General features: G+C 36.3%; 1 protein-coding gene across 1 annotated transcript; it reads left to right on the forward strand.

Annotated features, from left to right (window-relative positions):
- The first annotated feature begins 7,898 nt into the window (after positions 1 to 7,898).
- On the forward strand, positions 7,899 to 47,780 carry kank3 (KN motif and ankyrin repeat domains 3). Its single transcript, XM_038301932.1, has 12 exons — positions 7,899 to 8,010; positions 29,325 to 29,399; positions 29,903 to 29,991; positions 31,449 to 33,227; positions 35,634 to 35,727; positions 35,886 to 36,119; positions 36,231 to 36,321; positions 37,308 to 37,527; positions 38,330 to 38,472; positions 43,482 to 43,682; positions 45,020 to 45,121; positions 47,131 to 47,780. The coding sequence occupies exons 3-12, from the start codon at positions 29,955 to 29,957 to the stop codon at positions 47,191 to 47,193; spliced, it is 2,964 nt and encodes a 987-aa protein (XP_038157860.1). The 5' UTR covers positions 7,899 to 8,010; positions 29,325 to 29,399; positions 29,903 to 29,954; the 3' UTR covers positions 47,194 to 47,780.
- The last annotated feature ends 7,912 nt before the right edge of the window (positions 47,781 to 55,692 follow it).

Raw genomic sequence — 55,692 nt, forward strand, 5'->3', positions numbered from 1 at the left:
AGACTAGACTGAAATCACAGGAAAAAGACTCCATTCTGATAGATCCATGCTTTACAAAAAGGGGAAAGTTATAAGGGACACTTCAGAGATATGATTAAACTTAATTTTCTATTTAAAGAATCTCATTTGTTTTGATAAATGATACATTTAGCAGGTTAAGTTTGTCTAACATGATGAATGAAACGGTTTTCAAGTAACAAACATAGAAATCTTGGAGGTCATTTTCATTATTTTTAGTCTTCATTTAATGGATATCTCTTTATTAAAGTAAAGGAGACTTTATTTTCAAATTGTTCAACAAAATAAACAGTCTGGGTGGTGTTCATGGTAGCAGTTGATAAGTATGAAAAAATCAGATTGATTGCTTCACCCTAACAATCTGAAACCACCAAAGCTAAATGAACACAGAGGAAAAAAAGGCTGCCAGTTCAACTCTTTCTGGTCTCAAAGAGGCCTTTGCTTGGGGAAGAGAAGAATCTCCTCTTCATCAGTGTGCTGGCTGCTGCCCTGTCAGGAGGAGGTAGTTGTGATGGAGGGTGCGTAGCTCCGTCAGTCTGCCCAGCAGGCGGCCGAAACGCTGCGGCCCTCCCCTGGCTGCTGCTCCAGCCTGGGCCCCGCAAACCCTGGAGAGCAGGTCCAGGATCAGCTCCTGCATTTTCTCCACACAGCTGACCGCCTGCAGGGATGCTCGATCTGCACAGGACCGCACAGATGATACATGTTCAAACAACTGCAGAACATACATCCCAAAAGGATTTACACCTCCTAAACTTCTTCTGTTAAAACAACAAAGTTCCACATAACTGACAGGATTTTAGACCCATGCAAAGTGGCAGATCATTTTCAAAAGGTGTGTGGTGCATTTATTACTTATCTAACCCTCATCTAAGTTCAAGTTTGTTAAAAAGCATATTAACACAAAAAAGCATTTGCAGTGTTGGTCAAAGAGTTGCTCCTAAAGTAGCAGAGTAAGGACAAGACAACTAAAATAAAATGGAACCATAGTAAAAAATGAGATCTGCCACTGTGTGGAAGAAAATGTGCATCTTCCTGAATGTGCATTTGATTCAATTCAGTTTATTTTTTTTATTTTAGCTCCAAATCACATTACATGTCATCTCAAGGCACTTTACAGTTCAACCAGATCATACAGTCAAATTGATTAAAAGTTTTCTATCAAAGGAAAACCAGCTGATTGCATCGACTCATTGACTGGAAGGCAATCCCTCACACTAAGCATGCTTGTAGCAACAGTGGAGAGGAAATTTTAATTTTAACAGGAAGAAACCTCCAGCAGAACCAGGCTCAGTGTGAGCGGCCATCTGCCGAGGCCGCCTGGGGTTCAAGGAGACAGAAGCAGAGATGCAAAAGGCAACATGCATGATGGCAGTATAATGCTATGGGAATGCTTTCCATCAGCCGGGAAGCTACAGGGGTTAAAGCAAAGATGGAGTAAACTACATACGGAGTAGTCCTAGAAGGAAATCTGTTAAAGGCCACAAAAGACTTGAGTCTGATTCAGAAGTTCCCCCTCAAACAGGATAAGCATAAAGAACGAGCTAGAGTCTATTAGAATCAAAACCTATTCATGTGTTAGAATGGCCCAGTCAAAATCCAGACCTAAAAAAGATAAGAATCTGTTAAAGAAAAAAAAAAAATCTTACTTTCACTTCTGAAGGTATTGTCCTTTCATTCTGATTGATCTGTTATGGTAATTAAAGGGCTCTAGATGAGCAAATCTGATAGAAACCTTCACTTAAAGATTTGCTTTAAGTCCTTTTAGTTTATACGGGAAACTAACTTTATTTAAAGAAAGCTATCTAAAAAAATTAGATTCTTTGTTCTATAACTTGTTAAACAGTCCCTGGTTAAAATGTTTACTAATTGGAGATACCTGACCTGAGCAGAGCAGAGCTGTGGCAGTAAGCAGGGTGTATTAAGCCTCTGTCACACGCAGCACCGCCATGCTGTGAAGGAAGTTTAGCACTGAGCCCAGGAGATCCTCACTGCTTCCTGTCCACACCAGGAAATAGATCCTTAAAGCGGGCTCTTTATGTCCATAGTTTGCAGATTAAAGGGGATGTATGAGCTCACGCTGCACGCAAGTCAGAAGGTTGTAGGGTAAAATTCGGACAACACCCTCTATGAGTTTACATACAGTTCATACAATTAATGTAAAATTTATTTATATACTATCTTAAAAAATAGCTTGATTTCAGACCCCCCCCCTGATGTTTTAAAACAATAAAGCAGTTTGTAAATGTGTAGTAGTGGTTCTAAAATGTAAAGGTGTGATTTTATTGAAAACAGGAACAGGTGTTTTTTTTTCCCTCTTCCTAAAAAGTACTCAGATTAAAAGCTTTTTTTTTTAAATCATCATTATTTTCTATATATCTTGACGCTTTTTATCTTTACCTGTGCTGTCAAGAAATGTGGATGGCTTTGTGTAACTTCCAGAATGTCTAAGAGCCTGTTTCCTACAGGGCCCTGCAAAAAATGTATACAAACCCTCAATATTTAATCACAATGAAGTAAATTTAATAATTGGAATTTTAGTCAACAAAACAGAGCATTGCATAGGATCAAAGAGAAAGGAAAGTCAAGCAGAGTTTCTCTGCAAGGAAAGTTTTTAGGGAAATGTTTGCCTATTCACCCCATCCCACCCTAGAAGTTAAAGATATAAACTCGATAAGGGTAATCTATGGTCAGCATTTTGCAAATTCGATTTGATTAACTGCAGGTCTATTGACTTTGACTGGGCCATTCCACGAAATGAGTGTGGTTTGTTCTTAACCAGTTCATTTTAGGTTGCAGTGTTCTGAATTTAGCTGCACCATTCAACTTTGATCAGTTTATCTATTCCTACACAAAAAAATAATCTCAGCATAAAGCAACAATATGATGGATCGACAAAATTCTTTTTCCTTGTCATGTGCAACTCTTTGTTGCTCTGTCTCATGGAGACCAATAAAAAGCATTGAAGCATGCAGAGGTGGAGTAGAAAATTATAGGAAAGATTAGTCACGTACAGACTATGGTCTTACAGCTGCTGGGTGATACCAGTAACAACGTGTTCACTCATCATGACGTTTTTACACTATAGAAAGTAAAACAGCTAAACACTCTGCCCTTCCGTCTGATGACTGTGAAGGTAGATGGAGCATTCATTCTTTCACGCAGCATCCTGTTGTTTCTGCTGGCCCATAACAACCTAAAGGCATTGTTCCCAGCGATCGACAGAGAACCGAGACTTCCTGATAGCTCTGCAGCATGAAATTCTTCTGAGCCCCCGTCACGTTTGTGCTTTACGTTACTTTGTCCAGAATGGAGGATTTCCTTTTAGGGAACAAGAGGAAAGAATATTGCAGACGGAAAACATCTCTCACACACACAAACTGCACAAGAAAAAAAACAGATCCCTGTAGCTAGATACTCAGTCTCTTCTTTATCAAAAGAGCAAATTTCTAAGCAGGCATTGCAAAGTCGGTCATCAAGGGCCACGCTCCTGCAGGTTTTAGAGGTTTCCCTGCTTCAGCACAGCTGGATTTTCATCTATTGCTGAATAATAGGCTTTGGTTGAATTGCTATCATCAGAATCAGGTTTGCTGAAGCAGAGAAATCTCTAAAACCTGCAGGAGAGCGGCCCTCGAGGACTGACTTCAGGCATGCCTTACCTAAAGGGGCCTACAGTGTCCTTAATGTTGTATATTCTAATACAGAGGATCTGAATCAAATAACTAGTTAATTAGCAGGCATTTGCAGAGCTAGGCGCTATAACTCAGCCATTTGAATCAGCTGGTAGAGTGAGGACAATACCTGCAGGAAAGTGCAGCCATTAGCTCTGTCCCACAAGTTCTAGGTAGTTAATGGAGACAGGTGTATCTTACCACTTTGAAATGTGTTTAGAGGGATGTATAATTTTAGTGCCTCAGATTTACAAATGAAAATAATGCAGTTTCTTCATATCAGGTGTTGTATAACATTTTTTGAGCGTAAGTTTCAGTATACTGACCCTGCAGTAACACAAACAACTTTCATGTTTCACTTAAATTCAATTCAATTAAATATGTTTTACATCATGGACTACAAAAAACAACAAAAAGAGGTATTCCATGGATGAAGGATTAAATTATGGCATTCAAAAGGACTTTTTTATTGCAAGGTTCTAATCCACTTACTGCATTGAAGCCTAAAAAGCTCATTTGATCCTTTTTTCTTTTCAGATATTTTTTTGTGAGTAATGCTTGTTCTGTAAATGTATCCAAGGGAAAATTGAAAGGTAATTGCAAATAAAATAATTCCCTATATGATCGGTTCTTATCTTTGTGGCTGTTGGTTAAATCTGGCTTTTTAATAATAAATTTCAGCGATGTTTTTGAGTAATACAAAAATCTAAATAAGTTGAAGTTTATCTTTCTTGGTCCGGATAGAAGTATATTTTCCTATAATAACTGTAATCTATAGTTGATATATAGAAAATGAACTAAAGATGCAAATATTCAAATATGTTTAAAAGTACTTTGATTATAGAAACATTTTCAGTATTTTTTTTTTCTGTTTTTTTTTCTAAGATCAAACACCATGATCCACAGGAGCAGCCAAAAAACCCCACAAAAATAAAACTTGCTTCTTCAATTTGAGGAACATCAGCGCCATCTGCTGGTGAGAATAATGTTTACGTTGCTTTTAAAATTATTGTGTCCAGCTTTCTATTTAAAGTAATCATAATCATTAGGATTTGATCATAGATTTTAAAATTATACAAAATTTGTTTTAATCATTAAAAAAACAACGTTTTCAAGACAATCAGTTGGTGTTTCTGAAATACTGATAAATGAAGAATCTCGTCTCTTTGGCGCCTTTTGGCCAAACTGGACGCCAAACCCCACCCCTTTCATATATCCGCCCATATGTCTAAATTCTGGCTGCTTATTGGTGGATTTAGCTGTCTGTCAGCATTGCACTCACCGGTCAATTTACCAGTCTTCACTCAGTCGCATACTTTTAGAAGCGCATACGGAGTTACAGTCAAAATAAAAGCATTTTAATAAATGGAAGATGAATGAAATAAATAAAAATCAAGTCAAACAAGATACGAGTGATGATACATAGAACCCAACTTTAAAATATTTTTCTTGATTAAATGATTAAAAAATATATATATATCAAGACATTTTGATACTAAAGTGATGAAATCCCGGTAGAAACATTTAGTTTGTTTTTTTTCCTGGTAGACACTGTACTTTTTACATTAACAAGTGTATCTTAAATTAAAGTTTACCTCTTTATTTACAGGTACTTGAAGAATTTCACAGAATTTTTAAATTTGTGCAATGGTGAAAAACAATGATTTCATAAAAAAACAAGTTCCAAAATGTCCCTCACAAATCTTTAAATCACTTAAGAAACAATGTTTCTTATATTACTGCTAACTTCAGCCTAAGTGGAGAAACCTTGAATAATAAACTTACTTATAGAAACTAGGTCTGTTTAAACTTTTAAACTTTTATTTAGCAGTTATGAACTGCTTACAGGTACCTAGGTAGAGTTTAAAAAGTATAAAATACCTTTTATGCTAAATACCTTTTAAAGAATTACAATGGTGAAGGTAATGGGTATTCTAAGAAAGGAGCACACAGTACCACAGCAAATGTTGCAGTGTTATAGTAACACTTTCAAGAGTTACACTTAAATGAGTTAAATTTAACACAATTTCCAAGTGTATTTGTCGCCACTCTGAATTAGTGCTAAACTCTTTTCATTGTGTTTAGAATTTTAGAGTTAAATTACCTCTTTAAAAAAAAGATAACACTGGCCTACACGTAAAAACTCAAAAAGTTAAAAAAAAAATGTTACACCAAAGGTTAAATATCACTAAAGAGTGTTAATATCACTCTTGGTGGAGTTGATAGTTAACTCTTGTGTGTTGTCAAATCAATTCTAATCTAGTTCAGAATAACACTGAACGAATTTACTAAGAGTTAACACTGGAGAGTAAAACAACTCTGTTAAGTGTTGATATAACATGCTACAGTGTTGGTTAATTTACTCTCTTGCAATGAAAAATAAACTCATACAGAGCAAAAATTTAACACTGTGTAGTGTGATAAAGTTTAATGCTCTGCAAATAAATCTTAGTGTTAAATTAACATTGAATCCATTTTTTGTGTGATTATCCTACATGCAGAGGAAATACATTTGTAAAACTTAAAAGTTTTCACAAAATATTGCATTCAAGAACTTTATTAGCGGCAAAAAACTACTGTATGTCAGGCTAAAATACTGTCTCAAGCATTTTAAATACAATATTTAAAACATTGACCTCATGTTGGCATGAAATGGCAATATGGAACAACATACAAAGAGGAATCTGTCGTACTATACTTGAGTTGTATATCAAATCACCATGTAATGATAACATCCCCACTGTGTTGCTGCACATTATTGGTCAGCTGGCTGAAAGACAGGGATGGAAAGAGTACCCAAAAATTATGCTCAAGCAAAAATAGCACCTCTTCAACATTTCTTACTCAAGTACTAAAAGGAGGCATCTAAGAAATGTCTCAAATAAGAGTAAAAAAAAGTATTATAATAGATTACCCAAGTACAGAGTAATTGTTGGATTACAACAGGTTAGGCGGATGTTAACTTTTGAGCAAATTCTATATATATTTTAAAGGTTAAGATATATTAAAAAAAATGCAAATAAATGACAGATAAAAAAAAACCAAACTCAGTTTGGCAGAAGCAATACTTTTTTAAATCTATTTTTTCAATCTAAAACTTTGAAAACCAATCATACCGTGAGAAATGTATGTACGATAGAAAAGAAAGAACTTTTTCAGTCAATATCTGCTGTTTATTTGATCTCTCAAAAGTTACTCAGTGGACAAAGTAGCAGACATTTTTCTAAACTACAAGAAGAGCTAGTAGGAACAAAATAATAAAACTGCTTCTAAAAGTATGTTTTCAAGATTCGACTGAGTAAATCTAACCGTTTCTCCCGCCTCTGCTGAAAGAACAGATGGTGGTACTGTACGATTCTGAGTCCATCAAACATACATTTATGATGTACAAACTGCAATAACACAACTTATAACCCTAAATAAGTAATGTGTCATTACAGTTGTAGCAATTCAAAACATTACTGTACAGTTTTATAGCCTTGTTTAGATTTGGTTGCTATGAAATCAGCTGATTGATCTATGCAGAGGCTTATAGTCATAATTTCTGTTTAAATGAAATTTAAAATTGAACATGCCTTTTACTTGAACATTTTCTTAGGTAGCTATTCTCTCTATCAAGTATAATTATTTACCCACATATTGTTTTTTTTTTTTACAAACTTTTGAACTGACAAAAAAAATAAGGTTTGTTTATCATGAATTTATCTGTTAAGAGGTTCTGTTTTATTTGGTTATATGAAAATATCAATATTTGCATAGTTTATCTAGTAAAATAATTTAGAAATAATCTAATCTGATATTAGGATATGTCCTCTTGTAGATTCTTTAGCAAATAACTTTTACTTCAGACACCTTTGGGATGACAATTTTGTAATGACAGATGAGGAGAAAGCCAATATTTTAAGTTGCTACAGCAGTAGAATGAGAATGTGCAGTTTTTCTCTCTTAGAAAATTGTTTTATTCTGAATTTTATGTTTTTATTAAAGGACAATCTAATACTTTGCCTTCTTATAAACTAATAGTTGTCAAGTTCATCACTTGTAAAGTGATTTAAATTATTTTCTTCCTATAATTATGATGAGTTAGTTGGTACATTTCTGCTTCAAAACCTCCCTTTGGATCAGGAATTTATGACAAAATCCTTCCGGGTCTTTTATTTTGAAATTCAAATCCAGAACTTTGCTTCACAGTTTAAGTAACTTGACAGGAGAGCTGAAGCCTGAGAAGTGGGAGGCTTTTTTCTCCCTTCTCCTCCCAAACTTTTCTTACCTTCTCTAAAAGTTCTGACCAACCTCAGTGTGACTGGCCAGAGACAACCAGAAGGTAAGCACTGAGCCCTCTGGATCTGATCTGCTTTGCTCTGCTTCTATCAGTTCATTACTTCCAATCTAAATGTTTAAAGTTGGGACTTTTCTGCAGAAAAGCCACATAGTTTAAAGCTCCTTTATTATTATTTTCTTATATCTATCTTGTTGTACTAACCTTATCTCACCAAATTTGACTCTAATTAATGATATCCTGTTTGCAGTTTGTGACACATTTCTTTAAGTATCTAAATGCCCTGTTTGAACATTCATAGTATGTAGTGACTGACTTCCTAAAAACTGCCTTATAAATAAAGAAAAGCAGATGTTATTCTATTTTTTAGTCCCTACTTTGAAAAGTCTTTAACATATAAAAAGTTGTGTTTTAGGGGTGCATGGAGAAATCTTATAAAGTCTATAATCATATATCCAGCAGCGGATGTGGATTTTAAGCATCCTTAAACCTATTTGTAATCTGTTATTCCTTTGAATTCTTCTTGCTCTATATTTTCAACCTCAGATCAACTTAAGCTTTTTAATCTTTTTCCTGCAGAGAAGCTCATGAAGCTTAAGCATTTTCCTTGAATGTAAAGTAAATGTAGAGCAGATTTGGAGGAAACATCTATTTTTTTTCTCAAACACTGTTGTGGGTGAGGCAGCTTCATGGGACGGAAATCCCCCCCTTCCCAACTTCCACTGTTGTCAGAGTTGTTAAACACTCTCCCAGTTTTCTGGCTGGCCTCCTGTCTATTATTATGGATTGCAAAATTCCTTCTTATGTCCCATTCAAACTTTTGAATACATTTCCATTTCACACAAGGTCTAAATTAAGGAGTAAACACTTGGATGAAATGACTGAATATATATATATATATATATATATATATATATATATATATATATATATATATATATATATATATATATATATATATATATATATATCAATTAGCCATGACCTTGGCAGAACATTTATTGGATAGATCAACCCTGCTATTTGCAGAATTGGTAGAATCAGCTGGCACAGACCCATTTAAAGCATACAGTACATGCTGTACAGGACTGAGATCAAAGCTCTACTTTAGTTCATTCAAAACCAGATTAATGTTTTCTTGGGTTCAATGTCTTAATTCTGTTCAGGTTTTAATCTTCTAACCTAAAACTTCTCCAAACAAACACCAAGGTTCATCCCTGATGTGAATTAGGAGATCCTGGACGAAGAGCTTCAATAGTCATAGCAACTCCAGCTTAACATCCATATGGACTTAGAGGTTATGAACCAAAAAGACCTTTGCTTCAGTGCAATTGAAACCGAGCTGAGAAAAATGTCTTCTGGTGAAAGGTTTTTAAGGCTATGGATGATTTGGTCAAAATGACATTAAATGTGTTTAAAGGTGTGAAGGTTATCTTTTGAAACCTAAGCAAACTGTATTAGGTGGCCACATCATGCTGTTTGAGAATAAAAAGTCCACCCACTAAAATCTGAATCCTTAAACAATCTTGATGGTTTAACCTTTTGGTCAAAATAGAACCGTGAGCTCAAACTCACTTACTATAAACAATGATCAGGCTTTTCTTACTGTAACTACGCCACAAAAAGATGTTCTTATATAATTGATTACTTTATTAATCGTACGAAGAACAGTAGAACAGTAGTTGTTGAACTATTCCAGAGGCTTCTTGAAGCAAACAGAAAGTTCCTTGTTTCCAAATGTTAAAGTGTGTATTTGAATGCATTTTAGCCTGCATGTATGCTTTTAATCATATGCATCATCTAATCTTTAATGAATTTAAAATTGAAAGGTGCTCTCTTTGTATTAAAGGTCTATGCTTGGAAAAAGGCGTTTAAAAACACAGTTAAAAAGCCAGGAATAAGTTTGAGTGTAAGATATTAACTTGTGTAATGTTTTGTTTAAAGGAGGTGATTTAGTAGACCAGACTACACCAGGTCCCTGCCAGTGTCAGCAAAGAGGCTGGTGGTGGAAGTGCTTTTTAAACCAATGTATGAGGTGGCATTTTCTTCCTCTTAGTAATGATGGTGATGATATAGAGCCTACAGACACAGCTTTGGATGTTCAGTCTGGAGCCTCTGCTGCATACAACAGAAAAACATCCTTCTTGGTTGTATTAGTGTTGATGTGTAATGATGAAATATTATGTTGAAGGTTATATTTATAGTATTACATTTGTGCTGTTTGTTGAAATCGGGGTTTTATACCTGAGCAGTAACCAGTGGAGCAAAGATGTATCTTTTTTCTCAGCACTAAAAGTCTGAAAAGGGGTTGGTGTTTGAAATACTTAAGGATTGACCTCAGATTAAAGCTCCATCCATGGCTCTGTCTCCTATTCATCCTGTTGATGTGATGTACACATAGCAGCAGTTCATATGGGAAGGAACTCTGTGTGATGACGATACATTTTCGGTAATCATGATATCAACATTCCTCCCACAGCTTTTTGATTTTCCGCTACCCCCTTATTCATACTAATTTTGGCTCAGTTGGACCACAGCATTTTACTCTGATGTTTGCAGTTTGTTTACTTAGTGACAGTAAGGTGCTAGTTTGTCACTAATCTATCCCAAATAAAGGCTAAGATTACAGAGTACCTCTTACCGGGAAATAAAAATTAGTATTGCATCTTTATTGTGTTTAGTGGATACATTTTCAGAAGGTTTTGGGCGAGGACTCTCCAGAGGCTTAATTTAGGCCTGATTCATTCATTCATTCATCTTATTAACAATTCGTTGCAAATCTCATGTCATGGAACTTGTGTGTTTTCCATGTATGGATCTATTGTATTTCTTATATTTGCATCTCTAATATTAATACTAGAGCAAGTATGTGGGGACAGTGGGAAAAAAAACTGTGGAAATTTTAGCAAAACCATCATGGTCCTATTGGAAAATAAAGTTAAGGCAGAGATGGTAAATATTTGTGATATTTCATATTGTTTATGCCATGCGTCATACACTGTAGCAAACCATCCAAATAGCCAAATGTTACAGTACTGTGCTTCACATTTTAAAGGTGTGATCTTGACTCCAAACATTCCTCTTTGCATGGCTTTAAAAGTGGATTTTTTTGGCTTTGCTAACCATAAAAAACCTTTCATGATCGCAGTATCCTTTTGAATCTGAAAACCTCACATGAAGAGAAAAGACAATTAGGAGAAATTTATTGATACAGTTACATTGTCTTTGGCGCTCAGACCTCGGCAGGAAACATAGCGCTTAATTTTGATACATATGCATGAACAGGAGCAAAGAATAGGGCCGTTTCCCCCCCAGGCCTGAAACTGGTGGTGGAGTGGAGATAGATGAAGTTGGTCAGTCTGTAGACTGCTGGTTAGCGAGACGGTATGCTGAGCTTCATGGGGAGATCCAGTGGACTGCCTGAGCTGATACTAGAACTTCACTCAGACACCTGGAAAATGGAAGTCCAGTTTGGATAACACAGGTTGAAAGAACCTGTCCATGATGAGCAAGCATGAAGCGACAGTGGAGAGGAAAACTCCCCGTTTGGAAGAAACCTCTGGCACAACCAGGCTCAAAATGGCGGTCTTTTGCCGGACCGGTTAAGATGAGACAGGGAACGCAGTCAGAGTCCGGGAGGAATGACACTAATGAAGCTTTAGTGACGATGGTGGAGGAGGGGATGGAGGTGGGTTGAAACGGTGTCATTTGAATGAATTCACACAGTGCATCCGCCGCCTGCCCACAGGAGCAGACAAGAATGGATCGGACGACTTTTAAGATGAACTTTGGATGCCGGTTGGCTTTCGTGGAGGTGTGGTTTAAAGCTGATTAGCTGTGTCGCAGGTGGATGTAGGAGACCATGAGTTTCTTCAGTTGAACTTCTGCCTAGGCTCCATTTTGGCAAGCGGCTTTTGAATTTTCTAACAGTGTATCTACTATTTTAGCTCTGTTGAACGTTATTGTTCCGCTCAGCCGTGATGTCTGTATTTTCTCTTTTGGCCTCATAGTTTGTGATACGGTGGTGATTAATCCATCCATCTGTTGTCTTAACGGTATATCAGTCATTTGGAGAGAGGCAGGTCACACCCTGGACTGGTTGGCTCACTAATTGCCTTTTCCCAAAGAGAAACCTACAAATTTATCTCAAAAACATTTTTTTTAAACCCGAATTTAAAGCATTAAAAAAATGTCTTGCAATAATACATTGCCTTATTATTTTACATTTAAACAATTTTATGATCTTATAAATCATTTTATTCCTAAACTGTCCCATTCAGGTCCTTATTAACCAAGGGGAATAATGCAATAACTGGTTTGGATGGCTTGTTTCCATTTTCAAATAATCAGTTTGATTAAATGGATTTTATTTAAATAAAAACATTAAATACTGATAGTATAAAACACTTCTAGGTTATTAATGAGCTGATTAATGAGTTGAGGGAAAATAGTTTTTATGTGGAGCTCTTAACAGCTTTCAGAAGGTCCCTCAGGGGGAAATTGTCTTCCTGCAACAGGACTCTAGGGTTTGACTTACTGCTGCAGCCTCAAAAATAGCTTCCCTGAAAGTTTAGTCTGAGGTGTCTGCAGGTCAAATTCACAATCTGTTTCTCCAATTCTTTTAATGCAAACATCCACCCCCTTCCTGCCTCGTGCATTCCCAGCTTATTTACACCTCATAGTTACTGGAGGACACTTTATTTAATCAGGGTAAAATCAAATCTGAGGGTGTGCTCGTGAGTCCTGTAGCTTGATAAGCTGCATGCCTTCATATTTTTAGCTTTATTACAAGTCGTTTTAATTTTAGCAAGTCTGAGAGTTGGTCTGTGCATTGCTGTGACATGATGCAGTGAGGACAGAGAGCGCTGGTGTCAAGACTGATATAAAGCTGATGTTTTCACAAGAAGTGGGCAACTTCTCAATGCTGCATTAAGAATAAAAAATATAAGACTGGCTGGGTAACGTTCCACATATCAGGACCCAAAAAACTTGATCTTTGTTAACCAATTTCTGCGTAAATGGCAATTAAAATTAGACAGTATTTAAATATTATCATTTTATAATCATAGTCAAAGTGTAACATTTAAACCTTTTATTTCTATTTATCCAAACTGAACAGAGGTTCTGCAGCAGCTTGTTGCGCGATAGATGGGTCAGAAAATAAATCAGCAGTGTTTGTCTCTTTTTTTAATAGGTTGTTTCTTTTTCTCTGCACAAAATAAATATATATATATATTTATAACATATAAAATATATGTGTGTAATAAATAAAACAAATTTTTAGGGCTGAAACAATTAATCGGATTGATTGTGATTAATTCATTATTGAAATAATCTTCAACTAATTTAGTAATCGATTAACTGTGAGTATAGAGACTCTAAAACATGCCTTTAGCTGACAGATCAACACACTTAAAGCAGTAATTGCTCCAAAATTGTAAAAAAAAAATATATAAACATTTTGCATTTAAGATAAAAAATAACATTTTCATCTGTCAATATGTTCTATATAGAACTTCTCAAGTAGAACAGTTTTAATTTGACCTGGTTTAATTCATGAAAAATCTTCTTTAAGGAACCTTTGGCTATCTGATTATTAATTGAAAAATAATTGACAGATTAATCGATTTGCAAAATAATCGTTAGTTGCAACCCTAAACATTTTAGAGTATATAGAAGAGCGGCTCATATTCAGAGTTAAACCTGTGCTTTCTCTATAACTGTATAAGAGAAAATATGAATTCAAAGAAAGAAAGCTTTGTTTTCCTGAGGCTATCATCAACCAAGTTAAACACATGAACACAAATTACTCAATAGAAATATTGTATTATTGGCTTATTAAGTTAATATGTCAGCTGAAATATGTGGTTTACGATATAAAGTCTTTGATGCCCAGTTGTAGCAGAAGATCTACTCACACTCAAAATGATTTCCTCTGTATTAAATAAAGAAGATTTAGGAAGATTGTTCTTAATAACACTTTTTTAAAAATTTAGAAATAAAAAGTGATCAAATATGATACAGTTTTAGATAGAAGTACCACTTATTTTACTCACTGCAGGTTTCTCTTACTTTTGGCCTGATGGTAGAAACCAAGCAGAGTGTTTCAGCAAATGAGAAAATAAAACCCATGTGGTGGCGGCTGTGGCAGAGTATGAACTTTTAAAAAAATCTTCTACGGATTAAATAATATAGATTAGGGTACTTGTGGTTGAATTATTAAGGGCAAAATAATAAACAAAGAAAGATTTTTTGGTATGTGCATTTCAAGAACCTCAGTTTTCCCTTTAGCACAAGCAACATCTCTGTTGATCAATATTGAATTAGTTTTTGGATCATGACTCAATTACCAAAATAATATTATGTCAGGCGCCCATGTTCAGTGTCCGGGTCATTTGGAAAGGAACTGGGTTTTAATGATACATTTGAATTGTTTTGTGATATTGGAAAGCATTTGGACGTAATCAGTTTAACTTAATCTGGATTATTTTATGTTCACATCTTTGATAATCAACATTCCTTCTGAGTAAAATTCAATCTTCTTGAATGTTACCAAGAGGTATGCATGAAGGCACTTGCAGCAAGAACTGGTGGATGGTAGGGCTGAACAAAATAAAAATGTATAAAAAATACGAAAATAACAATTATAATTTAGCTGTTTGGGATAAGATGACAAATCCAGGCAGTTTTTTGTTTTCTGTTATGACAATTTCCTATTATGACAATTAGGTTAAACATTTTGTTGAAGGATATCTTCACATTGGATTGGGCCTCCAATCATCGACCCAAATATGCCATTTCCCATTAAAATGATTAGATATCTCTTTAATTAACCATCATCCATCCATCCATCCATCCATCCATCCATCCATCCATCCATCCATCCATCCATCCATCCATTCTCCATCACCCTTATCCCAGCTGGGGTTGTAACCGGGCGAGAGATACACGCTGGAGAGGTGGACATTCCATCGCAGGGCAACACAGAGGCAAACAGGACATAACCATTCACACACACACTCACACCTAGAGAGAATTTACAACCATTTTACAGAAGCCAATTAACCTAACAGTTGTGTTTTTTGACTGTGGGAGGAAGCCAGGGTACCTGGAGAGAACCCATGCAGAAAAACCCGGGGCCTGGAATCGTACCCGGAACCTTCGTGCTGCAAGGCAACAGTGCTACCCCTTACCACTGGGCAGCCCCTGTTTAATTACCTACCAAGTAAAACATCCAATTAGTTTTTAGAAACTGTATGCACTAATGCTTTGAGAATGAATGTGATTTGCTATATTGCACAGCTCAATTTCACCTCTAGATAGTGTAGAATAGTGTAACTAGCTTCTGCAATTCAATTTAACATCCAGACATGTTTTAAAAGGAGAATGTTATACGTTTTGTTTAAATTACTGGTTACACATCCAGCAACTTAAACATCCAGCAACGTTAATTCATAGGAAGTTTTTACCTGCAGCAAAAAGCTCTGGGACCTTTTGCTAAATCCTTAAATACCCCATTGAGTTGAGTGCTTTCGATTTTGGCTACATTTCACCTTGAGGGTATGGGATGTAAAAAAACAGCCTTATATCATGCCTCTAACTTATCTAAAAAGTAATTAAAGCACAGCGACCAGAACTAGACCAACAATAAAGGGCACTTGATAATTGTTAAAACCAGACGTGTATTAAGATTGAGTGGCATGAGATTTCCTTATTTGACCAAGATGTTTTATCCATCCGTTTTCCATCACCCTTATCCTTGAAGGGGTCGCAAAGGGTGCTGGTGCCTATCTGCAGCTGTCAATGAGCGAGAGGCGGGGTACACCCTAGACAGGTCGCCAGTCCATCGCAGGGCAACACAGAGACAAACAGCCATTCACTCACACGTAGGGAGAATTTAGAGAAGCCAATCTACCTAACAGTTATGTTTTGGACAGTGGGAGGAAGTCGGAGTACCTGGAGAGAACCCATGCATGCACAGGGAAAACATGCAAACTCCATTCAGAAAGACCCTGGTCCAGGAATCGAACCCAGAACCTTCTTGCTGCAAGGCAGCAGTGCTACCCACTGCCAATGTGCAGCCCCAAGATATTTTATGTCAGGGTAAATCCTGGCTCAGAAGTACCGAGTACTCAGAGGTACCTATAAAACAATATAACCCCTATATAACTTAGGAGCACATTTAAATTAGAAAGGCATGAAAATTTACTGTTATGGAAAAGTCTAACCAGGATCAGGCAACTGTACATCAAACATAAGACAAAAACCACTGGAAATTTTTTTTTTAAATAGAGGCCAGAAATTGGTCACAAAGAGAAAGCTAGTATAGATAATATGGTTTTAATGTAGGATTTAAACAAAGTCCAGGAGTCAATGCTGTGAATGTTAGGAGGGACATGGTACCCAAAGCTGGCCATATGAGCTGGAAGGATGCTGAGACTATTTATTCCAACCCCCCCCCCCACCCACAGCTCTGTAATGTGTATCATCTCATGAGAATCCTGTATGTTTACACCCATATTACACAATACATTAGTAATAGCTGGCTTTGGTATCCACAGTCTATTGGGTAAAATGACTTAATATTGTAGTTCTACCAATATTTTTATAAAACCATTAGCTCTTCAGTTTGACTAGTCCTACAACACAGTCGGTTTAATTATCTGCTGGGCTGTTAAATTGAGGTTGGCATGTATGACTGAGGAAGGCATTACAAGAAATTACTTCTCCAGATGAAATCTGAAGCTCCTTTTTACTGTTAAGGGAAAAAGTGGCATTAAAAGTCACGGCAGGGATATTTTTGGGGGGCTATTAGATCCTAAACAGAGCGATATGTGGATCATATTAATGCTGCCGTTAATGCACAAAAAAATGGTCAGATAAGATCACCTTGTGCTTTTTTCTATCATGCTTTTTTTTTTTTCATCTTTCTTGGAAATACTGAAAAAAAAGCAGGATAAAAATATCTCCATCCAGCTGCTGTTGGGACTCTATGGGAAACCAGCAGAAATCTGTTCACTGATGACAGGATGGGAAAAGGTCAGGCTGGATCTGGTCAAACATCTTTGCTAACTTAAGCATTTTGAAAATGTTTTGTTAAGTTTAGTCTGTCTAACTCCCTGGAAAAACCTCCCTTCAAGATTCCTGTTTGGAGCCTGGTTTCCTGAGCCCATCACAGCACAGAGGTGAGCTCTGTTTGGTGGCTCATAATGGAACTAAGGTGGTTATGTGGTTTTTCCTCCAAAAAAATAATATAAACCCATTTTCTGCTTTTTATTCGATCTAAAGTACTCACTGTTTTCAATTAATAAGTCTTTGGGATACTTGGAATCAAATTAAAATGTAAATTAGTTGAAGCTGTGGGCACAAATTGCGGAGGACCTTTTAAAAGATTATAAGAAATCTGTTTTGTTAGAAGGAACATCTAAAAATATGATTTACGTCAGATTCTTAAACAATCTGGGTAACTTAAATGCACAAATTTTAGTGTTGAATACACACATTATCTTCATTTATTTTATCTAAACAGGGAAAGTGTACATTACAATTATATACCTTGCAAATTTCAAAGGTGTGCTAATTTCTTGTGTTGATTTCCATCTGTAGTCACTGGGCATGCTGCTGTTAAAAACATGCACAACAGTAAAAAAACAGTAATAAAATGACCACAATAGCATAAACTTTATTAGAATGCTGTCAAAGGTATGTTATCAATTACACATGGAGGAATAACTAGATTTTTACAGACTTTTCCACATAGTGTAAAGGCAGCTTTAGTTTTATGCTGTAAAGACTAGTTACATGTATTTTTAGAGACCATAGTACATTATTCCAATGTGAAAATGTAAATTTCAGTCATTGGACACTGGAGAAAAAAAATGCAAACCTCATCTAGCAACTAAACATATTCTGCATAATTAAGTATATGTTTGTAAGATTGCATCTTTTAGATGCATTTTACCAATGAAAGAACAATATGGTATAAAATTGAGTTGGGATTAAAAGTTATCTCTGCTTATAATCTCAACCTTGTAGCATTGATACGCTTAATTAAACTTTATAAACCCTGGCAGACTTTAAATCATATCTTGCTGTGAATACAGGACCAATTACCATGCCGACCTAAAGGTTGATTAAATCAGCGTATTCTGGAAAACTGAATTAGGATCTACAAACGTGTTTTCCACAGGAGCTGTTCTGTAGAGATTAAGGTGTTCTCTCCAAGAGACTTTTCAGAAGGTTATATTCCTCCCCTGCCTTGTCATTAACCCTCCTTCAAACAGATGCAGAACCAGTATAATATCCACCTGCTAAGCAAATAACACAATAATTGTTACATACAGTATTCAGGGGATGAAACGGGCAGACATCTGTTCTTGTTCTGTAGTGACAACAATTAAACATCTGGAGACTCCAGTAGCGACTGCTGTAAAGGAAACAAATGGGTCAACATTGCCTTTAAAATACAAATCTGTAGAGCAGATATCTAGGTCAGCTCCAAACTACTTTTAAAAAGGCCTCAAGCTTATTTATTTTCCTTATTTATCTGGCCAGAAAACTCAGAGGTGATTGGGGGAAAAAGGAAATGAGAGAGACAGATTAGATATACAAAAAAAAATCTGTCTGACAGGATATATGATAAATAAAGAATTCAATGTATTTTCAGTTTTTCATGTTAGGAGGAGAGAGCACAGAGAGTGGAACATGATGTTTGTCTGGGTTTAATAGAACTGTGGGTGAATTGGAAGCTAACTGATGAGTATTTGATGTGTGACCATTCTGTTCCACTTCCTCTGTTTCGTTAAAAACCAACAAAAAACATTTAGCAGTTTAGTTATATTTGGATAATGTGGAGAATTTATTAATTTTTTTCTGGGTGGGTCATCTAAATAAGTGGTCCTCCTACTTGTCAATCATTCTGGTGAGATGTTTACCTCAGGCCGTCCTACGTATTCGTCCCCATTTTCACTTACTGGTGGTGAATCTGACATAGTGGAAAAATTGCAAATCTTCTTTTGGAAGTAAGCTTGTATGAGCGATAAAACAGCAACTTTTAAACAGCATGCATGAAGAAAAATGGGCTCATGCACGCATTTAATAGGAGTTCCCTATTGGGAGGATAGGTACAGGGTTGTGCATGTGAGTATTTTTTTTTTTTCAAGTTGAGTGGTCTTTTCAAAAATTCGTGAAAATCCTCCACTGTACCTTTAATTATAGGTTTCAAAACTCATTTTCAAGATTTTATTTTGTATTGGAACATGAAGAGACCAAAGTTTAAAATGACAGAGAGGCAAAACCATTCACACCTGTATGAAGAAAAAAAAATCAATTATAAGAATTAGACCTGACATTATTAAAAAGTTTAAATAGGATCAAACAGATGTTTATTGTAATTCAGAACAAGCTTTAGCTCTGTCTCCATTCTAACAGTAGGACTGCTTTGGTGGAGAAGCACTAACACAAGCCTAACAAGCCAATTTATTAAGAGTATAATGAAATCACAAACTAGCCCTACAATCATTGAATTAGTTTTAACTGAGTTATGATTATCACTGTTTACGTTATGCGACAATTACAATAAAATGTGCAACAAGCACTTATTTAAAGATGTAATTAGATGTCTGGAGCTCATCTTCAGACCCCCCACTTGGTGTTTTACTACCCACAGTGGGTTCTTGACCCCACATTTTGGAAACCACTGCCTTAAAGGAATGCTGTGGCAACATTTTTGTTTAATTCTAAGAAACTGGGAAATTGTGAAATGAGGTTTAATGTGGATAAAACATACAAGTACAGCAATTTACAAATTCAGCTGTGATAAAATCAAACTTGATTAAATGTTTAGTTTTAAAACACCTCTATATCTGTTTAACAGCTACAACTTTGATGAAATCTCTTGTCTTTAAAGCCTAACAGGATTTTTTTCTTTTCAATACAAACCATGGCTATACTGGCCTCCTTTTATTCTTCGTCTGGGAGCCACTCTACCTCCAAACGGTGCCTCTTCATCCTAAAACTCTCCAAGTGGCTGCTACTTCCTCACTGACTTTATTGAATTCTCTCTGTGACATTTTGAACCTGTGCAGACTCATGGGCTGTGTCGGGGGGCCTGATTTTGAAGGAAACACTGAGGCTTCAGAAAAACGGTTTGAAAACAGCACAGCTACTAAAGAGGCATAATGCTTCATTGTGGGGTCCGAATGTGTCCGTGTTTGCTGGAAGGAAGAAGGCGGGGCCTTCAGGATGCATGTGATGTTCAAAGTTAACCTGACGGTGATTAAAAAGTTGTTTTTTTATGTTTTAAACTGAAAATTAGGATAGTAGGGATGCAAGGTCAGTGCAGGGTTTATGATGAAGACATTGGAGACAGAAAATGTCACTGGCATTGACGCCATCTATTTAAAGGTAGAGCTATGTAAGAGCTTCAAAGCACAGGCTGTCTGCAAATATGAAAGTGTGTTATCAAAGTAGGATGTCATGTGATATTTGATGGTCTCCTACTGCAGGATGGTGTGTCTGTGTGTTTGTGTGCTTTTTGCATGGCAGTATTTATTCAGAGCTGGGCTTTTGCTTGTCTTCTGCTCTGTTGTCCTGCTGTCTTCAGGAAGCAGCTTTCAGGTTGACCCAATGGCTTTCCTGACAGGACCACCCCCACCATCACCACCAGCACTTCCTTTACTGGGAGACAATGGGAGGGCTAACATGGAGATATATTTGTGTGCTTGCAATGATGTTGGGGGGATTTATTGGGGGAGTTTCAGGCTTCCCTTCAGGAAACTGCTGATTTATCTCAGCAGTGGAGAGGCCCTCCTGTCTGTGTGTTTGCTGAGTTTTAGCCTAAAAGTCCTCATAGAAGTGAGGACGTAAAACTAAACTCCTTACCTGCAGATGATCAGTATTATCAGCTGATTTCTATTTTTTCTTTTTAATCCAAGTTAGAGGGGGACGATTACAATGAATATTTGTAGAAGAACTAGAATTTACCGATAAAAACAGTTTTGCAAAAACTAAATAAACATTTGTCCTCCAAATTCTTATGAAACTTTGCATTCGTGACTTTGAGCACAACTTCAAGTCATTCATATCCATAAGTCTAACAGCAGCTTTTTGACAAATTGTATCTTAATGTTCTGCTAAATCAGATTGGGTTAAAGATGTTTCATCATGTTTTTCTCCATTAAAGGAGCCCAAAGCATTTCTTAGAAAAATGTAAGAGAAGATGATCATAAAAAAGCCTTAAAATCGAGCATTTTTTACTGCCCGACAATAATTCAGATCAATTCTACTGCTTTAATTTGACAATTAAAGCTCATGACATCACAAGACATCTGGCCCTGTCCATATTCAATTATATGTAATCCAGTTTGGTACAGATTCAATTGATTTTGAATAAACCAAATCATCCCAGAACTATACATAATCTGCCTTTGAAAAGCGTCCAACTTTTGGTTTTAGTACATTTATTTAGTGAAGGAAAGTCCCTAGTTTAAATGTATCTGTGACATAATTATTGACACCCATGATGATCATTTTTCACAGCCCCATCAGAATACCAGCATTCACAGGACAGGGGCATACCGAGGGGGTATGACTTGACTAATTTGCCAAGATTAGGGTTTTTTTTCTCATGGTCTATGAACTTGTTTTAACCGGTTTTCTTCAGACCTGGAATGAAGATAAATAACTTGAAGACCATCCATCTTTATTGTTATAGACAGGGATCGTCAGGTGATATTTAAAAAAAGCTTCTTTTTTTCATGTCATCATGTCATGAACTCCCAGGACCTTTGAAAGATAAACCTGACCCACAGCCTCATGGATCCTCTACCAAACCTAAACATTAGATGTAACTGAAGCCTTTTTTTGTTTTAAATCCAGATGTCTGGGACATGAAAACTAGTCTACAATGATTGGTTACCAGGCTTCCATAACAAACTTCAATTGCAGTCTACATACTAACTGATTGTTTGGCGGACCACCAACACAAACTTACACATATGGAGTTTTCTTAATGCATTTGGGATTTTAAACTGAGCTGTGGGCTGTGATAAGATAGGATATGTTTTTTATACACAAACAATCCAGGAAGTTGTGATATAATGTGGAAAGATGAATAAATATGGAAAAGCACCACATTTCTGTAGTGAGGTATGTTAGGGGAGCCAATGATGTTGCTACTGGTTATTTTATTACCCTGCCATATAAATGCACTCCTTTAAAAGTTGTGTTTTTCTATAGTATCACTGATGGATTATCCCGCTGCTGAAATAAAGCATTTATGCTTTCTTAAACCGGGGTTGAATAAGTCACAAAGTCTATACAGCAGGTGTGGAGTTTTTACTTTTTTTGAGCAAGCTCTTTTGGACCTTGGCTGTCAGAGCCTTTTTAATGTAGTTTCTCTTTAAAGAATTGTAGAAGAAACCCTCTGCAAGGTTGTTCACAATTTATCAGGGTAATTCATGGTCTGACTTTTACTATTAACTGTTAGTGGCTTTTTATATATATATATATATATATATATATATATATATATATATATATATATATATATATATATATATATATATATATATATATATATATATATATATATATATATATATATATATATATATTTCAGTATGTAAACTTTAACTTCCAAATTGGCACTCTTTTAAAACTGTTATTTCTACAGTAAGTGATGACTCTCTCAATTCCCATCAGATATAACATAAAATAATATCAAATCTTTCAAGGGTATGGATAATTTTCTTCATGGACCATAATTTCAGAACATTTATTTGCCTTTCCCAGTTAAAACTGGTATTATTATCCATACCCTTGAAAGATTTGATATTATTTTATGTTATATCTGATGGGAATTGAGAGAGTCATCACTTACTGTAGAAATAACAGTTTTAAAAGAGTGCCAATTTGGAAGTTAAAGTTTACATACTGAAATATCATGTAAAATTATTTACACTCCTCTAAATAATAGATAGAAACAAATAACATTTTGAATTAGTGCAATGAAACCATCTTGTTATGCTCTCCAGAGTTTTTCATGCTTCAACTCATATCTTGAACTTCAACAGAAACTGTCAGACCCAAGGCTGGACTGCTTCAAAACATGATTACTAGTTACTTCCAACCAGAAGAAACATGTTGATAAAATTTAATGCAAAATTTAAAATGAAAATTGCCAGGAGTAAAAATTTAAAACAGTTGTAATTTTAGGCTTAACTGTACTTTATTCATAAAAGATTTCTGCAAAACATTTGGAGGAAAGTGGGAATAACTGAAAGACAGGATATAGGAAACTTGAAACAGTTAAACTTTTCCGTTGTTAATAACACAAATGACTGACAGAAGGGTATGCAAAAAGCGCTGGGAGCGTTTTCATCCTTTCAAAGACATTCTGCGAATGGCTTCATGCTGATGTGTCTGAATGGTTGTTTTTTCCATTTGTCAAACAGTCAGAATATGAAAGTTTCTGTCAGAGAGAGGATGTTGGTGTTATGCATCAGTCAGATCGGGTATCCCTCTCTCTCTCTCTCTGGCCTTCCTTTCTCTGGGAAAGGGTGGTGTTTGGGAAACATGGCCCCAGTTCTTAAACCAGCACAACATTTCCTCTTTCATGCCTCCAACTAAACACAGGACAAACCAGTGTCTTCCTCTCCATTAATGGCACGCTTGTGAGTCTGTGCTGGGATGAGGGGAAACTTGTGCACTTGGCGTCACATGTTCCCTATGAGGCTGCAGGGGAAAAAGAAATGCATGAACACTAATGTTCTGTACTTGTCTTGTTTTTGCTGGTGTGGAAAGAGGACATGTTTTTTTTAAAGAAGTCCTGTATCTCAGGTTAAATGGAAATAGGACCAGTTATAAAATTAGGTCGATCTTAGACACTTATACCCAGATCCAATGATAATTTGAGCAGTTCACGTCAGTATTCCACTTTATGGATTACAGCAACAAAAAAAAGTAGTTTTATTGCAAGTTAATTCATAGGACATCTAAAAAATATATAATAAAAAGAAGCCTGTTTAGAAAATCATTCCTTCATAAAAACAATATATACCAATGCTAAATACATTTTAAATACATAATCATGTCTTTTTCAGTATGTAGAAAAGAATATGCAGTTAATAAAGATTAAAAAATAAAAAAAATAAATTTGTCTAAAATCAAATGTAATATTATTTTATGTGATGTTTTAAATAATTCAATTTGAATTCAATTAAGTTTATTTCTATAGCACCAATTCACAACACATGTCATCTCAAGGTACTTTACAATTAAACCAGATCATACAGTCAAATTTATTCAAAGTTTTGTATCTAAGGAAAACCAGTTGATTGCATTGACTCATTGACTAGAAAGCAATCCCTTACACCAGGCCTGCTTTTAGCGACAAGGGAGAGGAAAAAATTCCTTTTAACAGGAAGAAACCTCCACTAGAACCAGGCTAAGTGTGAGCGGCCATCTGCCAAGGCTGACTGGGATTCAAGCAGACAGAAGCGGATATACAAAAGGCAACCGTCCAGGAAACACAGCCAGGCAGATGAGCGCCGAGCCAGCTCTCATGTCAGACGATGGAGAGAACACATCCCGCCAGTCACAGTCAGAGAAACACAACTACACCAACGTTAATGTCAGTTTAACTGACATTGTTTATTAATTTTTTTACTTTCAGAAATACAAGAAAAAAAAAAGATAATTTTGCCATCCAACATCCAACCGGTGTACTTTACAAAAGAAGTGGTATCATGAAAAAACAAATACTAATCTAAAATTTCAGTGCAGTATAACATTTTATCAGACTGTGACTTAAACACTACAGAAAAGCAGCTCTTTCAAATACACAATGAGTCCAAGCATATCACCAAACTGGTTAAAAAGTGGCTGAAAGACAAAAGGCCACATCAAGTTCTTATTGCCGTACCAAAAAAGATTTGTGAGCCAAAATGTAAAATTTAAAGGCAAATCTACCATGAACAAGGGAAATGCACATAACCTTAAAAATGGAAAGAAAACCAAAACTTCATTTATGGTTAGTGGGATGATTCACACCTGCTTGAATACAAAATAAAGCCAATTTAGACTAAATACTTTCTGGCCTTCCAAAATCTAAAATAATAATAAAAAAATATATTATTTAATCCAATTCAGTATTTTATTTTATATTTTTTTTTTTTGCCAAAAGTTAGTGTTTTGTATTTTGCACCAATTTGTTGCATACCAATAAATAAAGAAATCCAAATGACGTCTCCAAGTTATAATGCACATTTTAATGGCTGAAACTCAACGCCTTGTGCTTAGATCTAGAGATGCATGCCATGAGCAAAGGCACAATATATTTAACAACCATTTAAATGAAATGTTTATAGAGGGATAGTTACTGGCCATCTCATCGTTTTTCACTTTAGTTTAAGGTGCCATGAAACTAAAATAACAGTTTTTTAATTAATACATTTTTATTTTTTACTTGTTTATTTTGAATGTCAGGATCAGCCATGAAATGTTCAGGTTGGATTTTTGTAATAAAGCAAATAGATCAGTGAAATGTTTGAGTCTTCATGGCATATTCACAAAATGTTTCTGGAATACGGCTGCAAAAGGCAGCCTCCACTTGGATCGGCCATTAAAAGTCAAACATACACTCTTGCCGTAGCCAGTTTCACAGAACCTTGAATTTAGAACCAGCATTGTTTTTCATAATGGTGTGCTGGTTGTAATGCTCTTGAATGCACACCCTCTTATGAACCATTTAGGCATCAACCAAAAACCTTCTGTACTGGTCCAGTCATGATATATATTCTAGGTTCTGTTCTAAAGTTTTCACTGTTTTGACCTGATATCCTGTCTAAATTCTTTTTACCAATACGGCCATATGACTTTAAAATGTAAGCTTTAAAATAATATTTCCATGAGCGTGTCTGTGTTTGGAAAAAATACTGATGTGTACATGTTTTAGGCAGCTTAATTACTTTGCAAATTGGAGCATAAAAATGATAACACCTGATTTTTGCCAAATTAAATCTTAAATTATTGGTTTGAAACTTTTTTCTATCGCATAAAAATGAGTCCTGCACCAGATGGCTCAGCAAAAGCCCTTATATTTTCCCTACAGGATTAGACTAACAGATGGAGCAGAGTAAAATTCCCTATTAAAACAGGAACATCCTCTTAAGAAACAAATCAGCAGCTGTTGATGAATCCCTTTACCTTTAAACAGATGTGTTGGAGTTCCAGTATGTGGTGTTACTAGGTACCTAACTGATGTTTTTCCATTTCTGCTTGTGGATTTTGTGTTGTCTTAAAACCAAAACTCATTTTAAGATGCTCAGCGTTTCATTGTTTAAGACACTCTGATCATCAAGATTTATAAACTGCGTACAGTTTGTGTTAAACTTTACTGATTTAAAGAAACTCCTGATGCTGATCACCAGCATGGAGACACACTACAGTAGGATGGTGAGAACTTTTTCAACCGCCGTTTGTCACAAGTCAGCCAACATAGTTGAGTTTTGTCTCACTGGCATGAACAGTAACCCTATATCTCATTGATAACCTTAATAACCTTAATATCACAAGGCAAACTAATCTTGACAAAAGTTGTGTCTGTCTCACATGTATTTCAACATTCCATTCTTCAATTCATTGATCTTCTCGAATTCAGAAAAAAAACAACTCAAATTATCCTGTATTCTGAGCCGAATGACTGTGTCCTAAAAGTTGACAAAATTCTTTGGGATACCTCTACCTTTTGATTTAGAGCAAAATCTGCATATTTTGAAGAGTCCAACCAAAATTTTAAAGGTTAATTGTTTCCTGTAAGTTAATTAGAGGCAGTTCTGCACCCGCATTATGTTTTTAATCTGCTAACACAGGACTATATACAGGACCTTTACCAGAGCTGTAAATGTAAATATGCAGAGTATAATTGTTTGGTTGAAATGTGCAAAACCAAATAAGTTGTATAGTTTAGCGTACTGTACATCTCAGTGCCTTGTATTGAGACCAATTCCTCAAAGCCAAAATGGGTGAAATGTGGGTTACAGAAGAGCTTTGCCTTTTGCCAACATCTGTTCAGTGACTTTTAATTTCAGAGGTATATATTGGTAGTCAGGCTGTTTATGACCCTTTCTGTGATTGTTTTTGGTTTGTCTGAGTGTCATTATGTGAACCGCTCATATGTTGGCACTTCTCTTGGTGTGAGCGACTCGACAGCGTGGCACTCAGCTGGTCAGGACCGGAGGGGGTGTAAACTAAAGGAATGCTGCTCCTTCATGCAGTCTGTAATTTGGTGTCATCAAATCAGAGAGAAAAACAACAACACTCGAGAGCTGAGACAGATGTGTGTGTGTGTTTGAGAGAGAGGGGGTGTTTTGAGGGAAGTTCTGGGTGAGAAGTAAAGGGAGTCATGTGAGAGGAATAGGGCTGAGACAAAGAGAGGGAAATAAAATCAGATTAAAGGTTGCTGATGTGGGAAAAAGAAAAGGTGGAGAAATGATGAAGGACTTGGAGAGCGGAGGAAGATCTAAGTGTTGTGCGTAAAACCAAAAAATCTAATTTTGCTACAAAAGCTTTCATAATCCTGCTCACATTGAAGAATCTCTACACCCAACATCTGCTTTGGGCACACATCTGTGTGTATTTTGTTCTGTACACATAACTTTTCAGACTTCTTGTTGTTGTCTGGCTTTACAAAAAAAAAAAAAAAACTTTATTTTGATTCCACCTTATCAATCTTTTCATCTCTATTTGTGGAAAACATCCCCACAGGATGATACTGCTTTTCTATGTTTGACCAAAGAACGGGTTTTAAGTTTGAATATTCACAGTAAATCTGCTTTAAAACTAAATCCCTTTTAAGAAACTTCTATCACCATTTAAAGTTATGAAACAAATTAGTCATACAAAAAGCAGCATTTACTCATGTAACAATTAAGCATCAAACAGCTGCTAGAAACTGTGTGGGCTTGCTTAACTTTTGTTACCGTGACTTCATTCAGATTTATAGAGAACTAAACTTATAAAAATCTTAATTGAGATGGATTTTCAATTTTCCAAGTACATTAATCTAAATGCGGTAAACTGTAAACCACTTCAACATCATATCTATATGTATCCTGACCAGCTGTTTCAGACTACACATTAAATCAACTTTTTTATGATCTAAGTTGTAATTTTTATCTAATTTTGGCATCTGATGCAGTCTGGAAAAGAATGAAAAATGATTTGATTTAGGTCTGGACATTAATGAAAAAAAAAAAAGTATTTTCATTTTCTGAGATTTCATTGCTCTGGGCAAAAATGGTGGACAGGTTGGAGGGATAAAGACCTTATTGATCCATTAAGGATAACCCCTTTTGGAAAGTAGGATTCTAGAAGAAGTACATGACCAATCTGAAGGAAATAAACCTATTGCTGAACAGGCATCTTTGGTTGCTGGTGAGATAACGTGGAGCAGGGTTCCTTGATTTCTGTCTTTGATGTCTTTTTTTCGTGCACCATTTAGATTGATCCCTTTAATTCTTGGGTTTTCGATTCCATATTTAAAGCCTGACCTCTTTAGAAATTACTGCTATTACATAGGTTTATTGTTTTGTTCATAATATAAGGAAACTAAAAGTGACTCAGAACTCTAGAGATCTGGAAATCTGTTATAAAAATTCTCCACGAAAAGTGAACAGAAACCCACTCGACTGATCCAGTTTCCATGGAATTAAGTTTACTGAACTTGGACCTTTAATGGAAGCTTAAAGTCATTTAAAACACAGCACAGATTTATATATATATATATAACCTTTTACTTGTCTGAAAACATTGTATTACCTAAGTACACAACAGTTCCCCAGGCACTCATACTGAGGATTCAGGTAAAAGGTTTCCTGTCTGAATGAGTGATAGTGGGATTTTCTTTGACAGCAAGAAGTGTGTCTGAGCTAACAAATGATAGATGTGTTTACAGGTTATCAGTGGTTAGTGAACTACAAGGCCGACTGGCGTGTTTCAACAGCATGTGTTAGGAATGTGCTGCAGGGAAACACGTGTGTGTTTGTTTGAAACTAAATAACTGACTGCCTGTATCTGAGGTTTAGCTCCTGTTTCCTACAAGGCATTGCTGTGTTGAGACATTCATTGGAGTCTTGGTTTATATATACAAAAGCTTAAAAAAAACAAAATAGGAAACCTTCCAAGCATTTTTTTTTACATTCGTTTTTTTTAGAACTTGTTTTGTAACTGTTCCGATGATTATATATTTAATCTCGTGTTCTGATCTGCCATTTTTCGGAGTGGAAATATCTCCAAAGGTCTTTCTTCCTTGTATTTTTTGATAGCAGCGTTTGAACAGTTCTGTCTTTGTTTCGCAGGGCTGAGTGAATCAGGAAGGAGGAAACCTCCCTGAGCTCCAGCTTCTTCAATCTCTCATTAAGTAGCAAAAGGAGGTAAACATCCCATCAATGCTCTGTTTGATCTGTTACTTATAAGTCACCTTTTCTTCTGGTCAGCATAGTGGTAGCAAGGATGTGTCATTACTTGCTAGAAACTGTTTATGTGCTGACTTGTCCTGCAGAATAAAAGTGCATTAATACATTTAATAACCTAGGCTTTTAAGGGAGTGGAAGAAGCGGACGGTTTGTTTTCAGCTTATTCTACTTAGATCAGAAATAATATGTTGTTATTATTAAAATATGAAAAGAAAAATGACGCAGTAGTATTTATCTTAGGTGTGTCTTTAGAAATAAGAGGTTTCATGCTATTTGTAAATACTTGATCTGTTGTTTATTTCTTACAAATCAAATAATTAAAACCTCTAAAGTGAGGAAAATATCTGCACTAGGATTTTAGATTATAATACCTGTCAATAATCATTTCTTTTACAACTGATGTTTTAACCAACATAGGTGCATTATTGTAGAAATAATTAATCTCTCTTGTCTTTCTTCAGCCTGGTCCATTGATTGGAGAGTTTTGGCACTGAAGGGGTTCAGTCTTGAAAAATGACCCAATCAGTGCAGGTTAATCCAAAAGTGCCTGGTAAGAACAGTTCTGCTTTTAACATTTTCTTGCTAAAATACATATAAAACATTTTCTGATTCATAATATCTCTAATGGTTTCATTTGGATCAAATAGAAACCATATTAATCCACATATTCAAAGTAACTAATCAAATTGGTGACATGAAGTCTTGAGTAAATAACTTAAATGACACATGTAAAAACAAACATATTTACAGTTGTTTTTTTTTTAAATTAAAAAAAAAACTTTTGGTCATGAAAACTTAATCTTTTGAAAAAAACATCTCAGAGACATTGCTTAGTTAGTGTTACTTGTTCTTCCAAACCAATTGTTTTGAATCATAAAGGCTCTGGGAGTCCTTTCTCACTGAACTCCCTATTTTTCCTATATTTTTAGCTGGATACCATTCAAGGGATTTTGAAAATTTTAGAGCTTATTAATTTTGTAACTCCCATCAGGAAAGTCCTGGAACATCTCTCCAGCCACCATTACTTCATTTAAAATACTTATACCAGCCCTAACAAGCTTTACAGTAAACGAGCCCACACTATGATCCCATTTAAAATCTTCAGATACAGCAGGTTGTTTTTGTAGTGATGTCCAGAACTGTTAAAAAAGTTACGTCTTGACCTCTTCGGACCAGTTTATCTTCTCTTAGCATTTCACTTGCTTTTCCTAATCATTGCAAAATTACTTAAAATTGTCTTTTCCCCAGCAGTTGATTGTTTTTAACAGAACGATATAGCTGTTATTTTCAGTTATTTCTAATGCTCTCAAGAGCTGCTAACTGATTATAAAATAAAAAGTATTTTGATTAATCTTTCTAACTTGAGCATTTAATTCTTTGACATGTTATTCTTTCCAACTCAAATAAAAAACACCATAAATATGTTACCAGGAAGCTAGTAAGGAATCAAAATAAAATCACACTATAAATCTACCTTTATAAAACTTTTTTACTTTGTTTCCAACATTCATGAGACTTGAGCTTGCTTTGATGAGATCAGATGTGGGAAAACAGCTGATACCAGGATGTTCGCAGCCTTTCAGATGCATTCAGAGCTTCAAAAGTGTAGCTATAACACGTTAACACCTCAGTCAATCTGTCTTTACATTATTTTATTTTTCTTTGTAGTTACACCACTGTGGTAAAGATAAAAAACCTTTTATAGATCATTGGTTAAAATTAAATCTGCCTGTACTGATTACTATTTAGCACCACAATGTTGCTGGTTTAAAATTTCAAGCTTGATAATAATTCATTTAAAATTGATTGATTAAAAGCTAATTCAATTAGCAAGAGCACTGAGTGTTCTGACTTGGTCAAGTATGACCTCAATTCAAGCTTAATATAATATGACAGTTTCACTGAATCAGTGGTAAATAAATAAAACATTGCACATTAGTCAAACCAATTTTGTTAAATAATGAATAGTGATAAGAAGGTGTCCTATGAATGTCCCTTTCTTTTCAGATTTAGGCTCTGCATTCATCTATTCAAGTAAGGAAGAGGCTGACCAGTCGGGCTCTTACTCCGTCCAGACTCCCTATGGATTCCAGCTCGACCTGGACTTCCTTAAATATGTTGAAGAGATAGAAAGTGGCCACAATCTCCGCCGGGCTCCCCTCAGCTCCCGGCGTCCTGGACGGGGGCTCAAGCTTTCCCAGAGGAGTTCAAGTGCTGGGGGACGCACCAGTGGCTGGACATCCACAGAATCTCTCGCCTCGCCAGTCAGTGAAGATGGCAGAGTACCCCCTCCCCCGCCGCCGCGTAACCGCCTCGGCTCAGCACCCTGCGAGGTGTTCTCCATTTCCCCCGTGAATCCCCTCATTGTGCCTCCCCTTTCTGCTGGGGCCAAAGTGCCACCCCCTCCACCGCAGCGAAACCCAAGAGTTGAGCGGACTCTACTGGAAACCAGTCTACGGCTTCAGCAGGAGCAAACCCACCAACACCAGAATGGTGGACGCCTCCAGCTCGCAGATCCTCCCAAACAGCTCACATCCTCCCTATCTATTCAGCCTCTGCAGAGCAGCTGGATTAAACCCAGTCCTCAGACCTCTGGGCGCAGCACTCCAGCTGCTGGCACCACAGTGACCCCAATCCCACCCAGCCAGCTGCAGACAGTTAGAGAGCAGATGGCCACTGCCTTGAAGCAGCTGAAAGAGATGGAGGAAAGGGTGAAGGGTGTTCCTCCTCTTGAGAAAGAGCTGGCCAAGCTTCGTGCAGAAAAAGACATGCTTTTGTTAACCTTAGAGGAGAAGAAAGTAGCCTTAGAGCTTTCCCAGCAGAGGCAACAGTCTAAAGAGTCTTCTACACAAACCACCGAGACCCCTAAGTCTGACCACAGCCGAGTGACTTCACCAACCACTACTGGACATAAAGGTCTAGTAAAATCAGGCGAATTAAAAAGACTGACTGAGAAATTTGAAGGAAAAGAGCTCAAGTCTCCCCCACCATTGACTAAAGTTTTACCACATTCTGCAGAAAAAGATAAGAAATCTGTTGCTGTTGGGGATAATGTGCCAATAACCTCTGTAGTTTTCTATTACAGGGAAGGTGTAAGAGATGCGTCTGTGTGCACAGAGGTGAACGTATGTGATAAAAGAACAGAAACAGACGCTGCTGTGGTTCATGAGCAGGCAACACAGGTCGGAGCAATGACCAAGGAGGCTGAAGTTTGGGTCATGGAGTCGTTGCTTGGGCTGACTACAGAGACACAGAGGGAGATAGACACCTTACAGGACACCATTAAGTTCCAGCAGGAGTCTATAGTAGCTTTAGAAAATCGCCTTACTGTAGCGGACAAAGACATTGATCATCTCAGAACGCAGATTGATGAAAGAACCTCTAAAGTCACAGCTGAGAAGGGAGTGCTAGCAAAACCAGACGTGAGAAATGCCCAGGTAGAAACTTCCCCTTCTGTGTTAAAGCATACTGCCACTATGTGCCAGCCTGAGGTGAAACACGTTTCTGTTGGCCAAGACTTGGGCACAGATCAGACAGAGCAGGGAACACAAACCGATGCTGTAGTAACAACACCAGAGCCAGAATCCGTCGAGAGGGTCAGCGTTGGGTGTCAGTGGGAGATCTTGAGTGAGGAAAATCCAGAGAAGCAGAAAGTTACAGTGCTAAAGAAGAGACAGCTGACCATTGCTGAATACAAGGTGTCGCCAGATGAAGCAGTTGTTGGTATAGAAGAGAAACAAACAGGGGAGCAAGAAGACGACCCCAGAGCCAGTGACTCAAAAACAGGTGAGCTCTTTGGGTTTATCCATGATAAGAAGGGTCCACCGATAAAAATTACATCCATCCATCCATCCATCCATCCATCCATCCATCCATCCATCCATCCATCCATCCATCCCGCTTATTCCGTCACGGTCGCAGTGGGGTTCGTGTCTACTGTATCTCCTGCAGTCTATGTGCGAAAGGTGGGATATACCCTGGACAGGTCGCCGGTCTGTCGCAGACTAGTACCTTTATTCACTTATTAAAACAAGAGCTCAAATGGACTGTTTCAAAATAAGAGGTTTCTTTTTCTCCTGACAGATGTTCTTGCCAAGTCAGTAATTAAAGAATTATTCACTGAAAGCAACATCCATTATTAAGCCATTTAGATGTAAAAAGACCCCAAAAGACAACTGGTTATCTTTTGGAGACTTGCTTAACCAGTTCAATATAGACCTTCTCTTTCAAGCAGGAGCACCACCGTCATGTTGAAACAGGAAGTGGGGACCCTCAAACAGTTGACACTGATTCTAAGCAAAAAAAAGAGACCTTTATTTTCTTGGCACAAAAACTAATAATTAGCAAAACACTTTGAAAAGCGTAGTTTTATTGGAATTAGGAAATTGACACTTAACCGGACTATTAAACAGTTGATCATGATTGTTTTTGTCTACCCTAGAGATGCACTGCTAGAGAGCAAAGATAGTGTTTTCTATTGCAGGCCTCTGACTTGGATGTAGCTGCTCAGCCATCAGGAAACCTTTTCTTAATTTACTGTTTTTAGACATCATCTAACATCTGAAGTGTGGAGAACTGTACAGTAGCTACTGACTCTGCAGAAAGTGGTGACCAGCATGCATTGTCCGATACTCTGTGATTTTTCCATTAGTTGTAGTTTTTTTATTTGCCCTCTGGTGTTGTGGTAGCTTTACTGTAACTGTTGACTGTGGAATGTCATTAAATCACTGTGACGTGATTTAATGAAACGACAAGTAGCGTGTTTAAATATATCAGTCCTGCTGAGACAGACCCATTTTTAAACAAAATGTTATAGAAACATTATCAGGGTGCTAGACTTTAAAGACCTTCGGCCAAGCTGTTTAATCAGATTTTAATGATTGGTAATGGTATCCTTATGTTCTGTTGGATGGAGTCTGGTCACTGTCTGGGCCAGATCAACCACTTTTTTTTACTTTCTTTGAGAATTCCCGTAGGTGTTTGTTGGGTTTATCTTCTGATTCTTACCCAAGTTGTGTTTGTATAATTTTGCTTTTGGTCTTCCTCTAAGTAGTCCAATTCATCTTTCATACAAATAACTCAGTCTATATGCTAACCTGACAATTTGGTTTTGTACGTGTAGATATCTTGGGCTGGGGTTTGCATATATCTGATGTGAAGGGAACAGACCCTTTAGAAATACAGAATAGTAAGATGTTTATTCTTATTTTTTAGACATGTTTATTTACTTTAAAATGTTATTTTGCATGATCTCTTGTTCCCATCGTTGTATGCATCAATAGCATTATAAATGCATTTTTCCTGAAACGGATTAAACTACCCAAAGTAAAACATTCCTTTGACAACAAATTCAAAGATCCTGATACACCACCCCAACATTGGAAAAAACAATTAATATGTTAACTGTAAAAATAAATGAGCTGCTGTGCTCTATCAGTACAGATAAAGCCTTGGTAATGTTTAAGATTTAATTCAACTTTCTATTTGTCATAAAATACACCAACAGAAAAATAAATAAAGCCACTGTCAAAGAGATGATACATCTTGAAATGGTGAAATTCCTTTATCCCAGTATTTGTTCTAGTTAGCCTTTAAAAACAGGAGGCTCCAGGAGATAAATTGTCTCACACTACAGTACAGGATTTATAGAGCAGACGTGTCAGAATAATAGTGCAGTAAAGGTCCCGGTGCTTTATCTGGCCAAGCCCCTGTAATGTTTATGTCTGCAATTTTGTTTTTTATGGGATCAAACAAATTAAATACTCTACTCATGACAAGATTAACAAGATTATACACGAAGAAGAAATATCTCTACAAACTATCTTGGGTTGGACTGCAGATGATAGATAGATAATTACAGTCCTGTGGAGAAATACACCTTTACTCACCAGAAACATAACTGTAAATATTCATGTTTTCTAAGGATTATTTACTATCCCTAGAAAACTTGGGGGTGCAACAATAATAACAGGTTTGTGATACAAGTTTGAATTTTCTAATCCTCAGGGGATAAGACATGCTGATATAAATATATAGCAAAAATGTTTTTTTGTAGCTGTTTCATAAAGGTATTTAAAATCTGATAGAAAAGGAAATGCAATCCAGATTTTTTAAAAGAGGCTATAAATTTATTTTTTTTGTTTCTCAAGTGAATCTGATATCATAGCTCATCTGAGAGGTTTGTGCTGACAGGTATGCTGAAATCAATCATGAAGAGGAAGGATGGGACTAACTCGAGCGAGAGTCGTAAGAAGAGTCTGCAGTTTGTTGGCATTCTGAATGGAGGGTACGTGATTACAACATACTGTTACTTATTTTTAACATTGCAAAATAAAATGAGGCTGACCCACAGTCTAAAGGTTTGAACATTAATTCCAGCTCACAGCCAGCTGGTTAAAGCTACTTGTTGTGTTTGCTGTTAATGGGTAGGCTTCTTTCTTTCAGGTATGAATCCACCTCTAGTGAAGAAGACGAAGAGGAAGAGGAGGAGGAAGAGGAAGTCGGGAGTTCCTCTGGAGAAAGTGGAGAAGGCGAGTGTCTGGATAGCACAGAGGAAGATGAGGCAGCATTGGAGGAAGAAACTTCAGAAGAGGAGAGAAATGTCAACCTGGATGAGAGCGACACGGATGAGGAAACGCTGAGAGCGACAAACTATTCATCAGATGCTGTGAAAGAAAAGTGGGTTTGAAAAGTTGACTGGGAAAACAGATACTTGAGGGTTTCAGTTTAGTGCTCTATCTGTGTTTAATTTCCATGTCAATGAGAGCATTTTCTGCTTGTTTGCTACAGGTTTGAGTTCAGCTCAAAAATGCGAGAAGCCTGTCTAATTCTGAAGAACCACCTGAACGATGATGTGAAAACACTGAAGAGTAAAGAAGTGGTGCGTGCCTGCAGGTTTTTCTTGTTTCTTAGCACAGTTTATAGATCAGAAACATGCAAAATAAAGCAAAGCAAATTCCTGATGCTTCCATACAGCTGCCTCCACAGGGCCTTCTGATCAACAAGAGCAGGCAGGGTCTGTTAGTTATATTAGCCAGGGACACATTGGCTGAGACAGACAGAGTAGGGGCTGACACTGCCAACCCAGTGGATACAGAATGAACCCCTAACTCCTGAGACGCAGTGGCCCCAACACATTTGCAGAGGCTGCTTTTAATAGATTTTAATAGTGTTCAAGCCAGGGCCATTCAGTGGCTCAATGTGAGCTTCTTTTATCCACACAAAGATCAAACCTTTCTGGAAAACTCAAATTAAAAAGGAACTGTTAAGGATGTCATGCTGTAGAAGACAGGGACCACTAAGGATCAAAACTATTATCAACTGGAGAATCACTGTCTGTCATAAACCCAGTTAAACAGAACCAGAGATTAGAATTTAAGTTAAAGGGAAACAGTTTTTTTTTTTTCCATTGGGCCCTTGATTTTACGTTATTACATCATGTTCTACTCACCCATATGAGTTTTGTGTCATTTTGGAGCCGTTCTGTTTATAACTGATCATTTATGGTACACCAGCATTCATAACATGTAGGTGAATCACTGTCCCCTAGTAATCCCCTTTAACATCACAATACATTTAAGATCAAGTCAAAAAAAGTAAAAAACTTTAGAGTACAGTAGTCAGAGTAAGTCTTCAAAACATAAGCTTACCCTTCTATTCAACTTGCAGAGAAACCATCACATATTTTTGAGAGGCATATTTGAGACTGTATGTGGCTTTGACTCTACTTTGATCAGAGAACAGCCTAAATTTGTTCACATAAATGTTCCTGGATCCCAGTGGCAACTTATGACTGAACTGCAGGACTTCTCCGTAAATTAGCTCTTTTATCTCATAATTTTCCTGCTTTTTTCTTACGTTCTTCAGCTATCCAGCACCCACACTGTGCAGCTTGAGTGGTTCCGGGTCTCCAGTGCAAAGATGGCTCAGCCATCACGGGTTTCTGACTACCTCATGGCCTTCTCTGAGGTGTCATCAGCGCTGCTGGAGCATGTGGTCAACATGACTGATGGCAACGGCAACACAGCTCTTCACTACAGTGTCTCCCACTCCAACTTTGGGGTAGTCAGACTGCTGTTGGATACTGGTGAGTGAAATGGTGACAACAAACATGGACTTCCACAGCTGTTATGATTCCACCCATGTCTTGTGTCTACGTGTCTTTTAGCATCCGCTCCCTAGATTTTGCCTTCTGATTTCTCTAGCAAATCTAATTTGACCTTTAAACAGTGCAAATCGTTCTTTGTCCTTTGTTAGTTCTAATGGGAAATACACACATTCATTTAGAATTACAATGTGCTTTATTAAAACAAATGTCAAGTTAACTTGTCCAGCGAAACATATTAACACTGTAGACCAGATATTTATATGCACTGAAGAAAAATGTGGTATTTCCGGATCATTTGCTATGTGTCAAAAATGAAAAGAAATAGTTTTATATGTATTTCGTTATTACTTTCTTCAGACACAGAAGTTCTCACAGCCTTAAATAACAAAACTTCTTAATATTTGCAAAAGCCCAGATGATTGAAGATCGATTGAATCCATTTTTCCAAGACAGTACTTTGCTTAAAACATGGGAATAAATTCTGGGGGACAAATTAAAAATCTTTATTTCTCTAATGAAATATAAATAAAATGACCTAAAGGTAAATCAGCATTTTGCTGTAGAAAACCCTTCATATATCATAACATTTGATATTTTTTTCCCTACAAAATGACCATTTCTTCCTTTGGTTCCTAACTGATCTACTGTAATGCTTAGAGCAAATGCTAGTATATAGATACATTGGAAACAAACCTCAGATTTATTGCCATGCTGAAGTAACACATCTGCAGGAGCTCTGCCATTTTTTTTCGGCTCTCAGAATTATGCATGGTTCCTCCAGGTGTGTGCTGTGTGGATAAGCAGAACAAGGCGGGCTACACAGCCATCATGTTGGCAGCTCTCTCTACAGTAAAAGAAGAGGAAGACATGGCTGTGGTGAAGAAGCTCTTCAGCCAGGGGAACGTCAACGCTAAGGCCAGCCAGGTGAGACACACTTCAAGACAGCCATTTTATAACTAGCTTTATTTATCCACTGGCATTTCCTTAGGATCAGCAACCTTTAAAACCCAAAGAAATGCTTCTTCTATTGGGCAAGCAAATAAAGGCCAGAAAACAAATACATTTTTCTAAATTACTATTAATAACTTAATAACTGAATTATAAAATAATCAGACAAAAGTGTTTTGCTTCCTTTTTGATGCGTTATTTTACTGCATGTTTGGCACACTTGAATGTTTCAAAGACAACCCTAGGAAGCAGCAGAAGTATATTTTAAATGCATTTTATTTTTTTTATCCAAACCTACATATGCCTGTGTGAAAAAGTGATTGCCCCCCAGTTAAAACATAACAGTGTTTTATCTGAACTGAGTTTACTATCTGTAGCGACAGCAAGGTCTAATTACTGCTATACCTGTTCTCAGTCAGGAAACCATGAATAGGACCTGCCTGACTAATTGAGGTGCAACAAACAGTACTGAAAAGCTTCACAGTTATCAAATTGGGCCTGATCATTTGCAATACGTTGTGGGAAAGTCTTGTCTTCATTAATTTACCAACTCTGATGGAAGGTGCTAGTTGGCTTAGCCCCATTACTTCCTTGTTTACCCATTGTGCACATGCGCAGTGTTTTACCTCCAATCATACTGTGTTTTTATAAGTACACGTCCAAGGGCTTCATTTGCTTCAGTGTAAACAAATCATAAAACACAAAAATAACAAATAAAATACTTCCAGGATGCTGTAATCGCTCAGAAAGTCTTTTATGCAACCAGAACGAGCTATTGTCTAAAAAATATGAAGTTTAAAATTTGTGTTAATTCCTCCCCCATAAGATTGATGATGGGTAAAAATGCCTCCATGGCAGAATTCTAAAAAAAACACAACAGTTGTTTAAGTAAAACCTTTATTTCAGAAAAAAAAAGAACATTACACCGGTAGAGTAAGGTGTTGGCAGTGTAATAGTCTGGTATAATAGTCTTGTTTGCTGCTTTAGGACCTGAAAGACTTGCATTGCCTGTCCTGGAGGAAAATGTCCAGCCATATTTTGGTAAAATGAGGTTCTATAGCAGGACGATGAAAAAAAGCATACCAGCAAGGCCACATCTGAATATAAACAAAATAAATATCTTGGATTGACCTTAAAAAGGCTGTTCGTGCTTGAAAACCAGTTTAATAGGGCTAAAATACAACAATTCTGCAAAGATCGGAGGGACAAAATCCCTCCACAGGGTTTTAAAAGACCAACGGTGGATAGAGCAGCAAAAAAAATTGTAATTAAGTGAAAGTACCACTACTTTATCATATTTTTACTCAGGTAAAAGTAAAAAGTATTTTTAAAGAAAACAATCAGGTCAGAGTAAAAAAATATTTGGTAAAAATGCTACTCAAGTACTGAATAACTGATCTACAGACTGCCCATTATCATACCATGTGATTTAATACTTCTGAGCTATAAAGCTTACAAAATCAATCGTAACAGAATTTAGAATTGGTTAAATTAGGAGTAGGATGGAGATGGAGTAGACAGAAATTTTACTCTAGAGAAAGTAGTGATACTAATATTTTACTCATGTAAAAGTAAAAAGTGCAATGGTGTAAAACTTCTCATAAGTTTTTTTTTCAAAAAGTTACTGAAGTAAATGTAACTGAGTAAATGTAACTAGTTACTACCCTCCTCTGTAAAAGACTCATTGCAAATTATTACAAATGCTTGGTTGCAGTTGTTGCCCAACCAGATATAAGATTTAAGGGCATCACTTTTTGTGTTCACTTGTTTTGTCTTTGACAGATATTTGCCTTTGTTTGATGTTCTGAAATACTTTAGCATTTAAAAAATTAGGATTTTTTAAAAATCACTTTACATTTGTTTATCAAACACTGATAGTTTAGGGAATTATGGCAAAAAAAATAAAATAATGACTTGACAAAGAACCAGAGCAATAAGTGCATTTGTGCCACTGTTTTAGAAATATTTAAGCAAAAACAGAAAAATGTTATAAATCAACATTAATTCCTCTTTTTATTTGGAAAAAGCCAAAAAGTCGAAATGAACCAAGCAAAGACACTTTAGTGTACTTGTGGAGGTCCTAAAGATTTCCCCACAGAGCCCCGGCTTTAGGATGAAAAATATTAGCCTTATATTAAATAAATAGTTGTACCACATTTAGCATCTAAACTAACGTCTTTCCTGACATTAGAGCTGCTCCAAAATGTACAATCCCTGTTCTAGCGTTCCGTCATCTGTTTTACAGATCATATCTGACACTAAACCACTTTAGCAGCTCAGCATTCTTGCTTTGCTGAAACAGACCTTAACAAAATACAGACAACACTGACATTAATGAAAGACTTTACTTTGGATTACACTGAGAGTAATAAACATGGACTCACCCTGTGATTTTTATTTCTGAAACAAATCCCAGAGTTGGTTTATTTTAGCAGTTTACATGAGAGGCTTGCAGATGGCTGATTAACAGGAAACCTGGTCGTAAACAAAGAGCTGATCATTAAACCTTTGCTAGGATTATACCATCCATTAATAGAAATAAAAAAAACAAAGATGGTGTCTGACATGCAGAGCAACTCCACATTGGAGACATCTAGACAAATTTATGAAGCATCAGTACAGAAACATCAAATCAGTTTGATTTGGAGAGAAAAATAACAGAACTGGAGTTGGTTCCATCTTTCCAAGGCAGTAGGTGTCCTCAGGGCCCAATTCTTTAACGGACAACTTGAAAATAAATGTTTCTAAGAACAAATTAAAAAATTTGGACAAAAAAAATTGTTGGGTATGACTGAAGTTTAAGATACTGACCTAATGCACCAAAAAGCTAAGCTATTGAAACCTAAGGAGGAAATCTACAGCTGCACACAGTGGACTTAAAAGGATTTGACTGAGGAAAATGATGAGGAAGAAATGATCATCACATCAATTATGTATGCAAAGAAACAATGAGATTAAACAAGGGCTAAATATCAATAAAAAATAATGTCATTTAGATACAGATAAAAATCACTAAGCTTCATTAAAAGTTAAATAAGTAATAAATAATTCACCCAGGGTTCAGGCTCACGCGGATAGCTGATGGTTCTGGAAGGTTCTGTTGAATAAGATCGACTGCATAAGAAAAACATAATTTGTTTCTTGCAGCCATGGTTTATGAATCCTCTACACAAGGTGTGTGCAACCTGCACATTCGATTGAGCAGTAATAGTATATAACCAATAAAATAAATGTGAACGTTCATGTTTTTTCCTTGGCATTTAAATGCAATATATGTAAAACGCTTCTACATAGATACTAATATTTTGAGGAATATTCTTCTAATAAAATATTTGTCGTGGTATTTTTGTATGCAAACTGCTGTTTCAACATATATATATATATTTTTTTTTTATCAAAGTTAATAATCATTCCCTTTTTGTAAAACATGAAAATATGGATTTCCTATTGAAGATATTGTGGAAAATTCCACAATAGCTAATTTCCTTCCTAAACTCTTGTGGCTCTAAAAAAATATAGTTTATCTGGACAAAGGTGGATGATTGACTGAAGACTGTAAAGAAACAAGTGTCTCGAGGTTTACTCAATTGATTGACTTTATTGATCTCACAGTAGACAAATTCACTATTACTAATCAGCTTTAGAGCATTGAGAGGGTGGTTTAGCTTCACAGATTTGATCAATTATCCAACTGTTACATTTAGATGTAGGACAAATGGGGACATTTTATTTAAAGTCAGATTTCTTCCAATGGTCCTTCAAATATAACTGAAATATAGGGTGAAGTTTTCTTTAAAAAGATTCTGGCCCTGCTCCTCCTTCCTCCATTGTCAGCTGTTTTAATGTCCTAAAGACTTTGTCCCCTTCAGCTGCCCTTTCATGCTCTGAAAACAGAACAATTTTCTCTTTAGCATTTAAGGATTCCTGAATCACTGATCTGCATCACTGACGTCACTGCTGATATTTCCACTGTGCTGGTTAGAGTTGTTGTTGACATGATCAGATGAGTTTTTATCTCCTTTATTCAAGCATGCTCGTCACAAATTAGTCGTCTGTTTTGCAAATTAAAAAATAAACTTTAGGAATGAGTCCTCTCCTTAAATTCTAGTGAACAGCTTTAAACTAAGGGAATAATTGGTCTCAGGCTAGAATGTATGCACCAAAATATGCGGCCATTGTGATAAACTGAGTTTTTTGTAAGTGGTTTTATCTCTGCAGCTGATTTAATCAAGTTGTGTAGGGTTTGTGGCGCCTGACTGCCCAGTCATGGGACTGAATTTATGGCATCATTCTCTATAAATCCAATTACTGGAGCTTGTTATTGTTGCTGCAGGGAACAAAACATGTGGCAGGCAACACATTTAAAGAAGGGAATTAAGAATGTACCAGTTTCTGCTGCTTATTAACTTTGAAACAGGTAAAACAGCAGCAATCAAAAATAGAACAAAGTCGGGAACCTAATGCATGTCTGTCATTTAAAAGCTGCCGTGATCATTCCTACCTGTGGTCATCAACCTATATAACGCCTCCCTCAAGTGATTCAGCCCCCCCCCGTCCGTAATTGACATTTATGCACTATTTTTTCACGCCACGTATCACTTTACTTGGATTTATTCACTTTAATTGGACTTTTCACTTTATTTGGATTTAGTTTTTACATATACATAGATATACATACAGATATATGTACAGAAGAGCTATATGTGTATATATATTTTATCTCTTTTTATTCTTATTTTTATCTTATTATATTGTATAGTTGGATGTGTATATATATCATGTAAAACTGTAACTAGAGCGTGTAACAAAAGTAATTTCCCTCTGGGATTATTAAAGTATTTCTGATTCTGATTCTGTGATTAATTCCACAATCCGATAATGGGATGACCATTTTACATCCACAGCAGGCTTTGCATATTTAGTTTATTTCTTTTCCACCACCTCTGTCCAAACAAATAAAACTTTGTGTATTTTTCCTGTAACAGGCAGGCCAGACAGCGCTGATGTTAGCAGTGAGCCACGGACGGCAGGAGATGGTGCAGGCCCTGCTGGAGTGTGGAGCTGATGTAAATGTCCAAGACGACGAGGGATCCACAGCTCTGATGTGTGCCAGTGAGCACGGCCGGGCAGAGATAGTTAAACTGCTCCTGGAACAGCCTGGCTGTGACATATCCATCATGGACAACGTAAGGTTTTCCAGCAGGCTCTGCAAACGAGCACAAAAGTTTGTTTTTTTTGTTTGACCATCTAAATGCGTTCAGGAAATAATTTTCCTCTCATTACTCTCCTCTCACACTGCTGGAAACTTTCTCACTTAGGAAGCGATGATAAAAAAGCACAATCAGATTAGTGTCATCTGCCTGTGAGTCAGCAGGAAACAAAGTTGCTATGCTGCTCAAATGTCCCAGAGGGCGAATTAACCCCCCCATCTGTTGATCATTTCAGACACTAGGGCCTGCAGACTCATTTTGATTCTCTGTATACTTCTTCAAATGACCCATAAACAACCTAACAGCAACTTCTTATCCGTTTAGAAACATGTTGAAAATGAGTTGAATGTAAAAAGGTACCAGTAGCCAAAAACAGAAAACTTCCCGGGTGAAAATCTAGTTAGAGACCAAACCTTCCTTATTACTTCCTCTAAAGCTCCCCCAGCAGCCTTGTGATTCCTAAAGTGATTTACAGTGAATTGTTCGGTCTGGGTGCTTGGGGAGAAACCAGGCAGACAGATATTTGAGTGCTCACATCTGTGCCAGAATAAGTTGGCCATTTGGAAGAGGCTGCGTCTGGATAGAGTTTCAGTACAGCACAGCTGGACATTTGGGAAGGCCCCATCCTCTCCCCCAACTGCACTAAAAAGACAAAACACTGTAATGAACTGCAAGGCTGACATACTGTGTTTAAAGTTAGGCTGAGCCTACTTCTTTTCATGATTCATCAGATTCTTTCTTTGTTTGGTTTGTTTTCTCTACATTCAAAATATGCAAAGCTTTTACTTCCAACATGATGTGGAACCTTGCATTTATTCCTGTTGCTGCAAGACTACACACAAGCTCACTCACATTTGGAATACTTTTTTACTTTACTAAATCAATCTAAAATTTTATTAAGATCTTATATGATAGAACTACATAAAATACATGATAGAAATGAAAGTATTACTGTGGCATTTATATCCATGTACCTATACATTCTGCACAGTTTTATACCCTTACATTAAATTAAGTGCAACCAAGCACCTTAAGAAGTAAATAGCCAATTGGAAAATGAATATTGAGGACATTGAGAAGTATTTCTAAGGAATCCCTGTTTTGTTTAACTGGTTAATCACAGATGCATGACACTAATTTACCTGGCTATAATTATCAAATTGCCTAACAGTTGGAACCACTGGAAAAAAAGAAACAGCCATGCACAATGTGAATCACGAGGCCATTTAAAAGGGCAAAACTACGGGTTCAGATTCTTTTTTAGACAATGATCTGACGCTTGCTAATTCTGCTCTGCTTCCCTCTGTCTGCAGGATGGCAGTAATGCACTGTCCATTGCATTGGAGGCGGCCCACAATGACACAGCTGTGCTTCTCTATGCCCATATGAACTATGCAAAGAGCCAGACTGCTCTGGTGAGTCCATTCCTCCTGCTTTTGATAACTGTGGACGGTCACATACAGTATGCTGATGTAGCCAACATGTCATGGGTATTTAACATTAAAATTAACATATAAGGCACGTTTAAAGCCTAGTTCCATAGATAAAGTGGAAAAACATGACAATGCTGACAGAGCAGTGTGGATTTAAATATTGTAAATAAAAAATGAGACACCCTTCTGTTTATATTTAAGACATCATGCAACAAAATAAAGTTTTAGCCAGTTAATGTAGTAGATCAAGCACTTCTATTGGCTGTGCAACAAGAAACTCTTGTATCTAAAGAAGAGAAAGAGCACCTTTATAGTGTTAAGGGTGTGGGCAGTGTGGATTTATAGCTCTCTGCTGCCCCCTTTAGGTTTTATCCTGCTTCTGCAGACAGTGTTCTGAGTTCAGAATAAATCAACAGTAAGTACACAAGCATGTCACTTTAAAAACCTTATAATTAATCATTTTAATTTTTGTAAATCTAGATATTTAAAATCCACCAGGCAATTATAAATGGTATAAAATTGTCTCTTAGTTCACATTAATCATTGCATAGCAAACATGCCGAGGTATAGATTCCCGCTCATTAAAATTTCGTGCAAACGATATTCTTATTTCATGTTAAACATAGTTTGTCCACGAAAACAGAGCGCCCCTTTGTTTAATGTTTTTATTATTTTGCACCCTTGTTTCCGTAGGAAAAAGGTATATTACAGTATAACTAACAAATATAAACCAACAAATGCCTCAAGGCACTGTTTGTATTTTCTGGGATTAATTTAAAGTAATGAATCATTCCAAACTCTTAATTCTAAACAAAGTGGTAATGCTAAGCCAACCAGCCTTATAATGTGGGAGCTGACTAAATTGTAAAAAAAGAATTAAAAACATTACAACTAAAAAAGCAATTCTGCAGACTGTACTTATTGCAGCAATTTAGGAAGTACAATCTTCCACAGGCAGGCTGCAGGTTATCGTCTACCCTGCCATGTTCAGTCTGTCATTGTACGTCCTTCATTCTGTAGTTCAGCTGGATAGGTCCAACCTGCAGAGGATAATTAACTCTACAGAGATTATGGGGCTGAACTCCATCCAGGGCAGCTCACATCCCTGCAGACCCCAAACGTTCTGCAAACAAACTGTTTAAATGTTTACAGTCATGTTGGCATTCTGGAGAAATATGTTCAGACTTTGCCACCACAAAGGACCCCCCCCCAGTTTGTTTGAGGAGTGGTAAACTATTTTGTGAAGCCTCCTCTGCAGAACAGCAAGAAGTAAGTGCAGGTGCATCTATACACAGAGAGAGGTAAAGACTAAAGCTAAGAAACTGGCTTCAGACAAAAGAGGCAGGAAAGGAGACACTTCTGCAAAGGAGACTTCAGAAAACAGGACGGAAAGAAAAAGACTGGAGGAGGGCTTTTTCTCCGAATTCAGTTAAATTGTTTGGGATTGTTTTTGCTGGAAAAGAAAAAAAAAATGCCATTATAATCCATGGATAAGTCTGCTTGTCACCCATAGGAGGGGGCTTATTCCTTCCTTCCTTCCTTCCTTCCTTCCTTCCTTCCTTCCTTCCTTCCTTCCTTCCTTCCTTCCTTCCTTCCTTCCTTCCTTCCTTCCTTCCTTCCTTCCTTCCTTCCTTCCTTCCTTCCTTCCTTCCTTCCTTCCTTCCTAAGAAAATTACTTTTCTTAAAAAATCAAATACACCTAGAAAGTAAAACAGTTAGCCCCCACAATCACTCAATCCTCAGAGGTTTTTGTTTCAAGTAACTTTTTGCCAGCAACAAAAAAAGTTTTTTTTCTGACAGCTTAAATCTGGTGGAAAATGAATAAAGTAAACTGATGATTTTGGTTATGCAAAAAGGCCCTTGAATGGGCCACCATCTGAATCCTTATTTGCAGAAAAGCTATAGGAATTTAAGCACTGCATCCATCTACCTGAGGAAATAAAACCTTTCTTTACTTCTAAAACCCTTCATTATTTTTTTTGATGGTTCAGGGGAGTCCAAAGGGCCAACCAAGGAGCAGCACAAACCCACACAAGTCCTGGCCCGCAGATTGACACCACCCCAGCTCTTCGTCTAAGCAGATGGACCTGCAAATACAACTGGATTGGAGCTGTGGAACGCTCAACTGGAATTTATTCAAATACATTATTTTAAATTAAAATGTACTGCTATATGTTCTACCTTTATAAGTATTGTTGATATGAGAATACTATTTTTCCAAAAATAATGGTTGTATTTTGTTATTACCCGTTGAACTAAAAACAGTATTTTTTTGTGTAATGGGAAATAAAACATGACATTATTTGCACATAACTAACATTTTACTGTCAACTGCAGCACACTCATACATGCTTAATTAGATACACATGTAGAAGTCTTCATCTATTGTTTTACCTGAAATCTATCACTCAGATGAAATTTAAAACCTGCTCTACTCTTGCTATCCTATCCATTTTCATTTACCAGATGTGCTAAGCACCTCAATCCTGTTACTTTGCTTCTGTAAAGTGTTGGTCAGAATAAAAAAAAATACACCTACATTTAAAGCTCAGAATTTACAATATTTTAAGATATTTTTTGTTAAACAGAATGTAATGCTTAAAAATTGTAATCAGCAATGTATGTTAAATATATTTATATATAAATGATATATCAAATAAATATATTTGCATAAATCTGTGTCATCTAAAAACAAACAGAACTGATGCTGTTTTTATTATTTTGCTAGCAAAGTGTTCCTTTATTCACTAACCAAATCATTGTAAATACATTAAGTTTTGACAGAAAACCAACATCTGAAGCATTTTCTTGCAGCTTTCAGCACATAAGCTGCAGCCTTTCAAATAAAAAAACTTTTAATCGCATGCAAAACAAAAAGTAAAACAAGTAACTGTATAACAGCAATAGTAATCACAACAACACAGTACAGTAATCAACACAAAAGAAAACTTGACAAAGTGAGGCATTTAGACAGCTTTATCTGCATTTGTTTTTTTTTTTTTTTTATCAGGTGAAGGGTTATTTAACATGATATATTCTTTCATAATTCCTTCCACCAACATGCAGCAAGTTTCTGGCCCAATGCATCCAAATCAACACACAAAAAAAATCTAAGGAAGGTCAGTCAGGAGTCTAATTTTGACCTGTTTAAGGACATTACATCAAAGATGAATCAGCCTGTAGAGTTTTTCACTCTAATTTTGTGTGTGACTCCAAATATAGACCTCCATTGGTTAATAAATTGATTTCCATCCCCAAAAACATCGAACGTCATTTAGAAGTTGGTTTTTAGGCTAAATCTGGTTGGTCAGTCATAGTCTTGATTTAGTCCAGAAATAGTTGTTGAAAATTGGGCTGTGTTTGGTCGGTCTGATTTTATCCCACTTTAATTCAATTATAGACGTAATTACGATGTAATGTAGAAATTGTTTGGATGTAAATCCTGTTGACTTTTTGATGTCTTCAAGAAATTATTGTTTGGTGGAACTGATGATGTTAGTGTGCTTTTATTGTCAGCACATTCAACTTTGTGCAAAACACAGTATTTAATGAGAATATTTCTTTCTTTTAAGCCTTTTTTGAGGGTTCCATTTATTTTTTTGAGCAGTCTATTTACCGTTTTACAATGCAGGTTTACTGAAAAAAAAAAATTGTACCTGAAATCAAGGAAACTCTTGAGTTTTACTCACCCTCTTGATCTGTTGCCGTAGTAACATTTTCCACTGAGCTAACCCAGTGGGGAGCAGGCTCACAATTTGAGTCTGAGTTTGTTAAACCTGCTTTGTGAAACGGACCCCTGCTAATGGAGGACCTCAAGTAGGCAAAATGAAAACATGTCATTTAGCACAGGCAGGTTTTGTGCAACCCTGTACCTCTAGTATTACCCCAATCAAAAAATCTAGATGATAACCTTACAAATGTAAGACTTTCTTGCTTTTCACCTGTCATAACGAATATTACTTTTATAAATTACAAATTAGAAAGGAAAGATTAAAGATTTTTAAAGTAAGAGCAAATTTATGACTAAGATCATGAAAGAATTATAATATATTCTAAGTGATCGCTCTTTACATGTTTTTAACTTTACTTGCAAAGTTTTAATTGTTTTGATTGAAGATAACTTTCTAAAAATCACTAGAACATTTTTTATGAAGATGTGACGACTTTTCAAAATTTGAAATGCATTCAGTCTCAATCACCAATTGGAAAGTAAGACCAGAATACTTTAGAAGATAGAAAGGAAATACAAGCAATTCTTTCCTCTTGAATTAAAAAAAATTACATCTACATCAAATTTTAATGTCTTCTTTAACATTTACTATCAACATGTATTAGGTTGGTTTGATATTTTAAATTGGTTTGTGTAGCTGTTGGAGAAAGGAGCCATTTAATAAATTTAGGTTGAGTGTTATTGAGGGTCACTGTACAAGGTCCATATTTATAATAACTGAAAATAATAGGTTTTTCTGACAAATTAAATATTAAACCAAACATTTATCATCAAATATATGTCATAAACATTTTTATTTTGGCAGGTTATCCCCCACATGTTCCAAAGAAGAAGAAGCTTGTGGAGAATAATTGTTAGTTGAATATCAGTTTAGGGGGGGAAAAAAGGCATGTTTGTGATTTGTGAAAGAATTACAAGGGCAATAAATATCCAACAACAAGGCACAGGACATGGCCATATATCCGCTTTTTGCTTAAAAAACCCCATTTAGCTATGAATTGTGGGCAACTGATGCACATTTAGCTCGAGTGTGGACCATGGGACGAGAAAGGCTGCTCTGCAGAATTGGAACACACTACACACTCAAACGCTCAGTCAATACACGCAAATTAAGTACGCAAGGGGAGAATTGCGGGTATTGGGAAAGGGCTCATGGCGGAAACCCCAGTAAGGATAGCACAGCTAACCCAGTAGTGCTTGCTGAAGTCAATGGCTAAATGATGTAATTTGTTTATAATGAGCCTCATGCAACAACATTTTCGTATTGCTGTCCTAACTTCTCTTATTTTTTCTCCTACTGTGGTTTCCTACGAGTCCGCCACATCAGATTCGACAAACATTCTTAACTTCAGTAAATTATCATAAAGATCCTTGTAAACAAGATGCATACCACCTGTGCATAAGTGAGCGTGTTGCAATTATAAATCTGCATAATTAAAGCACAAAGGGTGGTATTTACAGGGTGTCAACTTTCACCCATTGGGTGTGAGACTTCACATCCCCATTTTCTCAAGCTAAAAAATAAGGGACATTAAACTCAACTCCATTCCATTTTATTTGTATATAAACATCCAGTCCCTGTTTTCAACACAACCTTACTGCTAACACGCAAGGACATGCCAGGTTTATATCCAGTCCATATTTTTGTTCCAGCTCACCTTTTCACTGTGCTGAGAGCAGGAGCTGAAAGACCTGTGCCAGATTGATAAAATGGTGGGACGTTTGAGAAGTTATGAGGGATGGCGCGTGTTTTGAAGCTGCTCTGCTTGTGGAGAAATGTCCTGGGCCGTGAGTAGTGAGGAAACAGGAAGCGATTCTTGTGGGATGGAAGAGGGAAATAGTGACAATGAAGGTTGGAAGATAGCAGCATCAAAAAATGAGAAAAAGCGGAAAAAACAGAGATCAGTTAAAGGGGAATCTAGTTCAGAACAATCCAGTGATGATCAATCCATACATTCCACAGCACAACAAAATGAATTCAAAGTCATATTCAAAGTCGTTAATCAGGCAGACTCTTTTACAAACTGGAATCCGGTTCACTTAACAAAAACCATCAATAAACTTGTTGGAGAAGTCAGAGGTGCCAGAATTCTGTACAGTGGAGACCTGCTAATTAACTGCAGAGACAGCGCCCAGCAAGGCAAAGCAATACGTATTAACAAAATTGACGGGATAAGAGTTCAGTGCAGCCTAATGGAGAACAAAAAGATCAGCAGGGGAGTCATTGGAGGAGTTCCTCTGAAAATTTCTGAAAAAGAGATTCTGGAAAACATAAGCGGTGCAAAAGTAAAAGAAGTAAAACGGTTAAAAACAACAAGAAACGGAGAAAGATCTGACAGTTTATCTGTACTAATTAAATTCGAGGAAGAGCAATTACCAAGCAAAGTATTCATCGGTTACATCAGTTACAATGTCAAAATCTACAATCCACCACCATTGAGATGTTTCAAATGTCAAAAATTCGGACACATTGCAGCAGTTTGTAAAGGGAAACAGAGGTGTGGAAGGTGTGCAGGAGAACATGAATATGGTAAATGTGGAAAAGAAGCTAAAATAAAATGCTGTAATTGTGGTGGAGAACATACTGCTGCTTATCGCGGCTGTGAAGCAAGCAAAAGGTCTGAAGAAATAAAAAAAATGAAATTTGAGCTTGGAATAACTTATGCTGAAGCTGCAAAAAGGATCCCATCTCAGTCAGAAAAACCCAAACCTACAGTTCAACACACGGCAAATTTCAAACCTCTAGAGAAATCTCCAAAAATTGATGAAGACTCACTAATTGTTAAAAAGACAAATTTTGTTCTTTTCATGGTGGAAGTGATTAATTGTACTGCTCAGACGACAAAAAAAACAGAAAAAATCAAAATAATAGTGAAGGCTGCAGAAAAATATCTGGATGTTAAAGATATAAACTGGGAGATGGTTGGAAGCATGATGGAAAGACCAATGGGACCATCAGAAACTGGCAGAGGTACGATGACCTAGAGTAAATTAAAATTATACGGGCAAATGTAATTTAGTATAATTTAGTATTATGTGGGTTTAAGTTACACAGGTTATTTTATTGTATTTTTTTTTTTTTTTTTTTTTTTTTTTTTGGGGGGGGTGAATCGTTTCCTGTTTCCTTGCTTTACTCCATATCAGTTGGTGGCGGTAATGCACATTTCACAAGTTTGCCAACCGCCATAAAATCTCATAAGAAGAAGAAGAAGTTATGAGGTCTGTTATTTGAATTTTTATCTTATCCTTATCTGCAGGATGATAATTCACTTTTTAAATAAATGAAGATTTTAAGCAATCTAGTACTTGAGTAAATGTGAATATATCCAACAGCATTGCTGCAAACTTTTTACCAAACCTTGGAGTGAGATATTAAAATAGTTTGGACAGGCAAACCTTGTCAGGGTTAGATTGAAAAGCAATCAGGATACGTGCAGCTATAGGTTGTAGCTTTTCAGAGGATTTAACTGTAACTAACCCTTAGCAAAAAGTAGCTTATTCAAGTACACTAAAAGTGCACTAATTTCATACTTAAAATCAGGCCGTGCACTTAGAGTTTACTTATTCTAAACTATATTTCATATACTTAACAATAGTATAGTCAAGTGTACTTGAGTACTTTCAAGTACACTAAAAGTACATTGTACATTTTTCGGTATACTTTCTAAACTTATACTTAAGTATTCTTAATAGAATTTACTTCAAGTATGCTTCTTTTTGCTAAGGGAATGTGGATAAATATGGAATTTCTATAGAGCAGTAAATGTCACTATAACTCATAAAGTGATCTGTAGTTATGTGGAAAATGTTTCACACAATATACATTATTTTCTATATTCTGGTGATTTTCAGAGAATTGAGGTAAAGAAAAATGGGCCCTGCTAAAATACTTGCATCTTAAATATACTGTAAACAAGAGTTTTGCAACTGTGTTTATTAATTATTCTATGCAGTTCAAGTAAAATAAACAGTGGGGAACTAATACTAATACCATAACCTAATACCTGTATTACTGGCACTAATACAGGAACCAGTGCAATCAAATCCTGTCTGTGAATATTTGGTAATAGACTAAGGACTAAACTCATTATCTCATTAGTTTTTTTTTTATTTTTTTTTTTTTTTACAAACGACAAAAGAGCTAAACAAGGCAGATTCTATAAAACCTTACCATGAAAGAAGACAGAATTTCTGTGGATGTTTAATTTCTTAAAAATGTAATGGAAAGTTTTTAAACATATACAATAGACCAAAATAAGGATATATTAATATGATAATTAATAATAAATTGAGAACATGCCTGTGGTCCCTCCTCTATCAGTGCTGAATAACTGAGTTGTTCTGCACATCCTCTCTGTATGTGGAAGGCCTTTTCTTGGGTGGCTGATCTTTTGAAAAATAAAATGCAATGGTTCTTTTTCTTTTTTTATGGACCCCCTATGGGTTTGTGAGACATACGGAAAGCTTTGAGAATTTAGATATTTACTTCAGTTCCTTCCTTTATGTTTGAGTTAAAGTATGGTGGGATCCGGTTCATGAGTGATTGGAGGATGGAGCAGGAGATCAACAGACGATATGGCCACTGCTGTGCAGTGCAGATGCTGAGCTGGTATTTTATGGTGAGGAGAAAGCTGAGCCCAAAGGCAAAGGATGGTCGGTCACAATCTGGGTTATGACCAAAACGACGTCCTGGATACAAGGGACTGGAATTAGCTCCCCCTGCAGGGTGGCTGGGCACACCCTTAAAGAGTAGATGAGGAGCTCAGCCATTTGGGAGAGGCTCGGAGTAAAGACACTAGGTATGTCCAGCTGCCAAATAGAACAGCCTTATAGAGCACCTGAAGGCTAAGGATGAGGTCAGGATTCTATTCAGGACAGTCAATTTTCCATCAAAATGTATCCCCCTGAAAACATTGAAATGAATGGCTCTGTTAATATAGGGGGGTGAACCAAACCTCTTGGTAATGTAGGGCAAGCTTGAAGAGTGCATCCGATGAGAAGATCAACTGTTTAGTACATCAACTCTTTACTGTATGGTCACTGGACCTGGATATCAGCTCGGCAGATCGAAAAAAAAAAACACCAAAGAAAAAAACATCTTTGAAAAAACTGCTTAAAAAAACAGCTTTAAAACAATAAAGCTTGCACCCTAACAGTTTAACATACTTTATGTTCGTATCTCTCTGGTGCATTTTTGGCCAAAAAAAAAAGGTTTTGTCAATGAAGGTAATCACACATAGCCAGAAATTTGACTGGAGTAAGACTATCATTACTATTGGGAACGGAATTTCCCTTTGGGATTAATAAATTATTATTGAATGGAATTTTATAAACTACTACTTCCTTATCATTACTCTAGTAAAAGTAAAGTTCATTGCAGTGAAACTACAAAAAAAAAAAAAAAGCACATTTCGTTTAAAGATTTACTTAAATAAATGTAATGACAAAATGCTACGACTAACCACCCATTTCTGCTAAGGTAGCAAAAAGCCCTTTGACAGAAAAGTTCTTAGAAAAATGTTTACCCTATGATCCCGAAGCCCCTAATGTTGCCCAGACTTTGCATAGGGGTGTCTTGAATGATCGAGATCTAGGACAACATTTTGAAGTATATCAAGGTTAGGGAGATCCCAACTGATAAACTAAATTAGAATCAGCTATATTGGCCAAGTTTGTGTGCAAAAATCAGAAATTTCAGATTGGTGTCACATATTCATAGCATGCATATGATAGAATCTAAGGGAAAAGAATTGACCTGTCCAGGGAAGATCTGATATACTGATGAATTGACTTTCATCCAATAGTCAAACATCAGAAAAATTATGAACAATTGAGTTTTTATAGAAAGTGGATGGAGTTCATCTAACCTGTTTTCAAGGTTAGACTAGGAAAAGACTAAACACCATCCACTGATGGTACTTCAGGGGTATGTACTTTTGAGTCCTGGTTCACATGTTATACAGACCCACTAAGAATCAAATAGCAGGATTCAGCTATGTGCATTGGTGGCATTTTTCTCAGGTGAAACTTTGCATGGTAATATCTAATAAGGATGCATTCTTCTCATTGAAATGTCATCTCTGGACAAACCAAGATCTTAATGCAGGCCAGCAATTAGGTTTTAGGGCCAGTTTGGGAATATCTTAGAGTCCTCTCCCAAATAAGAATATATAGCTGAGGAGGGGGGGGTGTGGGGATTTCTGCCTAAGCTGTTAAGATATAAAAAAACATGTTTAAAAAAAAGAAAAGAAAGAAAAAAAAAAAAACATCAGACAAGGAACGAGATGGCCATTTTCTTAAATCTGATCTGTTAAAGTAACTGAGGAAAGGCGTGATTAATTATTTACCGGTATTATTCACTGACATATATTTTTTACAAAGTAAATTAACTGAAATTGTTTCTATAGCCAAAATCATGTTGCACTGTTTTATAATTTTTTATTTCTTAAAACCCCTTTTTTCTTTGGCTTTTGACACTATGTAGAGCGTTGATTTTATGTACATACATGCATATTTTTATCCTGTGTGGGCATTGCTTTTATTTTATTTACTTTTTTTAAATTTTTCTTTATTTTCTTTATTTTATCTTTTTGTGCAGCACTTTGGAAACCTTGTGTTTATTGAAATTGTGCTATATAAATAAAGTAGATTGGATTGGATTGGATATTTTTTACATTCAAATAACCTAAACAGGAGAGATGGTTATGTAAGCATTTCATTAAGATGGAGAGGTAGTGAAAGAGTTTAAATTTCAGTTATTTGACTTACTTTATAACATTATACAATTTTATTTCTTTTTTTTTCGCTAAAACAACTCTGAAAA

This window comes from Cyprinodon tularosa, unplaced genomic scaffold (assembly GCF_016077235.1).
Source record: "Cyprinodon tularosa strain WSP-4 unplaced genomic scaffold, ASM1607723v1 ctg478, whole genome shotgun sequence".
NCBI lineage: Eukaryota > Metazoa > Chordata > Actinopteri > Cyprinodontiformes > Cyprinodontidae > Cyprinodon > Cyprinodon tularosa.

What these genes read in the sequence shown, in the direction of transcription:
- kank3 (XM_038301932.1), top strand. Translation starts at nt 29,955, where the DNA reads ATGACCCAATCAGTGCAGGTTAATCCAAAAGTGCCTG. An exon ending in CACTGAAGAGTAAAGAAGTG is followed by an intron (nt 36,322 to 37,307) that starts GTGCGTGCCTGC and finishes TACGTTCTTCAG; the next exon opens with CTATCCAGCACCCACACTGT. An exon ending in CAGACTGCTGTTGGATACTG is followed by an intron (nt 37,528 to 38,329) that starts GTGAGTGAAATG and finishes TGGTTCCTCCAG; the next exon opens with GTGTGTGCTGTGTGGATAAG.